Source organism: Chlorocebus sabaeus, chromosome 22 (assembly GCF_047675955.1).
Source record: "Chlorocebus sabaeus isolate Y175 chromosome 22, mChlSab1.0.hap1, whole genome shotgun sequence".
NCBI classification, from domain to species: domain Eukaryota; kingdom Metazoa; phylum Chordata; class Mammalia; order Primates; family Cercopithecidae; genus Chlorocebus; species Chlorocebus sabaeus.
This window is the reverse complement of record NC_132925.1, coordinates 7,868,071-7,940,159: the sequence shown is the minus strand read 5'-3', so window position 1 is coordinate 7,940,159 and position 72,089 is coordinate 7,868,071.

Here is a 72,089-nt window from a genome sequence, read left to right as displayed (position 1 = left end):
ATGAAGGCAACTACTTTATAAATGAATTAGATCAGGGTCAGCAAATATGCATGCCACTACACCCATGTCTGGAGTACATGGCAGGTATTGCTAATGGATCTATGGAGTACATGGCAGGCATTGCTAATGGATCTATGGAGTACATGGCGGGCATTGCCAATTGATCTATATACTTTTTTGTGTGTTAATCACTGAAGCAGTTTAAAGAAAGACATTGGTGAGCTGGTCCCTACCAACCAAGCACACAAAGATGAATCTCTTGCTATTCCTGTGATAGTAGTCATGTTTAAGTTAAAGTCATATAGCTAACAGGCCACTTCACAAAAAACATTCTATTTTATATTTTAAAAGGTTTCATTTTGAATGCTAGACAGTTATCTTCAAGGCACATCATTTCATTCACAGCGAGACAATATGCATTTATTCATTTCTCATAGTTTCATACAGTTTATTAATGGCACTGTGCTAGATACTTTGAGGGACACAAAGTATGAAATATATAAGCATGAAAACTACTTTTTTCCTTTAATGACCCATTGATTTAGTTAATGTGTGAGTAAACAGTGTAGACTTCATGCGTATCATATATTTTGTTGATAATTTAAAACATCTATCATTAATTCACAAAGACAGATACACACACACAAACATACTTACATGTCATTAGGCAGCTGAGATAATATATTCCATCTATGCTGAAAACACTAAATTTAATTTTCAGCCTTGTTTTTCCTAATAATGACTAAACCTAGTCCATGTATTACACCATGTGATGAAGAATGAACAAAATACATCCATAATTTTGTGACTGTTTCATGCTCTGTAACTCTTCACAAGACTATACATGTATTTCTCTCTTGCTCTGCTGTTTTCTCTATTCCATGCTTCCTTTGCCTTCGACCAGAACTCATTTGGATTGTTGTACTTAACTGGAAGTTAAATAAAATTGAACCATCACTCCTAGTATTTGATCTTACTTTGTCCACACAGCATAATATTGATGAGAGAGAAAGAACCTCAGAAATAACTATATACCATACTCCAAATTCCAAAAGCTGGATTGATTTTGTATGATGCAGAGATCACATCCCTGTGCATACTTTAAAACAATATCCATGAAAGTACCACTGAGGACATGTTTTGAGGGATGTTTTTTCTCCTACCCTCTGGCCAGACTTCTCAGACCCTATATAAATAGTAAAGGTAATAATGTAGCACTTACATATGGTCAATGAATGTTGAACAATTCTCTAGTTTCTAAATTTTAGCTTTAAGATTATGTATCCATTAGCCCCTCACTTGAGTACAATACTGTACAATTTTATATGTGTATTTATTCATGACAACTCTAAATTCCATCTCTAACCATTTCTGAGTTTTATTTATTCATTCCTAATTCGAACCTTCTAACTTACTTTTTTCTTTTATATATTTTTCGTAGGTAGTTTTTCTCTCCATTCACTTTATTTTCATTATATTTTAGCATTATTTCAAATAAAATTTCAATAATTTATCAGTTTGTCATTCTACCCATTTTCTCCCTCTTTTCCCCACCCATTTAGATAGAGAAACATCCCAACTTTACCTAATAACTAACTAAAAATATAAGAAAAACACATTTCTTTGTTTCCCACCATCCCAACAAAAAGATTCCCATTCCTAAGAAACTGTGTACCTAAGAAACTGTGTGAAGAAGAAATATATCTTCACTCTGTGTACCTTCTTTTCGTCTGTGGTATGAATATTTCACTTTGAAACAATTTATTTATTCTTTGAATCATCTATCATAATTCTTCTTATGCCTTAAATTCTCTGTTCTGTCCTGGTTGCATAATTTAGAATGTCACACCTCCTTCTCTACATAGTACATTTAAATGCATGTTGTCCCCACAAGATGTAGAGCTGTGTGTCATTGGCCAGGAATTTCCAGAAGGCATGTGGGATGAATGAATTTCATACTACATGTCTATTATGGTTTTGACGTTTTTCCTTTGCAAACCTCATGCTGATATTTAATCCCCAGTTTTGAAGGTCACTGGGGAGAGGGAATCCCCCATGAATAGACTAATGTGTTCCCTTGGAGGCGACTGAGTTTTCACTCAATTACTTCTCAAGAAAGCTGGTTGTTAAAAGGAACCTGGCATCTTCTCCCACCTTGCTTGTTCTCTTCTCTTGTGGTCTCTGCACAGCTGGCTCCCAAAGGGGAAGCAGCCTCAGGCCCTCACTGAATGCCCAGTTATGAACCTTCCAGCCACGGAATTGTGAGCTAAATAAAACTTATTTCTTTATAAATTATATAACCTTATGTATTCATTTATAGCAACACAATACACTAAAAAATAGCCCCATGGAGATTATGCTATTTTATCCAACAGAGGCACCCAACCAAGAGTATTCCCTCAACCCCACTGGATTTCAGAACCGTAACACAATAGTGTGTAAGCATTATTCATGAAATGGCACTGGCCAGATCAATTGCATTCAGACAGAAAATGTATTGATAACCTCTGCACCAACTAGTAAATTTATGGAGAGCAGCAGGATACCTTACACTGTGTGACTCCCTTATACTTGGCATCACATATTTTATTAGAAGGCACTTAAGAAGTTATATATCATAAATACTATACAAATAGTATACACTTTAGATTCAGTTAATATCTAAATGTGTGCTTTTAAAAATTTATATTTTGAGAGTTTTAGCCTTGGTAAACAATTATGAATGACCAATATACAGATAATTTATATAGTGCTTGTGTACTAGAGAAAAAGACGATTGTTTTGAAATTATTTACTTTAAGATGCAATTTAATATACAAAAGCTACATGTTTTTTCTACACATAGAATAAATGATGTAGGAAATAAACATGAGCAATGGCTGTAAACATTCAAGCATCGTTCAGTTATATATTACACAACTGGCTTTGGGGTATATTGTCTACTACCATAACACATTAAAGTCAACTTTATCCTGAATTTGTTGTGTTTGTGTGTGTGTGTGTGTGTGTGTGTGTGTGAGAGAGAGAGAGAGAGAGAGAAAGATGATAGATAGATACAAAATGAGAAATGAAATGTAAAAGTAAATCAAGGCATACAATATTATAGCAATATTATTTTGCATGCAAACATGACACTACGAGTTCTGATTTAGTCATGTCATGAAAGAGCAGTATCAAATCTGTCAGTTTTATATAAAAGTTCTTCAAGGAAAATTGAGATTTTATAGGAAATCGTGAGGTGGCATCATTCACTGGGAACTGATAGAAAGTTGGCATTATTTCAGTGGGACATAAAACTATCTTCCTCCATATTTATTATGAGATGATAGTGTCACAACAAAGCTTTTCAAATTGGGCAAGATTTATTGGTAGGTAATTATTTGAGTTTTTTTTATGTGTTTGCATACATACATGTATGTGGCACTTAAGTAAAAGGGAAAGTTTCTTAACATTTTAAAAACTATCAAATAAAATATATTTTCAGTGATACTTAGTATATTTAAATTTAAACTATTATTTTAGTGAAATAAAATTTACCTAATTTTTGCCCATACGTTATTATTCTTTAGTGGAATAATTTATATAAATATATGTTGAGTCATGAAATCACATGACATTAATTGGAGAAAATAATCAAATAGTGGTTAGCAGGTGTATATTTAGGAATCCACTACCCCAAATGGCAGTTAATCTGCATACACTTTAACTAAAATAAAACGTAAGTTTAAATTTCTGCTATCCTATCTTTACATAATGTTACCAGGCATGTCTCCAAATTGGCTATAAAACAACATTTTGTGGAAAGAAGGAAGAAACAAAACAAAACAACAACCAAAAAAATGAACATTACAGTGAAAAGAGCAGCAAGAAATATCAATCAAAAATCAAAAGAAAATACTCTTTTTCATCAAGTCTAAAATTGACGAAATTATTTTATTTGGGTCATAAACACCACCAACAAAAACTTTCCATTACTCACTGCATATTTTGAAATATGACTTTGACTTCAAAACTGATTTAAATACTTAAATTCTTCCCAGTTGTCTGTGACAATGCTCCATAAGTTGTATACAGTTCTTGTTGAATAGAAGTAATACATCTAAAATGAAAAATTAATGAACATTTTGAAAGTCCATATTACCACAATAGAAAATTTGCAAATTCTTCCACAACTGATTCACAATGCACACTTCATATTGCACACATACAGACAAACTTTCTTCAGAAAACTGTTCTGAAAGAGTCTTCCCTCTAAATAATCTGGCATTTGTTCACATGGTGTATGTAATTGCTTCACAACACACTGGATTAAACAGTCATTTATGTTTATGAATATAAGTTTGCAATTCTGCTTTTCTGTCTTCACCTTCCAGATAAAGGCAAAGTTTTAAACCACTGGTGAGGCTTGAGGCTTAAGGCTTATGCTTCCCCTCCCTTTCTGTTATAGACAAATCATCAGTTAACCTGACCAAAGTTAAATACTTATGTCTTAAGGAGTTTTTAACATAGTATATACACTCATATATAAATGCATTCACACGTATAAGAGTTGTTGTAATCATGAGTCTGAAATCTGCAGGGCAGGCAAGCAGTGGAAAACTCAAAATTTAGCAAGACTTTTATGTTGCACTTTTGAAACAGAATTCCTTTTTTGTGGGGTGGGAATCTGTTTTTGCTTATAAGACCTTCAATTCGTTGGGCAAAGCCCACTCATATTACAGAGGGTAATCTACCTTACATACAGTGAATAGATTTTAAATGTTAATTGAATTTTAAAAAATGCCTTCACAGAAACGTCTAGACTGTTATTTGACCAAAGAACTGGGTGCCACAGCCTAACCAAGTTGATACATAAAATTAACCATCACATCCACAGTCAATTCATGTATATGTGTTTGAACATGTTCTTCTTTAGTAGTAAAAAATTTTAAGTAATGTATCTTTCATATTCTCCTGGGAAATCATATTTAGTCATATTTGAAAGGTTGTGGATTAACTCATGATAAACTTCTGCCACCAAAATATGTAAACTATTGTTTTAGTTTTAAGTTTTGTGTGATCAAACTTTATGTTTTAAGTTTTGTATGAGCAATGACTCTGGGTACTAAAAACTTTTCTGGATCAAGTTACCATTACAAATATTACTAGTATAATTGATGAAAATAGCACAGAACATGCATTTTGATAATAATTATTAACTTTTACAAGCAAATTTTATTTAAAATTCATCTCTTAATAGAATAGGCTCTTTTAAAATTTGATCATGTATTCAGAAATGAATATTAGTTATTAGAAGACTATTACCTGGTGGTCTAATGAAAAGATAGTTTGGAATCATTAGTAAAAAGGGATTTTCTTAGAGGAGCATTAATAATTCTTGCCAAAAATATTATTAATAGAGAATATTCCTATGCTTATTATATTCACCTAAAATATTGAGCATAATAATAAAAGGATAGAAGGATTTTTTTCAAGTGATTCCAAGAGACTCATTCACAAGGGAATTCCAGGCCTAGGGAAGAGCCAGTGCAGAGAACTAAGATGAAGGCAAGCCCGGTCTGATTGAAGAAGAGCATAGAGACCAATTTGCTTTCGTAGAGTGACAGTGAGGTTGCATACTCAGGGACAAGGTCTAAGACTTTACAGATTATGTAGTGTACAGTTAGCCATTTCAAAATTTGGCTTTTTCCAGATAAAACGTTTTTCGGGTTGATCTGATCTGACTTGACATTTTAATAGGATCATGCTGGCAACTGTGTGGAAAATAGGAAAATAGGGGCCAACATGGAAGCACGATCAGTCACAAAGATAGTGCAATAATCCAGGTGAGAGATGATGGTGACATAGAGTAAATTCTTAGCAGTGACAGTGGTGGAAACTGATTGCAGTAATAGTGTTTTGACAGAATTTACAGGTGCAGTATGAAAGAAAAGGAAGTATCAAAATTGACCTCAGATATTTTAATGTGAGAATCAGGAGGCTACTAATTAAGACAGGAAAGTTTTCAAACAAAGAAGTCTTCATGGAAATATTCATGGATTTCTATTTATTTCAAGAAGATAGAGAAAATTAATATTGAGAGAAAATTAACTACAAAATGGTAGTGATAAACTCAGTAAAATATAATGCAGTATAGTGAAATATAATAGTATAGTATAATTTGCTATAAATATAGAATGAAGGGAATAATTCAAAAGGAGTTCATACAAATGAATGAAAAGATAATTCTTTTGATTAAAAATTGTGCTAATAACACCAATAAATAATTCACAGAATTGTGAAAATAAAAGATAAAATAATTTAAAAGTTCAATCTAAAGACAGTTATGTAGACGTGTTGTAAAAGAAGAAAATGTTAATATTTACCTAATTTGCAGAGTGGTATATGTGTGTGGTGTGTGTGTGTGCGTATGCATGTGTGGTAATAATTATTTGCAATAACAGAAAAAGTGGTGAGATGAAAGAAGCATACTTAAACACAGTTGTTTGAGGATATACATATGTTTAACCATCTTATTTTAGTTAAGAACTGTTAAGTATTGATTTGCTTTTACTGATCAATTTAAATAATAAGACAAAATAGAGAAAAGATTAAGAGTATAAATATTACAAGAATTTTTATATAAAGAAGAAAAAGGAGAACAATAAAAATGTCCAATAGCAGAGATTATGTTAATGTAAAACAGCTGGAGATAAAGTTATATACTGCGTGAATTTTCTTTACCTTCAAATGTTGAGATTGTGTAATTTATTTCATTTATTTATATATTTTTTGTATTTTTATATTATTTTTAATAATTAACACCTTTTACCCTTATAAACAATAAAATTAACAACAAAATTACGATGAATATATAACATAATATAGGTATAAAGAGGTATAATAAAATAGTTTTACAAATTGTAAAATTAAAAATATTGATGTCATAGAACATAAAGTCATACATACAAGAAACTATCTGTTTACCTATGTATATTTCATCCTCATTATTGGCAGATTCCACATTTGTAAATTCATTTACTCAGTAAATTTGTAACCCCCAAATCCATATGCATGTAATTTACATGCTCATTTGCAGTTATTTTGCTCAGAGTAAAGTTTGAGGCACTCATTGCTCAAACGTTCAGCTCATATTGAACAAAGTGATAACAAACTGACTTCCTTTTTCAGTTCTAAAATTCAGTTCTAATATTCTTTGTTATTTGCTGTTTCATGCTTTTATGATTTTCGTTGTCCTCTTTCTGTTTAACATGGCCCACAGTCATCATACTGAAGTGCTATCTTGTCTTCCTGAGGGCAAGAAGGTTCTGATGTGCCTTCCAGAGAAAATACTTGTATTAGATAAGCTTTGTTCAAGCACGAGTAATAGTGCTGTTGAACTTGAGTTTAATGTTAATAAATCAACAATATATCCTTAAAAGTGTGTCTTTAAATAAAAACATACATAAAATAAGTTGCTTATTGTTGAACTGATGAAATGCTGAACGAGGCTTGCGGGAACTGTGAACAGAGACTTGCAGGAACCTACCGTGTGTTTCTCTTAGGAACAGTTCTTCAGTATTACCTAATTCAATTTTTATGATGACTTTCTAATATAACATAATTATTTAAAGTAACAAGAAATGGCTGCCTATTTCCTTATATATCTGCATTTCCTAGTGGCAATATGGCATTGCAAATCTTTGGAAATTCTAGGCATTTTTTTCGTAAATGGTATTGGCATAACCACTGAATAACTCTGGGAGCAATAAAGGTTGACCGTATACTTTATGGTCTATGCAGATTTACCTTTTCTACATTGGGTGCAATATTGGTAGATTAGGTTTCAGCAGCGTTTCTATGAATAGATATTTACAGTCTTGAAGGGTTCATTGTGAAGTGTTGAGGTAATTTTCTACCACAGGTGAAGAACACATGTATGAATCTCTCAGCTTGGTACATACAGACAACACTTTTTCTATGTGGCTTTTGCCATCCTTGATGTTTCTGTTTATTGATAAATGGAAAAGCATAAGAGGATTGTCCTGTACGCTCATGATTCACATGCTAGAATACTGTCCCCTGGAGTGGGACTATCATGAACATGTGGAAAAAAATAATCAAACATACAAACATCTTAGATGTTGTACACCGAATGCAATTGCTTTACACTGAAAAGTTCTGCCACTTCGGTAAGCTGTAAGTATCAACACTGTAACAATCTCTTTGCATTTAATATGTACAAAAAACATAGATAAGTTTACCACTTGGTAAAGTGTTAGAATTAATAAATAAGTTTAAATGTATATTCTACAGTGTAAAAATTTTATTGAAACAGAATAATTTATATATTTGATAGATTACTACAAGTTCTGATGTATTCGGTACAGTCTTAAAGAGAAAAATGTCTGATTCAAATAGAATTTTTGTTATAAATCAATTGGGTTCGACAAAGTAAACTAAGCCTAATGATTGGCAGTCCGAATCACAACAGATTATAGGATAAGTTGATGATGTTGATTTGTTGTTTCTGATAAAGTTGCTTTAGTTTTCTTTGTTTATTTTGAAGCATTCATCATTAATTTGCAACTTAAAACTTCATTAATACGTAGTACTAGTGTACATACATATGTATGTATACTTTCATACAAATAGGAAAGACATTTCCTTCTTGGTTCATTTATTCTGTTTTATAAATTACCCAAGTAGATGAAAAAATTATACCTCCAATGATATCCTATAAAACTTTGCTTTCATTTTAAGTTTCCCATACTAGTAAAATATAAATTAAATGACTGTACTTTTAAAATAAGATAAAAAGATAATAATTACTGAAAGAAACTATACCAAAGAGATAATGTTTCAAACAAAAGTCCCTAGAATATACTTTTATTCTCATTTTTCTATTCTGGAAAATAAACTTGGCTCTCTGGCCAAAAAGAAAGAATTCATTCAGACCGTATCGCAGCTTCTTTCAGAAAATCTTTTATTAGTTTACCATTATTTCTCAAAATAATCGTATCAGCAAAAACAAAGTGCAAAAAAGCAATAGCTTCAAACAAAACAAAATTAGAAATACTCTGTTACCTACCCAGTAGAACTATAATATGAGAAAACAAATTAAATGCTACTTTCTTCTGAGCAACAAATATTACTGTAATCAAAACGGATTTTTGACAGTACACTGAAATGACACGTGACCTTGAATTCTTACAAAGGTTTTGAAAAATGAAAATACTCTTCCTGAATACCTGTTGTTGCTTTTTTAAATTCAGGGGAAAAAGGAACTGCTTAAGAAGAGTATTTAATGTGCATTTTTCAGGGTAGAGTTACAAAAAAGACAGCATAAAACTATTCAGTAAAAGTTTAATTTTGGCCTAGGAAAAATTAGTCATATGCACACTTGTTTTATGGACAAAAATGACCAAATTCTAAACAAAAGCGCAGTTTCCTTTTTTGTTGTTACAGAAATACGCATGATTTTTACTTCAAATTTTTTGAAGGAAAAATAATAACACAGTAGGCTTTTTTTCAAGTACTACATGTGAGTTAAAAGCCCAATGCTGCCAGATTTCACACTTAAGTCATGAGAGTGGATTGTCTATAATAATTTTCGCTATTTAGCTCTCTGAGGCTTGTCGTCATTGAATCATACACACAAGGAGATTAGGATTTAACTTGGTAGCCCTCTGCAGCATCAAGAAAAACTGCGTTTCCCACACATAAAGTTGGAAAGCAAGGAAGTGAAAACTTTCGTCTCAATCTAATATGACTGTACTTGTGGAAAATGAGGTCCAAGAACAGGTCAATGTCAGTATTACCTTGTTCATTTTTTAAAGGGGATTCATATAATTTCTTTTATATTGTGGGAAAGCATGTCGAAGGGTTTGAAATTCTGCATAGCTTTCTGATAGCCTAAACTACCATTTTCCTAGAATAAATAATCTTGTTATCAAAATTTCTATTGAATATTTCAGAGAGAAAGTGAGAACAGGATGTAAAAAAGAAAAAAAAAAGGAGAAAATGTTCTAACTCAGCTGACAATTGCAAAGAAGTGTCAGAGTGATCACATATTCAAATTACAATGTTAACGTATCAGGTAGAATTACTTGTCAATGCGAGCGACAAAAATCCCCCAAAGAGCAGATTAACCAAGTAGCTCAGAGTTAGAAAACTGAGGGCACTGAATTCATCGTTAATAATGTATATCTTAACTGTCCTTATTTTGCTCTACTGAGTGTGCGTCATCATTATGTTTTTGTGATTGAAAGGCAATTGCGTCAGTTGTAATCATCCTACTCAACACTGAGGCTAACAGAAGAGGGAAAGAGAAAACAATGCCCGTTCCTGGTCATTTTATCCATTTTATCAAGATAGCAAAAGTTTGCCTTGACACTACCCCTCCCCATTAGATAGATATTGATAGCTTAACAGCCAAACAGTGTCAAAAGGCTGAAAGAGAGGCCAGGGATCTGAGTAGTGAGATTTATAATTATTTGTATTAAGGATAGAAAAAAGAGAAGAGTTGGACCTTTGAACATGCATTGTGGGTTTCCGTTAAATTTGGGGAGTTTGGATATTTCTAAAGTTTGTCCTCAAAAGAAAAATAAAGTGACTGCTTAGGAGCCTTGCTTTTACACGTTTCTAAGTGAGTGAACCAAATGATCTTAAATGTAATCAAACTGTGCCAAATCATGTTGAACTTGTCCCATTTGAGATAAACGGGTGGTATTCGTATACATTATTCACTTGGCCCAGATATTTTGAATTGAATGATACAAAACTACACTCACAATCACATATTCAAGATTTTAAAAAATCAAATACTTTGTGTGCAACTGTGTGATAGATGCCAGTTTCTCTGAAAAACCATTGACTTCAAAGCTGTCAGAGAGATTGTTACACAAATGTGAAAACAAAACTACGGTGTATGTAAAACAATGCATTCATTAGAGTTAGCATAAGATGGAGAAACAAAAAATAGCATAACTAATAAATACTATGAACTTTTAAGTTTATAGTGATAAATATTATCAATATGGTTGCACCTAGCTGTAAAGGTCAGGAAATGCGTGGAGGTTTTGGGGATTGAAGGAGGGTATTCTGTGATTTTCCAGGTCTTGTGCCATCAGTTACACATCGCCCTAGCAAGGAGTTTAAATTTGGCAAAGATGAGTATGCACATCGCAATAATTTATAAGACTTTCTAAGTGATTTAAACTCTCTTATTTGTAGAGTTGTGGATGGCTGCTTAAATGAGATAATGATAAATTTAGGAGTTTGGTTATCTCTCAAGTCTGTCTAGGAAAAAAACCAACAAACACTTTCTAGATCATATGAATATTGAAGTTTAAAATAAGAACATACAATAATGCAGTTAAATTCTAGAATAAATGAAGTGTACTCTGATGGATAGGTACGGAAGGCACGGGAACAATTAGAAAATAATTGATAGTATTATAGATTAAATTAGTATCTCATAAAGGTGGTCGTAGTTGCAAAGGAAAATAAGTGGAAGATTAAAAAAACGTTTTCATAAGATTACGTTTCAGGATTTTATTACCTACGATTACATCATATGTAATAAAGGCCCAGTCAAACTCTGGCCTTTACTATTACGCAGAGTTTTCTCTAGTAATAACTTTATGAAAGATTTGTAAAGTTTTTCAAACGACAAACCCATAGGCTAGGCTGGTTCGGTTGGTGTTTTGTAGAAGTTGGGGTGTAACGACAAACACACCATTACTTTTTCATGAGTCAGATGTTGCTTTCAAACCAGTCATCTCCAGCCATCAGAAAGGCACACAAATTACTATTTAATATTTAAAAAATCAGCAGATAGATTTTTCTCAGATCTCAGAGAGTAGAGATAATAAAAACAATAATAGTTTTTAGTTATCTATCAAAATTTGGATGCTTTCTACCACACTATTACATGAATAATTTTAATAACAGGAAGGATGACTGTTTTTCTTTTATAAGGTGAACTTACTAAATCAATTATGCAGATGTTGTGTGTACTGGAAAAACTAATGATCACTGGAACAGAATACACTTAATACGTCTAAACTAAAATAGTCTTTAGTTACGTGCACACATACAATGTTAATTCTAAGATAAACAAAGTTCAAATGCTTTAGTACGTCATAAACTGGTTTTTCCTGTTGTTAAGTATAAAGTAGGCAGTTAAGGTGATTCCACCCCTGAGAAACTTCATAATAATAGTTACAAAACAAAACAAAAGGTGCCCCTTTTTTCTGACACCTTTTTTTTACAATCTTGACTCTGAATTAATAAGATAGAAGAATTAATTACTTAAAGATTGAATTTGAGTCCATAGAAAAAGTTGGTAGGTTTTGATAAATATGTTGAGCTGTGGACATCCTAAATAAACGGGAAAAAAAATGTAAATGTAAAATTTATTGGTTCATTTTTAAGACATTTCAAACAAGTCCTATGCAAAGCAACTAGACATCTTTTTCTTTCATTTTATAGCTGAACAAAACATAGAAAAACAAAACGTCAGGGAAATTCCTATATTATGTTGATCTTTGCAGAATTCATGCATATTTCATCAAAACATATATGTATTTGTATCTAGATGTTGTATATGTAGAAGTAAATATTGTAGGTGTTGGGAACGTAGAAGTGATCAAAACAGATGTTCTTATTCTGAATAAGCTCACATTCTAGACAGGGTTATTTAACTACAAAGCTCTTCATCTTCCCAGAGCAAATAGGAAAGCTGTCGTCCCACTTCAATTTGACAGAAAGGGTTACTTCTAACTGAAGCCAACATTTGGAATGAATTCCTCTTGGGGCAAAATGGATGAGAAATATGTTACTGTGTAACAATGTTAAACACGTTTCCTGACTGCAGCAACTTGGGATATGCGATTGTATAAGAATGTTATATCTTATCCTTATGTCATCTACATAATTCTCTAACTTTTGGTTCCCAGACCTCTGTGGTACAGGTGCAGAGATTTTACACTGGAGTACATTCATTCATTCATTAGTGATTACTACATTAGCTTATTAAGTCTTTTAACAAGAATTTATGGAGTGACTAATAGGTGCCAACGAGAGCTGGTCAACAGGAAATCATTCCTTTGTGAACCCTGGTGTGAAAGGTGGAGTGTGGTCTGCAGTCCGACAAGTTGGTGTTCAAGCCTCAGATCCGCAAGCTGTCATTTAAAGCGAAGGGTAAATTACCTGGCATTTCTGTGTTCTCAAATATGTTCTCACATAGTCACAGGATTATTAAAAGCCTTACATGATAAAATGTCTGAAAAGTATATAACTGATTCCTCAGTTTATGGTAGGTGTTAAGGGAGCATTTGAAACAACCCGCTTGAATAAAATATATTAACAACGAGACAATTTGTTATCACAAAAAAAAGCAATAAGAAAGAAATGGATTTAATTTCAGACCCTGCTGCTTATTTCTGATGTAATCTTGATCATGTCACTTAAAATTTCTAGCCCCTATTCCTCATCTGTTAAATAGAAAGTATAACAGTCATACAAACTCAAATAGTTATTGCAAGAAAACACAAGAAAGAGATGATTAAAATAATCTACAAATAATAAAATGTAATACAATTTTAAAAGAGATATATTCTGTTTGCCTTTTTCTCATAATGCAGTATTTAGCAGAAAGTATTTCAAAATTAAATCTACCTGTATTTTTCTCATGATATTTTCTCGCCTTTATTTTTTTTCTTCTCATTACCTTTGTCTTAATTCACATTCTTACTTTTGAATTTTTGTGTGTCTTTTATTTTTGTTGCTTTATAATCTCTTTCAATTTAAATGGTAACATACTTTCTAGAATCCTCCCTCTGTTTGTTCAAGGAAAAAACTCACTTGAACAACACATTCACAACTATACAGACCTAATAAATATACCAACATTCACACATCCAATAAATATGCCAACATTCTGCCCTTTCTGTCACAGAAAATGTATACTTATACTTGTCATATAGAGAACAGCAGCCATTTACGACACTGATAATAGTAGCTAACATTTTTCAAGCTCTTATTATGTAGTAAGCATTATGCTAACTGTCTCTATATGTACAAATCTAACTTAACTCTCATAACAGCCTTGTGAGATTGAACTTTAGTCAGGTTAAATAATTTGTATCATACTCAAATCAGAAAGAGTCCAATACTAGAGATTCCAGAGTAGAATACTTGAATATCATGTAATATTTATTTTTTAATGGAGAAAATTCCAAAATCATAGCAGTGCCTTTTTGCGGAAAACAAAATTACAATAAAATAAGATATTTCAATTGTATTTATCACTTAAACTTGTTATTTTCCCCAGTGCATAACATGTATATGTATTTCTATATTTTAAACTTCTTCCTTATTTTTACTTGTTCCTTTATTCTCTCTTAACCAAGATGCTCGTTTTTCTAAAAGTAACTTTGCCTTTGTGACTACCACTATGTAAGAAATTTTACTATTTATCAGCATGCTATAACAATTAACCCTAAAGCATTTTTTATTTCTATTTTTAATATAAGTAACAGTGGTTTGGAATAAAACAACATACCAATCAAGTTCTATCCAGAGAACAAATGATTACAGAATGCTTTGCAAATATTTATTAAATCAACATATTATGTTAAGTATTAGGTAATATTAAGCCATTTTAATGAAAGGGCCAGTTACCATGTAAAACAACTTTATTAATATACATTGTAAAACTCTCTTTTAATTTATAGTCACAAAACACTTGCTTTAAAGGTTTCATTAAAAAGTTCTCTGCACAGCAAAGTGCATGACACTCAATTTATCTACCTAGAGAAGACTAGTAGATGTGATTGGAAACCCTGGCTTTAGGAAGTCTCCTAGAAATACAGCCTGGTAAGCTACACCTCTGGCTTCTCACGTTGTTATTATATAAATGCTACGATTTTTTTCTAAAGAAGACTGAAATTGGCTATTTTTTAACTTGAGACAAAGCATTTTAGATGGGAACAATATTATTTTTTCCATCAGAAAACATTTTGTCTAAGCATATTGAGTATTCTTCACTAAATCAGCACAAACAGCTACAAGAGCTAAATCAAACATTGCTAAATCTAGATTTTATTAGAAATAGGACATGCTCCCATAGGTGGAAATGTTACTAAGGCATATATAAGAGAAGGCAAATTTTGATCCCACCAAATTAAAATTACACAATACTTATATTTTTAATATATGAAGCATGTAATTTTGTAAGTTCTTGGTTATTATTAGTAATAGAACACTGACTAATTTTATCTTTTTTTGATGCTGTGTGTGTGTGCACATTTGTGTGTGTGTATAATAGGAACACTTACGCATTACAGGATCATACAAACAGGCAGTTCACACACAAAAATACTATCAGTGAACATACGAAGGGGCCCAGTTGTACTCATAGCAGTGAAAATGGAAACTACAAGACACCTCTTCTATAGATTGCCCAAAGTTAAATCATTTCTGTAATCATTCTTATCGTTGAGAGTGTATGGAAAAAAATGAACTTTCATGCTTTTTGTAGAAGGGATTACAATCTGAAGACATATTTTGAAGGGTAATTTGTCAGTAGCTTGTAACTGTTCAAATACAAAAACCTTTGGTCCTAGCAGTAGTAGAAACTTATTTTTCAGATATACACCTAATGTTACGCTAGTAACAATGTTTATGTTTACATTATTCGAAATGCTAATATCAAAAGTAGAAAAATATAAATATTCATAAATGAGGAGCTCATTAAATACATTACAATATTACAAAGTATATTAATATTTGATCTTTAAAACAGGCTCATAGTTCTAGTATTGGAAAATTGATAAGGTATATAAAAAGTTCATAAAAATACAGAAGTATAGAAATAGTCTCTTCAGTTTTTGTTATGAAAAAAAAACCTGTGTGCAGATACTGTGAATGTTTCCAATGATGAGTAGAGGTTTCTGACATAGAAAAAAGCCTTGAATTTAATGTACACATTTTTGTTGTTGTTCTGTTTGTTTTACCATATTTGTTTATAAGCATAGAACATTAAAAAAAATGCTTCAAAAATCAACTCACAGTTGATATGTAAGATTGCAAAGTAGAGATGTGAAGGAGTTTAACTTTTCATATTATACCATTTAGTGTCCTCTTGCCTGTATTATTTTTAAGTGAACAAATATAATACTAATTTAAAGAATACGTGTAATTATTTCTAAATCTGAAATGCATCAAATATAATCCTAATGAGCAAAATTGGTACATTATTTTTATTTTAAATTTTATGGGTTGGAATAAACCATCAATTTCATGAGAGTCCCCAACATATTTATTAAATATAATAAATGATTCTTAATTCTACTCTTACAAAAGAATCACTACAAGACTTTAAAAGAAATACAGACTTGGTTACACTCCAGCTATGGTATATGAACCTCTGATCAAATGACCTAAGAACTTTTTATCAAATTTTTAGGATTAATTTTGAGAAAGGATTTAAGGTGTGTTCTGTAGATTTAAAATATCTTTGTAAGAGATATTTCAATCTCTCTCCTAGCTCTGTGGTTCTCAAACTACTATGGTAGTTTATTTCATGTATAGAATCTATTTTCCAACTCTTATATGTACTGATTTAATTGTTCGGTTATGGATTACTGAAACTTCTCTTTTCTGTAAGTATGTAAAGTGTATACATTGATTCTTATGCAAAATATAATTTGAAATATATCATCTAGCTGAGAATTAAATTACGAAATGTTTGCCAAAAAAAATCAGTAGTATATTTGAGACTAAGACAACAAATTCTCATTGTACACAACTTTTACCTTACTCTCCATATATTTTGTGTCTTTGCTAAAGATTTACTGTGGCATGGAATGAAAATATATGAATGATTTTGACTTTTACTAAAGTTATGGAATAACTTATTTCAGTCACATAATAAAGGATGTTATCATAGGATGAATAATACATTGTTTCGTGCCCTTTTCTGTTTTTCAATTTAAGTTCTTGATAGAAGACAAAAGGAGTGAGCCCCAGCAATACTGAGAAGGAACAAGACAATGGATTGCTGTATATTGGGAAGACACAAGACTATAGGTTGCCGAAACATATGCTATATATAATCCTTTTAGTATCCTATCACCTAAAACTTTTCAAAATTGGCCAAATTATATTGACATTTTTCTTCATTATACATTGAGCTGCATGAAGATGGCAGATGGAAAATGTGAGTTTCCCTTATCACAAGAGATGACTATGGCTAAAATTTTAATATATTTTCTGCCACTACTTGTTTGCTTATGCAAATATATGTTATGACACATTTAAATATATGGTTAAATATTGACTGTTATATAGAATTACCAACACACATAATTCTGTTCTTTTCAAAGCAGTCGATATGAACCATTCATTTGTTTACAGTATTCTAATATTTAAACAAAAAGACAACACATAATTTAAAAATAAACATAGAAGAAAATTATATGTATATATGATGGCAGATTATTCTTTTAGATGTGAGAAAAAAATTTTAATCATTAAAGAAATGATAAAGTCAACACAAATCTCAGAAAGTTATTCTGAAGTGATACAGACTCTGCTATTCAGACAGATTGCAGGGAAAGTAAAAAACAATATTTTGTTTTGTTTCATTTAAAATGGCATTTTAAAATTTAGATTACAAAAGTTTTACCTGTTCATTAAAGAAATATACAGAATAGCCTATAAGAGTAAATACAAAAAACCCACAGTCCTTTCACCCAGAGGTATTTTGGTGTAATTTTATTCACAATTGGGATCATACATTTTATTGCTTTTTGTTGTTAATACAAACATTACATATTCATTGTATAAAAATATAGAATATATAATTAGAAACAAAATGTAACTGCCAAAGTTCTTTTCTCACAGCTATAAATACATTTATTACTGCTTATATGTCCTTTGGATATATATCCTTCTGAATCTTCCCTGTTTTTCTATCTTAATGAATAACATGAATAGGCCGGGAGAATTGCTTAAACACAGGGGGCGGAGGTTGCTGTGAGATGAGATTGGCGCCATTGCACTCCAGCCTGGGTGACAGAGTGGGACCCCATCTCAGAAAATAAAAAAATAAAAATAAAAATAAAAAATAAATAAATAAAAACATTAATAACTCTTTATTTTTGTTTTATTTATTTTCCAAGACTGAGTCTTGCTCTGTCGCCCAGGCTGGAAAGCAGTGGTGTGACCTCAGCTCACTGCAAATTCCACCTTCTGAGTTCAAGCGATTCTCCTGGCTCAGCCTCCCCAGTAGCTGGTATTACAGGCCTGCACCACCAAGCCTGGCTGATTTTTGTATTCTTAGTAGGGACAGGATTTCACCGTGTTGGCCAGGCTAGTCTCGAACTCTTGACATCACGATCCGCCTGTCTCGGCCTCCCAAAGTGCTGGGATTGCAGGCGTGAGCCACCGCGCCTGGCACAAAACTCATTATTAAGAGAAGCCTACATACATGAAGATTGTCATTTTAAAAGTAAAAAAGACAAATTTTATATTTGCATTCATAAAACATTGGGCAGCAAAATATATTATTTTATTACATAATAAATATATAAACGGAATGAACATAGTTGCCAAAATTATATTTCATAGCTTCATTTTTTGCATCTATTATGAAGTAAGATAAACTTTGCTTTTTACAGATGTTCTACGATTTTTTATATGTACTTCAGTTTTATATTTTACTCTCTTCTTTCATAGTTGGAAATAACCACAGCCTTAATTTGAGGACATAAACACTTTCATAGTTTTGTTGATACACAAAAGTACAATATGTTAATATGTAAACATAATCAAACTTTCTGTTACCAATAGTTCTGTTATAGCTTTAACCATCCATATTAACTAAAAATATAACCAAATGAACTAATCTCTATTGCACAGAGAAAATGAGGAGGTATTAAGTGTCAGCTACATATAACTATTTTAGATGACCTGAAATCTCAAGCATGTATCATAAGACATCCTACAGTCACATACATGTTAATTTACACTTTAAAAGTGGCAATATATTTAAGCAATTTTATAACATGTAAAAATAAATCTATATATATATATAAATTTCAAAACTCTGAATTGTGATTAATATTTAGGTATTGGTTTATTATAAATTATGCAGGTATCCCAAATTAAGTCATTAACTAACACAATTTTTAATATTAGTTCAAGGCTTTAATTTTTTATTTTATTTTACTTCAAGTTCTGGAATACATGTGCAGAACGTGCAGGTTTGTTACATAGGTATACAAGTGCCATAGTGGTTTGCTGTACCTATCAACCTGTCAACTAGGTTTTAAGCCCTGCATCCTTTAGATATTTGCCCTAATATTTGACCTCAAAGGCCCTGGTGTGTGATGTTCCCCTCCCTGTGTCCATGTGTTCTCATCGTTCAACTCCCCTTTATGAGTGAGAACATGCGGTGTTTGGTTTCCTGTTCCTGTGGTAGTTTGCTGAGAATGATGGTTTCCAGCTTCTTTCATGTCCCTGCCAAGGACATGAACTCAGTCTTTTTTATGACTGTATAGTATTCCATGGTGTATATGTGCCACATTTTCTTTATCCAGTCTATCACTGATGGACATTTGGGTTGGTTCCAAGTCATTGCTATTGTAAATAGTGCTGCAATAAACATATGTGTGCATGTGTCCTTATAGTAGAGTGATTTGTAATCCTTTGGGTATATACCCAGTAATGGGATTGCTGGGTCAAATGGTATTTCTGGTTCTAGACCTTTGAGGAATCGCCACACTGTCTTCCACAATGATTGAACTAATTTACACCCACCAACAGTGTAAAAGTGTTCCTATTGCTCCACAGCCCATCAGCATCCCTTGTTTCCTTACTTTTTAAATGATCGTCATTCTAACTGGCATGAGATGGTATCTCATTGTGGTTTTGACTTGCATTTCTCTAATGATCAGTGATGATGTGCGCTTTTTTCCATATGTTTGTTGGCCACATAAATGTCTTCTTTGGAGAAGTGTCTGCTCGCATCCTTTCTAGATCTTAGCAATTATGTTCAAATGACATGTTTCAAAATTTCATTATGATTCTTGTAAAAATGTTAGCCAGAATTATGATTTGATGTAATTTAGTACATAGTTTCATATTTTTCACAATCCCAGCATTTTATAGGAGCAATCTTAGCTTTTCTGATCTGTGAACTAAGATATGAAGTTTAAGTTTAGAATAGCGATCTTCAATAGAAAGCAAATTCATATCTTATGCAAATAAAGACAAACATGTTCACTTGTATTATCTTTATACTTGATAAAAGTCAAATAAAAGACAAATAGCTGATTTTTAAAAATTACCAAACTAGGTGGATTAGTCAAAATTTTACTGTAATAACATATACTTCAATTGTTATATAACAATGTTTCTGAGCTAGTATTTTCTATATGATTTTTCCTTTTTCAAAGGGCTAGTACATTTAAACTTCAGTTTCTTTACTTTTTGGAAAACTAGGGAACTACTGACCCACATAAGTACTTATACATTTTTACAAACCAATGAAAAATAGTTCTTGAACTTAAGACGTTTTATAATATAACTTATTAACTTGTACAAAAAAACGAAGTATTCTTAAATATCACAGAAAAAATAAAGGATTTTCTCAAATATAGACACTCAAAGGTGTAGAGAATTATAGCGTCAGATTTCCAGCCTCAGTCATAGGTCTAAATAAACCCGGAAATTAAAAACAAAACAAAAGCTTGTCCAGATCTTAAAGATATGTTCTACTTTCTAGTGGTCATGAAATACACTTTCTAGTGTTCATGAATATTCAAGGAAAAAAAATGAAATAAATTAACAAAAAGGGTTCTCTCTACTCTGTCACCTGGAAGAAATTAAATTCCCACTCTATACCCAAACGTGATAACTACATGACCACAAGATTCCTTGTTATTTTGTCACATATTAATAAAACCATAATTACTATGCTTTTATGGAAAACCAGAACCCAAAATAAAATAACTGGAACAGAAGAGAGGGAGAAGGATGGGGGAGACTGATTGAGAAAGAATTGTAAAGGTTAAATTCTGTTGCATTACTTTGCTGCAAATTAATTCACACAGTTGTTTAGCAAAATTTCTCATAATTTATGAATGTAGTAACTTTAAACCCATTCAGAATTGCCTTCATTTTCTGAAGTCATATCTTTCTAAAAATGTTTTTAAAAACTACAACCTCAGAATGCACTAGGAAGGCTTTTCTGTTTTCTGTCACTACCTGTTAGGGATTAAATTGTGTCACCTAAAAAGACGCTGAAGTCCTAACTTCCAGTACCTGTGCATGTGACCTTATTTAGAAATGGGGTGCTTATAGAGGTAATTAAGAAAATTATCTATTCCAATGTGATCATGTTTTTATAAAAAAGAAGAAATTCAGACACAGTGAAAGATATAGAAGGAAAACATAAAAATACAGTTGGTCATCTACAAGCCAAGGAGACAACTGAGGCTACCAGAAGTGAGGAGAGAGGCATCAAATAGATATGCCTTCACAGCTCTCAGAATAAACCAACCTCACCAACACTTTGATTTCAGACTTCTCACCTCTAGGACTATAAAAAATATATTTTTGTTCTTCTAAGCCATTAATTTTCTGGTATTTTGTTACAGTAGAACTAGGAAACAAAAACATCACCTATAGTTTTCATCATTTCCACAGAACGACAGCTGTGTTTACATCCATTTTTTTCTGCCTTGAAAATATTGTAATATAAAGAAGTACAACCTCCAAATTGCTGTTGTATGAGAGATGGAAAGAAGGAAGCACTGGTTCTCTACCTGAAAAATAAATTACTGTTAGTAGATTTTTTATGTGTTTTATTTTGGCATTTAAAAGAGAGTGGAAAAGATAATTCAACTTACAAATATCACATCCTAAATCAGACTATTAATATTTTAATTAATTTAACATGGAATGATGATTTATCAGAAAGACTTGCAAATTGTGGTCAGGTTGTCCAAACAACATTGCTCTTCTAAGAGATGAATTACGATTTGATTTCATTTCTAATATATCAGATAAATTTTGTTGTGGAAACAAATCTATTATTGGACTGTGATGAATAACAGATTATTACAAAGCAGAATTGCTACCCTTTGTCTCACATGTACCCTTGGACCATATCTTATAGGTTTCTGTGCCACTAAATGCTGGACAAAGTGCCTGCCTGTGGATCTTGGAATTGCTCAACACAAACAAACGTGTTAATTAGGCAGTCTCAGTTCAACAACAAAAGCAAGAAAATTATAACTCAATACAAAGTCAATGAAAGGCTATTTTCTTGTTTTATGCAATAATGCTACCTAAAAAACAAAATAGTGTCAAACACACAAATCTATTCTTTGATAATTATAAGGTATGAATCCAGCCTATGAATGTGAGAACATTCAATTGGAATGTAGTTGTCCGCACTGAAAAGCACGACGATTTTATTTCCTTCTCTAGGGCCCCAAACAGGTCACCCTGACATACCACAAAGCAAAAGTGTATATTGTTTATACACGGATTATACAGCAGGATCTAAGTGATTCCTGTATAACTTATAGTACTTGAGGGACAAAAGAAAAACCTTTCATGGAGCTAAGTCCTCTCCAACTGGCTTGTAACGTTTTTGCTTAGAAGCAGGCAATATATTTAGTATCAGAATTTACCAATAAATAATAACTACAAATAATAGGCATATTTTTCTTTTCTTAAATACAAAGTATTATTTTAAGCTGAAAATATTGTTACAAGATCTTTGGGGTGTCAATTTTCTGGCGGGAAACCTCTGGGGCTGGTTGCACCTTTGCCTGAGTTCTTGTCCTGTTTCCAGGAAGATTGAGGTATGCAGGTAAGTAGACGGCGAACGAGGCTAACAGGAGCTTTGCTGAGTGTTACAACAGCTTAGAGGAGCCCCACAGTGCACAGTGGGTAGCGCCTCTCTCCAGACAGGTCATCTCCTCCAGGGTTCAGCTCTCAGGAGAGAGGGTAGCTGCTCCCTGCAGCTGGTCCTTCCAGCATCTCCAGCTACCAGCAGAGAGGCGGACTCTTTTCCACAGCTAGGCGTCCTGTCCTCTCTCCATCCTCTGTTCCGCTCTGGCCTTCCTCTCTCCGGTTTTGGCTGAGCCCCAGGCTTTTATGGACCTCGGAGGGGAGGAAGTGCCTGCTGATTGCTCTGTGGGCGGGCATGGAAGAGGCACTACCAGTTCCCACTCTGGTCTTTGGGACTGGCGCCCTGGCCCCCGGCCTGCAGGCCCTCTCTGACCTGAAGGTGGCGACTTACTGGCATCTCTCCCTCTTCCTCCGGGAAATCCATATGCCTCCCGCTGCCATTCATGACCTGGAAGCTTGGCCCCAACCCTTCTCCAAGAGCTGAGAAGGTGCTGGGAGCAGAGAGAGGACAGACAGTGGGAGCAGAAACCCCTGAGCCTGCAGGGATGGAGTGGGGCGCCTTTGTGGGCCCCAAGGGTGCAGGCTGAACCAGGGAGGGCCTCCGCAGCTGCACCGGAAAGCTCCTGCTCCACTAATTCAAAAAGGGCAGGGCTCCCGCTTGTCCCTAGCTCCTGCCTACTCCCTGGAGCAGGAGGCCCGGGTCTGCAGCCGGCCGGTGGCTGCACCTTCACCCAGGAGGGCAGAAATTCTGCCTGCTCCCGGCCTCCACAAGAGCACAGGGAAGCTGGAACCCACAGCTGCAGTTTGGGTGGCTGCAGCCCCGCACTCCTGGGCGGGGCGTCTGTCTGCGCGGTGGAGCGGGAGGCCTGATTCTGCAACTGTAGTTGCGGCGGCTGGGGCAGCACCTGGGGATTCCTGCCTTAACTCAGAACGGGTGGGGTTCCCAACGGCTCCATGAAGTGTGCAGCCCCAGCCACCGCCTCCCTGCTGCAGCCAGCGTGATAGCAGCTGCCGCACCAGACTACCCGCCACTGCTATCAGTATTATCCGAAAATAGTTCGAAGTATTATTTAAAGTGTAATAAATGAAAATATTTAAAAACATTGAATGTTCACCAAACAACAAAGTAACAGTGTAATTATCATAAAATATGCAATTTTATAATTTGACTACTCCTATACTTCAACTCTACTTGTAGGAATATGTCCTATGCTGTCTATATTTGATTATGATTATGTATTTAACTTTTTTAAAAAAATTACGGAGTCAATATTAACAATACGTGCTTCATGGAATGGTAAGATTGAAAAGTACATATGTGACAAGCTTAATATTGTGATTTTTATTCACTGCCTTAGATACTCTCAGAATTTAAAAAAAAAATCATTGAATGCATATGTGAACTTCTAGGATATTTTCAAGTGTTGAGATATATTGATGAGAAATGACAGTTACGTAGTCAACATGGCAAAATGTAAAGACCCACAGTTTGGTTACAGAACCTTTCATTTCTGTTCATATGTGCAGTGTAGAGGTGGTGGGTTCAAATTTCCATTAACGTTGAAGATTAATGAATGAGAACGTATATTTCATCATGGTACAAAACATCCCCATCTATCATATACAAGTTAAATATTTTTTAAATCTTAGAAGATAAGATCCCTAGATCTGGTTAAGCATTAGGTGAAAACGTTTTAAATATAAACATGCAATAGGAACCAAGTAGAAAGCAAATTCTCTGGGCCGTAGATTAAGTATGAATTGGATTATTGAATTGAGGAGCAAAAAAAGGTGCTGTTAAATTCCAATTATTTAAACACTTGTTAAAATGATAGTTAAAGTTTTATTCAAGACTATTGGTATTGCAATAGGGGAGAAATATTAAGGCTTAAATTTGAATACAGCAAAGACATCTGGAGATTTATAACCAATGAGCAGATGAGGGGATCAGTGAATAAAAAATTGCTAGAAGAAAACATCAAAGGTGGGAGAACTCCTGCTAAACTGACTTGGCAGAATTTCCACTAAAACAAGACTCAGTAAGGACGCACATGGAAGCCCAAGTTTGAGGCCTATTCTAGAAGAAGTTTCAGAGAAGCCAAACTGACATTTGGTTCTAGAGAAAGTTTTTATCAGTGGATAAGAGAGGGTTGGGAGTAAGTCCTAGAATGGTTAATATAATATAATATTTTTGAGTACTTAATTTCTGTTAGGTACCATTAACATTGTTTTTATTATGTAGTTATAATTTAGCAACAAATTAAATAATAACTTTTAAACAAATAAATTATATGATTAAGGTGTTCAGAATTTTGGGTATTTGGAGATTAAAAGTAGAACAATTTTTATCATAAAATATACAGTTATTAGATAAAATACACTTCTACTTTCAGCTAATATAGAGTAACAAGGACCAGAGTTCCTATGCTGTCCAAAACAAAACATAGCAAAATAAATACAAAAGTAAACGAACATAAAACGTAAATAAAAAGGAAGTAATATATATGAAACTGCACTTTGTATGACATGGGGTATCAGCCAATGAAGGAGAGTGAAACCTAAGAGACAGGAAACAAAACAATTGAAGTGATTAATGATTTCATTTAATGATTAATGGTTTAAAATGATTAAAGCATACATTTACCATGGTTTACTTGCTTGAGAAGTTTTTAAGCCAGTATCTAAGACTGTAGAGAAAACCATCTGTAAAGATTTGAAAGTACAGTACCTGACACTCCAACAGGACCGAGAATAGCCCTCTTTATCAGGTTGCTTCCATCTCACATGTTTTACCTCAATTATCAAGCAAATTCAACTGTTTTCTCTTTATTAAGTGTTTGTATATAAACAGAAGCTTCACTATGATATTTAAACATTTAGTATTACTTCAGGAAAAATTAACATATGATGGAAAATTCTTCCTCCTCACAGAATTCCCTTTATCCTTTGCATATGTAGTTTTCATAATTTTTGAACTTTATAAATAAGTAATATTATAAAAGTAAGGTTCATAAATCTACTGCATGCTAGAACTTATACAGATAAATTCATGGCACCTGCGTATCATGTATATAGGAGCCTATGAAATGAATTTAACAACTATGTATCATTTTAGGTAAAATCTTAGTATTAAACACAATAAACTATTTGTCATATATTTAATTTATTTAATTTTATTCATCTTAACATGATAAGACATTTATGTTCACCCCCATAGATTTATTTTTTATCAACCTTGAGTAATTGAGAATCCAATTTCACTTCAACAGCTTCCAGGTTTCCACAGCAAATGGAAATACATATATATAATATATATATATATACACACACACACACACACATACACTTTATCCTTTACTTATTTCTTTTTTGTGTCCTACACACTCCAAGTTCTTCAAACAACCAGACTGCTTTTGAAATTTGAAATAACTTACATAGTCAAAAAACAATCCAAATAAAAATGATGAGCAAATAAATATAAAAAATGTCTTGAAATATACATGTTCACCCCAACTTTTCATCTCATATAGTGCTATTTATGTTCCCATCTCATGTTTTCCAGGTTTCCAAAATTTATTGATCCGATTCATGTAGATTAATAGAATCTAGCAATTGGTTCATTGATCTAATTTTCCATTATGTTCTAAAAGATGGTTCTCAAAATACCTTGTGGCATATCTTTGGTAAAATTTTCTGGACATAAAGTTTTTGCCTTGTCCTGCATTAATGTGTATTATTTGAAATTCACCATGGAGATTGATTTCGTAACACAGGAATATAGTTGAATAGGGAATTCACTTCCTCTGTGTACATTCCAAGTCTCCTTCCTGAGTTAAAGACAGTGAAGACATAAAAATAAGTTTAGTCTTCAGATATGTTTTTCATTCTACAGGTCCTGTGGAGCTACTGAAGTAAAATTTCTCAGGGTGTACAGAAAATATCTTCTCATTCTGAAGTCTTTTGTTATAAACAATCAGAAAAAACACACACACAAAAAAAGCAAACATGTCTATGTCTCTGACAATATAATTTCAAAATTTCAGGTCAGGATGGATTTTGATACTATGTTTCTGTTTACAATACCCCCAAATCAATACAATTTTTGTATTGATTTTTCTTCCTTGTATGTGACCATAAATTGTAGCAATGGTGCAATATTCTAGGCACAACAATGCAATTAAACTATTCCATCACACATGAAGCTTTGAAAATGAATACATGAATACATATTCATACAATACATTGACACTGATGAGTATTTTTCTTGTGGCCAAAGAGTTAAGTCTTTCAAAGCATGTAAGATTTTTGTTTTCCAATCCTTATTTAAATATAACGGTTTCTAAGCATCACTATTAAATCCCATTTCTAAAGGAAAATTTAAAGTGACTACAAATTCTTTGATGTTTTTCCAGTTGAAAAGCAGGATTTCTGCCACCTCACTTTATAATCATACAAATTTCATTACTGCTTTACCCAACAAAAGTTTAGCAGGTGGCTGTGTATATGTATTGGGTCTAGTTCTTAAAAGGGTCACAGCTACGTATTCCTTGGAATCCTTTCTTGGTGATACTGTTTTTGAGAATTCAGCCACCACAGTGTAGGAAGCCAAAATAATCCCATAGAATGATCACATTATCATCCTCTGCTTGGCAGGAACATAACAGCTACCAGACGATAATGAGTATCAACTGCCACCATATGAATAAGCCTTCTTCAACATCCACTGAAGAGAAAACTTCAAATGACTACAGTATCTTACCACAACCACTTGACATAACCCAAGGGAGAACCATAGAGTTGAATCCAGTCAACCCTTAGAAGAATAAAAGATAATAAATTATTGTTTGAATCCATTGGGTTGTGATGTAGTTTGTTTGCAGATGTATTGATACATATGTATGACATAAATTAAATTTCCAAATAAGAGCAATTTGCTTTTATCCATATAATTTACCAGAATAAGAAATGATAGTTGAACTTTTCTCAAACTTTTTATTGCTATAGCTCTAATTTCCCAAGGTTAAATAAAGTAACAAGATGGGCAAAAGTGTGAATTTCACCCATTAGGTTGTAAAATTGTATACCAAACTCTTCTCTATTCTCATTTTGAATACCCAACCTATAGCACAGAATACTTACCTTATTACCTTTCCCTCTGCAAACCATTCTTAGTAGCTAATTTGTTGTGTTCTTTAATCATTTTCATCAATGATGAGTAATTAAGAACCAGACCTTTTTCATTACCTCTAATGTTTTATTATAAATAGTTCATCTTGTAAAAGTCTTCTGCCAACCCACATAGTCCATAAGCGTTTCTACTTTAGTCACTGCTTTTGTTATAATCTTTACCCTAAGCTGTGAACATTACTGGAGACGTTTTCACCTTCATTTGGGTTAGCAGTTAAAAATTTGATATGGAGTTCTTCCACGCTCTCCACTCTCCCCACACAGTGAATGAAAGCCTCAAGTCTTTACGTACTGTGGCCAAAGAATTTTCACATCTTGAACAACAGAACACATTGAATGTTTGGCCCTTGAGATCATCCAGCAGCTGCCGCTGTCACTCTGTATTGACATTTGCTATAGCTGTAATATTTCAGAGAATTGATTCAACTGGATTTTAAATGTTTCTGCCTTGATTTGGGGAAAATAGTCATGTCCAAATTTATTTTCAGTTTTAGCATGAACTATATTTTATACTGTTTAACCTTACACAAAATATGAATTTGCATATCTAGAGATAGTATATTCTTTGAGAAATGAGAAGCACTCTCACCTACTATAAAGCACAAGAAAATTTATTATTATTTTATTTCTTTCTGCAAATCAGTATTTACAAATTATATTTAAGTTTCAGGCTAGTGATCTAGTCTCATAATTTCTTTTCTTTTCTTTTTTTTTTTCGAGATGGAGTTTTGCTCTTGTCACCCGAGCTGGAGTGCAATGGCGCGATCTCAGCTCCCTGCAACCTCTGCCTCCTGGGCTCAAGCGATTCTCCTGCCTCAGCCTCATGAGTAGCTGGGATTACAGGCATCTGACAACACTCCCACCTAATTCTTGTATTTTTTGTAGAGATAGGGTTTCACCATATTGGTCAGGCTGGTCTCAAACTCCTGACCTCAGGTGATCCATCCGCCTTAACCTCCCAAAGTGCTGGGTAGTCTCATAATTTTTAAAGGGTGAAGCATCATTCACTCATTTAGTCAACAGGTATTTAATGACATGTATGCAATTAACAGATGCAACTTGGTCAATTGGTCAATAATGTTAAATACCAATTAGATATTCAGCACTGTGATAGTTACTACAGTGGCTTTATCAGCAATATAAAGTCTTGGCTCTTTCCTAAGCAATTTTGCAATGTAATTGACTATAAAAGAGTGTCACATACTGTAAGCCAGGTGCCAGGTTGGTCTGGGCCTACCGACACTTCAACACTCATGACATTATCGAAAGTTAACCAGTAAGACAGTAAACACACAAACAAAATATATTGGTATTGTGATAAAAGCTAATCAGAAAACAAACGAGAAGTTTTATATAACAATGTGATGAAGGGATGTACAGAGAATCCTAAACGTTGAGAAGTGGGCAGCCATAACAGGGGTAAAAGGAATTGCATTTAGGCAGAACAATAGCAAGTTGTACCTAGTTAAGGGGAAAAAAATGGTGTGCAATGAAAGGATGAGTTTAATATGAACAAGGGAGCGTGTCATGAAAGTTTGAATAGGAGGAAGAAGTTCATCTGTATCAGAAAACACATCCCATAGAAAAAATATTTATATTTCATTCCTGAGATGTCTTCTTGGTAATTTAACTAAAGAGATATTTTTTAAAACTAGATTTTATTGTGCATATGTATATCAGGCTAGAGTATGTCTATTGTTAACCTTGTATAGTTCATGGATAGAGATGACAATGATAGAAAGTAACTGTGTCTTTTATGGTCAATAAGATTTCAGGATTGCCTGGGGAGAGCCAGCATTTTATTAGGGCTTAAATTCATCTCAGCAACAGCTATAGCTTGCTGTCCATTTTTTTTTCCACCCTCTGGTTTATATTCAGTCTGTCTTTGGAGTGCTACCAGTCCTTCGAGTAGCATTTGTTCTTCAGTTGTGCAATTCTCCTATATCCTAACAATAAATATGTTTGTTGTTTAAGATAAGTTGATTTTTATGACATATTGGTTTACTTCCATAAATGGACTAAATATTGTGTGTGTGTGTGTGTGTATATATATATATACTTCTATCAACAAATAAAATATTTATCAAGATTTCCTAATTAACAAATGCCAATTTCAGTATTAAGTATATTGGAAAAGTAAGTTAATTAAAGGATACTAGCATATTTGTACCAATGTAAAATTTTGTAGTTCTAGAAAAGCACATTTTTTTTTCCTGTAAAATAAAATCAAACTGTTAAACAACTATTTAGCTAGATATTTAGTTAAATAGATATTTTAGAAATTTTGTGAAGGGCACCTTGATCCTATACTAAGAAAATATAATTCTATTTGACCATATGCAAGCATTTTATTTTCATTCACACTTAAGTGACACGTATAGGAGTCATCAAGTGTTAGTCAACTAAAGGATCTGATATCAATGGAATAATAGAAAAAGCATGAGCATTTCATTCCATTTACACTGATCTACTTCTCGCTGACATATCTTACATTTTTCAACCCTATGAATTTCTTCATGCAAATTTCTCTCTCTCCCGTCTATACAATTCCTCTTAAACCATTTGGGAGACGATGAATTCACATCTTTTCCTGTAGAATATCTTTGGCAGCTAGAATTGAGCATTCTGAAGTCAGAACTCATTTGGCATTTTTAATTTTTCATATCTATTTGAAAGTATGATAATTCTGGTGTTTCTGAGTCACCAGATAGACTACAAGCCCAGCTGAGGGAGATGAATACTTCACATATTTTGATTTCCATTTGCACAGTTTTCCCAATTATTTAACTCATTTATTGGAAAGATGTCTACAGAGCTAAGAAAACAATCAGACATAGTCTGGGAAAAAATACAAGATTTATTGGGTGAAACTGTTACATAAACCAGGAGGCACTATTTTCCCTGACTTTCAAGTCTTCACAAATTTGGCCTTTACTTATGATAATCTCAGAGCAGAAAGAGGATCTCCTCCTGTCTATTAAGATGTTTGTTGTGCTCAATAAGAAGTCTTCATTCTCCTCTGAGGGATTTTTGTACAATCCTGTCTCTCTCTCTCTTCACTGCTTTGGAAACTGACAACATAGTTGCCTATTTTCAAGTGCAAACAACAAATTATAGACCCAGTCAATTCTGAGCAATAAATTTCTTGGCTCTCCTTTCTTCAGTAGGTCCAATCTGTAGCCTTAACCAACACCATTTCTGGACCAGGCCAATTTAGCACGATACCTTTTCCATATTATGAGCTGAAATATCTGCAGAGTAATTCAAAGATATGTGTTGTAAATGACTTCAAAGGTTTGTGTCACAGTGTATTATTGCACATTCTTTTTTAGTTTGCCTTAGAATTCCCCCTTGGCAATATTTTCAGGTGCCCCTGACATATTGACGCTGATTGCAAAATAAGCTCACCATTTTCACCTTCTGCCCCTCTGTCTACATTAAGCAGGATTTAACTTTCTCTGGTAAGATACCTGAAGTTATTCTTTTTTGTTTTCCTTTTTTTTCTTTTTCTTTTCTTTTTTTTTTTTTTGAGACGGCGTTTCACTCATGTTTCCCAGGCTGGAGTGCAGCTGGCGCCATCTCGGCTCACTGCAACCTCCGCCTACTGGGCTCAAGCCATTCTCCTGCCTCTGCCTCCGGAGTAGGTGGGATTACAGGCGTGTGCCACCACGCCCAGCTAATTTTGTATTTTTAGTAGGGACGTGGTTTCTCCATCTTGGTCAGGCCGTTCTTGAACTCCCGACCTCAGGAGATCCGCCCGCCTCGGCCTCCCAAAGTGTTGGGATTACAGGCCTGAGCCACCGCGCCCGACCCTAGTTATTCCTGTGATAACAGGATTGTGCTGAAGAAAATTTACGAAGTAGAGAATTAGAAAGACCTCATCTGAAGTTCTACTACTTGAACACAAATACTGTCTTTCTTATATGCTATCTTCTATGAAATGTGCATATATTTTAAAGTAGTGGTTTCAAGCTTATTATATTATTGATTTATAGAGATGGCAATATATATTAAATTTAAAAATTCCAGCCAACTTTTATGGTCTGAACATCAAATCATATGTCACATAATTACTGTTAGAATTTTGAATAAAACATAGAATTCAAATTTATTCAATTTGTTTTTATTTCAGCTTTCATAACTTCTTATTTCAAGATATTCTTAATATTATCTAACAACATGTTGTACTCATTCATATTGCAGTCATCAAATGAAGAAATAGCATTTGTCACTAATTTGAAATTCTACTATTTTGTTCTCTGTTATGGGTCATTCCCACAACAAAGTTATTACATTTCTTTGACCATATGGCATTATATTTTTTATTTATTTATTTATTTTTTCTTTTGAGACGGAGTCTCGCTCTGTCGCCCAAGCTGGAGTGAGTGGCGCGATCTCGGCTCACTGCAAGCTCCGCCCCCTGGGTTCCCGCCATTCTCCTGCCTCAGCCTCCCGAGTAGCTGGGACCACAGGTGCCGCCACCACACCCGGCTAGTTTTTTGTATTTTTAGTAGAGACGGGGTTTCACCATGTTAGACAGGTTGGTCTTGATCTCCTGACCTCGTGATCCGCCCATCTCGGCCTCCCAAAGTGCTGGGATTACAGGCTTGAGCCACCGCGCCCGGCCATGTTTTTTATTTTCTTATATAAAACAAAGACGTTAAGGATACCCCACTGATCTTATTTTATGCTTAAAAATACTTCTACTTTTATAATTTTAATAGATGATATTCCATCTTGTACAGCTACATAAACAAGCAATTTTTAAAAATAGCAAACTTCTTATTAGAAATAACTGTAAATTAATATGCAGTTATAAGAAATAATGCAGGCTAGGCATAGTGACTCACATCACTAATCCCAGCACTTAGAGAGGCAAAGACAATAGGATTTCACTTTATGTGCAATTGTGAATTGTATTTGATTTTTAATTTTAACAATCATGGTTTTATTTCTAGCACATTAAAAAAATTAAAAATATTAACAGACAGGCCAAGTGCAGTAACTCATGCTTGTAATCCCAGTACTTTGGGAGGCTGGTTCGGGTGGATCATGGGGTCAAGAGATTGAGACCATTCTGGCCAACATGGTAAAACCCCATCTCTTCTAAAAACACAAAAATTAGCTGAGCGTGGTGGTGCATGCCTGAAGTGCCAGCTACTTGGGAGGCTGAGGCAGGAGAATCACTTGAACCCAAGAGACGGAGGTTGCAGTGAGTCAATATCGCGCCACTGCATTCCAGCCTGGTGACAGAGGGAGGTTCCATCTCAAAAAAAAAAAAAGCAAAACAAAACAAAAGACACAGACTTAGTAATGACATCATGACATCAGCAGGATAGTAGATTAGTTAGCTTCAAGTCTCTGTTATCCACGAAAACATTAAATAAACAGAGATTATTTTAACCTTACAATGGCTCTAAAAATCTATAAAATATCTATAGCAAGAAGCCAAATGCCCAATCGAGTTAAAGGCACATTAAAAATGGTAGAAACATTTTCTACATGACCTGTTTTGGGGAAAGCAGCAATTCAATTCCCTTCTGCTTACCAAAAATGAACCTAATTTGTAGCATTTTAACATGTCTAAGATCTACCTGATAGTTTCTGTTTTGCATAATTTACAGTTCAAATAGCCAAAACTATCACAGTTTAGATCTCAAGCTACAGAAATCTACAGGAAGCAGATTTCTCCCAAAAATATCAAGGGAGTTACAGACTCACATAAGACTGGGGCAAGAGAATACTGTTTGTGGAATACAATAGAAAAGTGAAGTCAACTAGGAGAAGCAACTGTGTGATTCATTGCGAAATCAACACTTAGAAAGCAGCTACATGTACAGGGTAATTAAAAAAAATAATGCAAGCACACTCATGGAAGATGCATTTTCCATATAAGTCTGAGAAAACCTTAAAACTATGTGCCAGGGTAAAAAGTGAATGTATTTCCTTGCACATAGCAATTCTATAAAGACTGAGATCAGTGGTTGTTTTGACAAATGCCAAGTTTCTAACAAACAATCACAAAGTATGCAAAAAAATATGAAAACACGGCCCATTTAAAGTAACAACATTAATATCCAGAAACCACCATGGAAGAAACACTGATATTATATTTGCTAGACAAAGACTTTAAATTAACTGTACTAAACATGCTCAAAGAGATAAAGGAAGTCAGGAAAATAACATATGAACATAATTAAAATATCAGCAAACAGCTAAGAATTGCAAATAAAGAAACAAACAGAAATTCAAGAGCTAAAACAAATCAAAGCTGGGGTCTAACAGCAGACTTTACTAGGCAAGTAAAGACAGAGAGAGCAAGAGACAAAGAGGTATTGGAAAAAAGTAATGACTGAAAACTTTCCAAATTTGGAAAAAAAAAAAAGTCATGGATATACAAATTCAGGAAACTCCAAAAGCACTAGTAGAATAAAATTCAAAGTTACTCATAATGAGATACATTATAATCAAACTGCTGAAAAATAAGGAGGGAATTGTAAAAGCAGCAAAAAAAAAAAAAAAAAAAAAAAAAAAAAAAAAAAAAAAAAAAGGCTTTTTATGTACAAGGCATCCTCAAGTAGACTAGCAGAAGATTCCTCTGTGGTAAGCTTGCAGGCCAAGAGAGTAGAAGTATATATCTAAAGTGCTGAAAGAAAGAAAGTCAACTGAGAATTAAAATGAAAAGGACATTAGACAGCAACTTAAAGTCATATAAAAATATAAAATTATTTGCTTTTAATTAATTTTTTTATTCTACCACATTTCAAAGGCAATCATAGAAATAATTTTAAATCTATGTTTGTAAAATTTTAAATATGTAATACAAATGATTGTATTCTAATATTTTGAGTAATCTAGAAATAATGAACATATTCCTAGAAAAACATAACCCATCAAAATTGAATTTTGAAGAAATGGAAAATATGAATAGATCAATAACACTATCAGTAATCAAAATCAGTAATCAAAAACCTCCAAACAAGGAAAATCTCAGAAACAGATACCTTTGCTGGTAAATTTGACAAAACATTTAAAAAATAATCAATGCTAATATTTCTCAAAGTCTTTGAAAAGTTGAAAATGAGTTGTTATGGACTGAATCGTGTTTCTTCAAAAATGTATATGCTAACGGCCTAGACCATAATGTACCTGTATTTGGAGATGTGGTCTTTGGAGGGCAATTAGGGTACGATGAGGTCATGAGAATGGGTCCCTAGTGGTGGGATTAATGCTTTATAAGAAGAAAAAGAGAGAAATCACTCTCCCTGTACCACATGAGAACACAGCAAGGAGGTGGTCATCTACAAGTTAGGAAGAGGCACCTGACCAGCACCTTTTCTTGGGCCTCTCAGCCTTAGAACTGTGAAAAATAAATATTTTTTGTTTAAACCACACAAACTGGTATTTTGTCACAGAAACTTGAAAAGACTTACATGAAAAAAAATACTTCAAATTATTTTATGAGTTCAGTATTACCTTGATACCAAAGTCAGTCAAAGATAGTACAAAAGAAAGTACAGGCAAATATACCTTATGAATATTAATAAAAACGCTTATTAATATACTAGGAAACAAAATTCAACATAAATTCATCAGATTAAAGGTATTATAAATGATAACATAAGTTGCATTTATTAATGGAATGCAAAGATGGTTCAACATAGTAAAATAAATAGCATGTTAACAGAATGGAGAAAAAACCCACCTAACCTCCATTAATGTAGAAAAAAAAGGATTTTACAAAATTCAACACTTTTATAATAGAAGCAGTAAATAAACTAAGCATACAAAAACTACATCAATATTATGAAGGTTATATATGAAAATCCTCAGCTAACATTATAGTCAATGGCAAAAATGGAAATATTTTTCTAAAAGATTAGGAACAAAATAAAAAATGAGTACTTTTGCCATTTGTATTCATCATAGTACTGTAATTCCCTAGACAGAGCAATTAAGATAGAAAAAAATATTTAAAAGATCAGAATTGAAAGGAGATAATTAACATTATCTCTGAACTCAGATGGCATAACGTTATATGTGGAGAACCATAATGTTTCCATGAAGACAAGACTATTACAACAAATAAGGACATTGAGCAAAATTGCAAGATATAAGACAAAAAATCAATTGTGCTTTTATACACTAAGAGTGAACAATTTGAAAAATATTAAGATAACAATTTCACGTACAATAGCATCAAAAAGAATAAAATGCTTTGGAATAAATTTAACCAAGGGGGTTGTATTAGATCATTTTAATACTGCTAATAAAGACAAACCAAAGACTGGGAAGGAAAATAAGGTTTAATTGGACTTACAGTTTTACATGGCTGGGAAGACCTCAGATTCATGTCAGGAGGCGAAAGGCACTTCTTACATGGTGGTGGCAAGAGAAAATGAGGAAGATGCAAAAGCAGAAACCCCTGATAAAACCATCAGATCTCGTGAGACTTATTCACTACCACGAGGACAATATTGGGGAAACCATCCCCATGATTTGATTTACTTCCCACCAAATCCCTCCCACAATACATGGGAATTATGCAAATACAATTCAAGATGACATTTGGGTGGCAACACAGAGCCAAACTGTATCATTCTGCCCTTGGTCCCTCCAAATCTCATATCCTCACATTTCAAGACCAATCATGCCTTCTCAACAGTTCCCCAAAATCTTAACTAATTTCTGCATTAACCAAATCGCACAGTCCAAAGTCTTACCTGAGACAAGGCAAGCCCCTTCTGCCTATGTGCCTGTAAAATCAAAGGCAAGCTAGTTACTTCCTAGATAAAATGAGGTTGCAGGTTTTCGGTAAATACAGCCATTCCAAAAGGAAGAAATTGGCCAAAACAAAGGCCCCATTCCAGTCCAAAATCAACAGGGTAGTCAAATTTTAAAGCTCCAAAATTATCTCCTTTGACTCCAGGTCTCACATCCAGGTCATGCTGATGCAGAAGGTTGGTTCCCATGGTCTTTGACAGCTCTGCCTCTGTGGCTTTGCAGGATACAGCCTCCCTCCCAGCTGCTTTCACAGGCTGGCATTGTCTGGCTTTTCCAGGTGAATGGTGTAAGCTGTCATTGGGTCTATTATTCTGGGGTCTGGAGAATGGTGGCCCTCTTCTCACAGCTCCCCTAGGTGGTGCCCAAGTAGGGACTCTGTGTTGGGGCTCTGACCCCACATTTCCCTTCTGCACTGTACTAGTAAAGGTTTTCCATGAGCGCCCAGCCCCTGCAGCAAACTTCTGCCTGGGCATCCAGGTGTTTCTATATATCTTCTGAAATCTAGGCGGAGGTTCCCAAACCTTAATTCTTCTGTGCACTCGCAGGCTCAACCCCATATGGAAGCTGCCAGCAGGCTTGCACCCTCTAAAGCCACGGCCCAAGCTCTACATTGGCCCTTTTCAAGCATATCTGGAGTGGCTGGAATGCAGAGCACTAAGATCCTAGGCTGCACACAGCACAAGGACCCTGGACCTGGACCACGACACCATTTTCTCCCAGGCATCCAGGCCTGTGATGGGAGGGGCTGCCATGAAGGCCTCTGAAATGCCCTGGAGATATTTTTTCCATTGTCTTGGGGATTAACATTTGGTTCTTTGTTACTTATGCAAACGTCTGCAGCCAGCTTGAATTTCTCCTTAGAAAATGGGTTTTTCTTTTCTATTGCATTGTCAAGATGCAAATTTCTTGAACTTTTATGCTCTGCTTCCCTTATAAAACTGAATGCCTTTAAAAGCACGCATGTCACATCTTGAATGCTTTGCTGCTTAGAAATATCTTTCACCAGATACCCTAAATCATCTCTCTCAAGTTCAAAGTCCCACAAATCTCTAGGGCAGGAGTAAAACGCCTCCAGCCTCTTTGCTAAAACATAACAAGAGTCATCTTTTCTCCAGTTCTCAACAAGTACATTATCTCCATCTGAGACCACCTCAGCCTGGACCTTATAGTCCATATCACTATCAGGCTTTTGGTCAAAGCCATTCAACAAATTTCTAGGAAGTTTCAAACTTTCCAAGATGTTTCTGCCTTCCTCTGAGGCCTCCTAACTGTTCCAACCTCTGCCTGTTACCGAGTCACAAAGTTGCATCTACATTTTTGGGTATCTTTGCAGCAATGCCCCACTCTACTGGTATCAATTTATTGTATTAGTCTGTTTTCATGCTGCTGATAAAGACATACCTGAGACGGGGAAAGAAAAGAAGTTTAATTGACTTACAGTTCTACATGGCTGGGGAGGCCTCAGAATCATGGGAGAAGGCAAAGGCACGTCTTACATGGCAGCAGCAAGAGAAAATGAAGAAGATGCAAAAGCAGAAACCTCTAATAAAACCATCAAGTCTCATGAGAATTATTCATTACTATGAGAACAGTATGGAAAAAAATGCCTCCACGTTTCATTATCTCCCACCAGGTCCCTCCCACAACATGTGGGAATTATGAAAGTAAAATTCAGGGTGAGATTTAGGTGGGGATACAGAGCCAAACTATATCAGAGGTAAAAGATAAAACACTGTTAAGAAAAAATTAAAGACAAAAATAAATGTAAAGACATCCCATGTTCATAAATTGGATGCCTTAGGATTTTTAAGGTATTAATACTACTTAATGCAATCTACAGATTGAATACAATCACTGTCAAAATTCCAATGATGTTTTGTTGAAAATATGAAAACATTTATTACAAAGTTTACACAGAATCTCAAAGGACATGTAATAAGCAAAATTATATTGAAAAATAAAAAGTTGGATGTTGCACATTTAATTTTAAAACTTACTACACGGATTCAGCAATAATTATAAGAACCTGTAGTACTGACATAAAGACATATATATATACTAATGAAATAAAATAGAGATTCCAGAAATAATGCTTCACATTTGTGTTCTATATGCCAGTGTTATTCAATGGAAAAAAAAATAGTCTTTTAAACAAATGATTTAGGGGAAATTGTATATCCATATTTAAAATAATAAAGTTGGAATCTTACCTTATGACATATACAGAAATTAACTCAAAATTGATTAAAGACCTAAATGTGTGCACTAATATTATGAAATTCTTAACAGAAAACTGAGGAAACCTCATAACATTGGATCTCGCAATGATTTCTTGGATATGAAATCATAAGCCCAGGCAAAATTAAAAATATTTGTATATAGAATACACTCTGAACAGAGTGAAAAAGTAACCAATGGACTGAAAATATTTATCAATTTTACAGCTGATGATTAATTGATATCCAGAAAATGAAAAAAAAAAATCCTTCAACTTAAAAATATATGTATATTACATCAACTGGATAAAGCCTTTGAACAGATGTTTCTCCAAAAAAGGCATATAAATGACTAATAAGCACACGAAAGAGTGACTAATATTACTGATTACTGAGGAAATACAAAAAGAGCTCCCAAAAGATATTATTTTATATCATTACAATGGCCATTATTTTTTTAAAAAATAAATAATCACAAGTATTTACAAAGATGAGGAGAATTTCAAACTCTTGCATACTACTGGTAGGAAAATAAAATATTATAGCTGCTATGGAAAACAGTATGACAATTCCTGAAAAGTTCACACTAGAATTACTGTTTGAACCAGAAATTCCACATTTGGGTAGATACTCAAAGGGATGGAAATCAGGCAATAATAGGTATTTGTACACTGTTATTTTTAGCAGGATTATTCATAAGAGCCAAAAGGTGCAAGCAACAAAGTGTTCTTTAAAATGGATGAATGAATAAAATCAATGTGTTATTTACAAATGCTCTGGCTTGAACGTGTCACCCAAAGTTCATTTGTTGTCAACTCATTCCCCAATGCGACAGTGTTGAGGGGTGGACAATTTGAAAGTAATTAGGTCATGAGAGCTCTGCACTCATGAATGAAGTAATGGTGTTACCTCAGGAGTCAGTTCAGGAGTGAGCGTGGCCACTTTACCGTTTACCCTTTTGTACTCTCTTGCCCTTTCACCTTCTGCCATGGTGGTCCTCACCAGAAGCTGGCACTTCAATACTGGACATCCCAGCCTCTAGGACTCTGAGAAACAAGTTTATTTTCTTCATGAATAATCCAGTCTACAGTATTCTGTTATTGCAACACAAAATGGACTAAGATAACAAACAATGGAATACAAGATTCAGCAGTAAAATGTGAAGGAAATTCTAACACACCTGACAATGCACATAAACCTGCAAGACATTCTGCTACATGAAATATGGCAATCGCAAAAGGACAAATTTTGTATAACTTTACTTAGGTGATGTGTTAAAGTTCTCCAGAGAAATATAACCAGTAGGATGTCCAGTAGGCTAGAGTCCTGGGGAGCTGTTATAGCTCAAGTCTGACTACAACCTGGAGGCAGAAATCTCTTCTCCTCCAGGAACTTTGGTCTTTTTTTTTCTTAAGAACTTCAACTGATTGAATGAAGTCCATCTACATTATGAAGGATCATCTTTTTTACTCAAGGCTTAATGATTAAATCTCCTCTAAAAATACCTTCACAAAGATCTTTGGTAGAGTGTTATTTGACCAAATATCAAGGTACTGTGTCCCAGTTATGTTGACATATACAAGTAACCATTATCATTCCATGCCTTTGTAGCTTGAAACCCATGTAGAACTCCTTAATACCTAATCTGCAAATAAAAACAATGGCAGGATCACACTTCTACTTAACATAATATAGTATTCTGCATAAAAACACATTAATCTTTTCCCTAGATGGGAATGTAAATCCATGAATGATGTTCACTTTTTTCTTTGATATTCTGTAATGTAAATTCTATAATGTAAATAATACTTAAAAACTGTAATGCAAATTTGTAATTCTCACCTAAAAGAGTGACTCAGACATTCATTCTTGAAGGCTCTGGGCTGTAAGTGTTCTGCCTGAATAGGGTTATTGCAGTTTCCTATTGACTTTAAACACAGGTAATAGTGATACTAAGAGGCACCCTAAAGGATTTCTATACATATTTTTTTCTTATCTCCATTTCAAAGATAGTAGTCTAATTTATCTTGACAGAATTAATCCAGGCAGCCACCACAGTTACTCCCTGTTTTGCCTGTGGATTCAGAGGCATGAGGAGCCCAAAATTGCCAGGTAGCAGTCTTAACATCTAGGTCAATTAAATTATGGTGTATCTTCTGCTAGAACCATTCCTTCCTTTGGAACTAAGCCCTCTAGGCAGCAGAGAATAAGGTCATGGGGACAGAAAGCAAATATTTTGCTAGTGGGTCAAGACGGGCAATAGTGACTTGTTCCACTTCCATTTTTACTCTTTGACTCCTGGACCCATGAATCCTGTGTATTGGAAAAGTAGCGCTATATTTTGGATGCTGTTTCAAAGACCATAACATCTCCTAGAGAGCCTTGTCCCAGCCCTACAAGGTATTCTCACCTAGCTGGCGCTGTAACTGAGTCTTCAAAAAGCTGTTTTCCTCCCCTGTAAAGTCAGCTACCTCAGAATACAGGAACACGTGATAAGACAAGTGAATTTTATGACAATGGGCTCATAACAAGACTTTATTTGCTGTGTAGTAAATGTCTTGATCAGAAGCAATGCAGTTTGGCATACCATAATGGTAGACAAGCATTCTGTAAACCAATTAATGATATATATATGTGTGTGTGTGTGTACATATATATATATATATATATATATATATTTTTTTTTTTTTTTCCCCCAGAAGCATTACATGCAGGAATTGCAAGTCTATATCCCAAGTAAGCATCAGCTCCATTCACTAAGAGTAACACACTGCTTGGCCGGGCGCGGTGGCTCACGCCTGTATTCCCAGCACTTCGGAAGGACGAGGTGGGTGGATCACGATGTCAGGAGATGGAGACCATCCTGGCTAACACCGTGAAACCCCGTCTGTACTAAAAATACAAAAAATTAGCCGGGCGAGGTGGCAGCGCCTGTTGTCCCAGCTACTCGGGAGGCTGAGGCAGGAGAATGGCGGGAACCCGGGGGCGGAGCTTGCAGTGAGCCAAGATGGCGCCGCTCACTCTAGCCTGGGCCATACAGCGAGACTCCGTCCCAAAAAAAAAAAAAAAAAAAAAAAAAAGAATAACACACTGCTTTATTCATTATAAATCTGTAGCTTTGTATCTCTGGACAAAATTGGAACGTTTTCAGCCCTAATTTCTTCAGGTACTTTTTCAGCTCTATCATCTTTTCTTCCTCCTGTAATTCCGCCGGCAGGAATGTTAGATCTTTTGTTATCCTCCTACAAGTTCCTAAGTCTCTATTTTTTAGTCTAATTTTTTCTCTAGTAATTGCATTGGTTAATTTTTATTTTTCGATTCTTCAGTTTATCAATTTTTCCTCTTTCCATCCATTGAACTTTTTATATTGATTATTATATTATTATATTATATTATATATAATTATATTATTATATTAAATATCCGTTTTTTATATCTTTTTATATCTTTTATTTCTCTGCTGTGGCTTTCTATTTTCACATTTGTTGCAAAACTTTATAATTATGGCAGCATTTTTTAATCATGACTGCTTTAAAATTATTGCCAGATTATTCTAGCATTTCTGCCATATCAATTATGCCATCTACTGTCTTTTTGCATTCAGTTTGAGATTTTCCTAGTTTTTGACATGATCATTTTATATCAAGACCTGGTTGGATATACTAATTAACTTGATTTAATCAGTCCACATTGTATACATGCATCAAAAGATCACATTTTATCCCATAAATGTATATAACTATGATTCATCAGCTTAAATAATGTTACTTTTAGAAGATTTTTTAAAACCGGATTTTAGGCATTATGCTATAAAACTGAATCTTAACGAAACCTTCTGTTTTAGCTAGCTTTTTTCAATGCCACTTTAGAGAGCAAAGAGGATCACCATCTTGACATGTCCAACTGGCCATAAAAGTCCAGGCTCACCGCTTGGCCTCTAATTGACACACAAGGTGGTAGGGCTCCTGATTGCTGCTTGGCAAGTGTGGAAATTTTGTCTTGTCATAGAATCTCCACATTGAGGGTCTCCTAGTTAGCTCTATGTGATAGTAAAATACCAGAATATTCTACCAGCCTTCTCTGACACACTCTGGGGGGTCTGTAGGATAACTCATTATACCATCATGAGGGTGGAGGTCTCGGCTACCCGTTTCACTTTCCTGGCAAGGGAGGAGGTGGTGCAACTGATATTTATGGTGTACTGTTGGAGTAGATTGTTTATCAACTAACAGATTTGTTTTTCTTTTTTTTATTGCTAAACTGCCCCCCTTTGCCACTTTTCTTGGGGATTTTTCTTTTCTCTGTGTCACTGATATTTCTAGATAACTGCATGCTTCAGCTCTATGTGGAGTGTATGAGGCAAGAAGAACATCAAAGAAACTTACCACTACATTAATATTTTTAATAGACTTCACTTTTTAGAGTAGTCTTAGGTTCAATTACCACATTATTTTTCTTTTATTTTAACAAATAGATTAATTTTCATAAGATTATATTAATTCTTTAATTACATTAACTTATATTTACTTAAGTCAAAGCAGCCAGTTTAATAACAGCAGTAATTAAATCAAAATATAATAATAAATCAGCTTGCTTTTTTGTTTACCTGTGATAATTGGGCTAAATAATATTTTTACTAGGTTAATTTTATATTTGACTTAATTAGTAGATCATTTTGGTTTTTAACAATGTGCAGTCTACCAGAAAAGAGAAGCTATATATGTTTTAGTTTTCTCTCTTGCAAAATAGCTTTTATATTCTGCATATTCACTGTGAAATAACAAAGACAAGAACTACAAGGGCAGACCAAAGACTATTTAGCTTCTACGTAGATATTGATGGCCATATGAAGGTTACTGCTATAAACATTTTTTTTCCACACTCAGGAGCTAACATTAAAGAAATTTGCATTTCATTATGGTCTTACTGTGCTCAACTTTTTCATAAAATCCAAAGTACTAAAAGAAAAATTTTATTGAAACTTAATTAAGATATATCCCCTGGGTGTCAAGTTCGAGGAAGACAGAAGACTCCTTTAAAATCCATATCCTATAACAAAAAAGGTGCAAATGTCATGAAGAGAGAATCAATTTTAAGAGATAAAGAAGGGAGACTATCCCAAGGGCATCAATGTGATTGCTAAGTGCTGCTATACAGATAAGCACAGAATTGGTGAATGACGTTTTCATGTATTACGTCTTGGAAACAACAGAGTTTATAAAATATTAAAGTATTTGAGCTTTGACATTTTAAACAGCAGGTGTATTGGTTTCATCTGTTTTGTAGCCTGTGATCTGATGTCGCAATAGACATTTAGATGTTTATTTTTTCTAAAAGAACAGTCTGAGATGATAACTCTTTGCATGTAGAATAGCTGCTGTGTAGTTTGTGCTCAATGCACATACTAGGAAAAATGATTGAGAATGATATTGCAGTCTTTGTCTTGTTTTTTTCCCGTATTTGCTATCCCTACCTATTTCTTCATTAACACTTAACTGATTTATTGCTAAACTATTTTGTTTACTATTGTCAAATTCATTTTCATAAAAATCAGACAAATATTTGTATGGTCACATCTCTATTGAAAATATCCAAATGCCTCCCCTTTACCTTTAGAAGAGAATTTAAATTCATCAATTTATTATTCTTCCGTTTTATTATAATATATTTTTAAATTTTATTTTCACTAAGATTTATTTATAGTAATAAGAATGATGAGAGTAATAATAATAATAATAATAATGGCAGTCTATATATAACAGATGATATGTGTCAGGCATCATTCTGAACCATTTTTACATGTTAAAGTTTTAATCTTCATGAAAATTCGAGGAGGCAGATACAATTATAATCTCCAGTTTATGCAAGAGAAAACAAAGGAAAAGATGGCTTCAATAACTTGTCTAAGGTCACAGAGCTAGAGGTTAGCTGAGCTGGATATGAAGAGAGGGAGTGTCACTTCAGAATCTGTGCTACTAACATCTACATTCACAGGCCTCTCTAAAGTAAACATTTGAACTATCCTATTGGTGTACTAACATTCATAGTTTGAAACAAAATGAAAGATTCTCAATCTTTAATGTTTTTAAGTAAAAAAGTTATATGAAATTTTGAAAGTCTTGTCATGATTTACCTTTTTTATAAAACGTTCAGCAATTCAAGTTTGAAGTACTTTCTCCTTCTCAGTGATCATGAATCTGTTTATCTTATGGAAAATACTGTTTTCTAGATTTCTGTATTTTATGGATTAATGAACTTTAATTGTTCTTTGTTTTCTAGCTTTCTGTACTTTGTGGATTAATGAATTTTAATTTAATACACTGTAATATATTTGAAAATTGGGATGTTGACTGTGTCGTAATTTTGTTATTGTTACGCAACTAGCAGTTGTTTATTTCCCATTCCCCTCCCAAATATCCGTTTTTTTGACCTTTATAGATTAACACATTATTATGATTAATTTTTGCCTTTATTTCAAATATTCCATTTTGTCTTTATTGTATATCTTTTCATATTCTATAAACTATTAAGATATAATGTTTAAAAAACTTATCAATGCTAATAAAAATGTCATTAATTCATTGACAGAACTATAAATAAGTATTGGATATTAGAAAATTATTTTAGCAAAACACATTGGGGCCCTTGTTGTGTTATATAATTTATATTGCTAATTCAAAATTTTGGTTATACTCCTAATCCTGTCTGGAACAGTACTGTCAAGATATAGGAACTACAGAAGAATTTATATGTAGACACGTACGTTGTAGTATTATTTCTAATAGTGGAAAATTTAAAACACTATAATATTGAGCTAAAAAATAGCAGAGGTATTCCTCATTCTTATTAATATTCTGTCTTTAAAATCATTACTTACAAATAGTTATACATGTAAAAATTAACTATAGTTTCTAAAAAAAAGTTAGGTAAAGCATTTATGATATGCAATAAATAATTTTGCATGTTACACAACCATAAAAAAGAACAAGACATGTCTTTTGTGGGAACATGGATGGAGTTGAAGGCTATCATCCTTAGCAAACTGTATTAGTACATTTTCATGCTGATATGAAGAAATACATGAGACTGGATAATTTATAAAGAAAAAGAGGTTTAATGGACTCACAGTTCCACATGGCTGAGGAGGTCTCACAATCATATTAAAAGGTGAAGGAGGAGCAACAGCACATCCTCCATGGTGGCAGGCGAGGGAACTCATATTTATAAAACCATCATATATCATGGGACTAATTCACTGTCACAGGAACAGGATGGGGAAAAGCCACTCCCATAATTCAATTACCTTCCACTGAGTTCCTCCTATGACATGTGGAGATTATAGGAGTTAACAATTCAATATGAGATTTGAGTGGGGACACAGCCAACCCATATCACAAATTAACACAGCAACAGAAAACCAAATGCCATATATTCTTACTTATAATGGGAGCTAAATGACAAAGAAGGAAATCACAGACAATGGGGTGTCTGAGGAGGGAGGTTGGGAGAGGAGCGGAAAAGATAATTATGGAGTACTGAGATTAATACCTGGGTGATGTAATATTATGTACAACAAACTCCCATGACACGTGTTTATCTATGTAACACATCTTCACGTGTACCCCCAAACCTAAAATAAAAATTTTAAACATATATAAGCAAAAATCAACATGTGCATAGAACAATGACTAAAAGCCACACTTATTAATAAATTGTGTTTTCCACAGGATTATAGTTCAAACAAAGCATCAATGATATCTTTATTCCTAAATCCTGGGGAACATTTTTCATATTTCATCTTATTTACTATCTCTCAATTGTTAAATAATTTTCTTCATTTTATCCTTCTCGAAATATCTCTAAATTGTAATACTTAGACAATTTACTTGTTTGTTGCTTTCTTTACTCATTATTTCTATTCTTGCATGACTGATTCTCTTCCTCTGCCAAAGGTTTAAATGTCTGGTGTTATAAGCAAACATTCTCAGTAGTTTTCTCTTCTCCTGCAGTATAATTATTCTGAATTCTCTCTTTCATACCAGTTATTCATATGTACAATCTCCTCTATACTCACTCTCCAATTATTGTTGATTAAAAGTCTAGAACTTCCTATTCATATCGTGATCTATATACACAGTTACTTGTTCCATCTCCTAATCAAATTGCCCACAGACATGTAAAATCGAATATATTCCATACTCTGTTCATCATCTCACCAAATATTTGTCTTCTGTAATATAGCCTGTATTGAAGAATACGTGAGAAAGAACAAAATTTACAACTTCCTTTTACTTTCTCCAATATTCAGCCATAATTCAAATGTTCCTGAATATCTCTCAAATATTGATTCTTCCTTCCTTTCTATCATTGTGTTTTTGTATTTAGCATATTTCATTATTTCTTCTAAATTAGCCATTTAGAGTTTTACCTTAAAACAGATGTTTTCAAGAACACTGATTATTACGTTCCCTGTGGAGTTAAGAAATAAGTTGTAAAAATCCCAAAAATATGAGTTAACATGTAAACTTGGTTTTTCAGACACAGTGAACAAGAGAAGCAACTGAGGGACCATTTTCCTTGTTAATGACAGAACTCAGTAGAGTTCCCATTGTTCTCCACTGGGCTGCTAAGTCTCATTCAGTCAGGAGACTTGTAGGGAAGATACTCAGCTTGGCTGAGAACAGCACAGTGGTAATTGGAGGGAGGAGCAAAGTAATACATCTTTGTGTTATTGCCTCTTGATTTCTGGAATATTAATAAATTGACTCATTAATTGACTAATGAAAAATCCTTTCTCATGCCTCTAGTCCTTATGCCTTCCTGATATGTTTTCTTATTTGTTCTCTGTTCAATTTCCAAGCTATCCACTGATCTAATTGGTACTTAGATAATAGGCTACACTCTCCTTCCTCAAAAATGTAATTGTATATTGATTTCAATTATTCGTGTATGACTCTCTGAAGCAACACAGAATATATCTACCCTCTTATCTATGAAGAACATTTTGAATGACATCAGTGCAGTGATCAAATTACCCTCTAAATCTTTTTCAATTAAATATGGTAAGTTTCTCAAATCTTCTTCATGGTTTTCTACAGTCAGATCGCCTTATCTGGAAATATTGCACTCAGTCATTGTCCCTTTCCATATACATATAAAATATTAACAAAATGCTTGAATGCCATCTTCGAAATATCGGGTAAAATGAACAGATATGGGGATAGGGAACCATACAAAAGAGTCGAGATTTTAGAACTAAACAATCAAAAAAGATGCTGAAGGTCAATTAAGGAAGGACATGTTTGGGGAACTTACTAATTCTTAAAAGCATTACACTTCTGTGAAAGGAAACTTCAGTGGGGATTATCAGTATTTGGGAATTCGGCATAAAAAAAAAAAGGTGAGAGATGTACTAGACCTTGAAAATGAGCAGAGTTTGTAAGTGACCCAAAGTGCTATTATGTACTTTAACATAAAGAGATATATTCATTCCAAATAAAATCATCTACTCAATGTCCCTTCTTTCTGCTGTTCGTACAAGTGAGGGTGATGAAGAGAGTGTGGATTGGCATGTGGCGGCACAGCAGGTGCTAAACAAACACAACACATTGTGCTCTTGCACTAAATATCATGAAGAAACACCTTCTCCTACTTTCCATATGCATCCAAATGTATTAAATTATGGATTAGCTCCTAAAATAGATTAAGCTCTACATCTTAAGTATGTGCAAGTATATTTATATATACATACATACATTCATGTACAGGCTTATATTTTTAATAAAGTTATCAGTATGGATTTGCACAGGCCTGTGACATTTTTAAAGTAGGATTTATATTAATTAGGCAGTTAGCCAAATAAATCTTTATGAAAATTATTGGATGGCATAAAGTTTCCTGTGATATATTATAAAAAGGATATATACATGAATACTTCAATTTTTAAAGAGTAGATACAGGATACAAAATACATAAAAATCCTTGCACTTTACTTAAAAAAAAATCAGTGAGCCCAAGGAAACCCAATGACAAAATACAAACATAATTTCCATTATTCTACAATCAGTATAAAAGTCTCAGAGATATAACATATTGGTTAAATGACAAGGATATTTGGGTTATTTGTAAAAACTCATAAAGCAAGAAATATGTTACTGATAATACAATCATCTTTTGAATACAGAGATGCTTAGAAAGGTTCTTAACATGTAAAGTTGAATTATTTACATAGAAACTATCAGGACAATCCAAGGGAACTTTGAAAATTATTCCCATGAATTAATTGCTGGAGTTTGTTTCATTCAGATACTGCTCACAGCACATTGGGGATTTTCATCTCTCTGGATTATAAGAAAGCCTCTGCCGTTTCAGTCTCTACCGCTGCTTCACGTGCGTTCAGTCTCTACTGCTGCTTCATGTGTGCACACATTTCCAGAATGAAAGGGCCATAATGGCTGAAAATTACGGAGCAAGAGTGAAAGTACATGATCGTCTTGCCAAGGAGAATTAAGTCTTTTTCTCACTGACATTTAGACAATATGAACTTCAATATACTCTATGGAAAAAAATGGCAATTTCTTGATTGATGAGGAGTTGGTGATGTGGAAATAACTGTGAAAAACTCTGACCAATAATCCCAATGTGCTTTTTTTCACAGTTAATAAAAGTTCAAAACCAGAGGTGCCGTAGTAAAGTAATTGCAGCGTGATTCTTAGACGAAGGGAAGAACTTTAGTGAATATATTTTAATAACTGAATTTTCTTGCCAAATTGTTGTAATAGTGCTTTTAAGTTTTGCCTGACATATTTACTGAACACTAAAATACTATTTTCTTCATTCATTATTGATTTATGTATTGATTAATTCCCTTCTCACCACCACCCAGCAGTTAGAATTTAATAATGTATGTTATTTGTTGGCAATGATATTCTTGGTAAATTAAATCTAGCCATAATTTTTAAAAATCTAGTTAATCTCTTTTAATATTCTAAATTCCCCCTTTTCAAGAATTTAACCAATACTCATACAAATACATTTTATATATTTCATTTTTTCTGTATTTTTAATTTCTTCCTCCCTCCTTCTCTCCTTCCCTTCTCTGTCTCTTCCTCCCTTCCCCTCTTCCTCTCTTCTTTCCTTTCTTTCTTTTTCTCTTTTCTTCTTTCTCTTTTCTTTCTTTCTTTTTTTTTTTTTTTATGTTTTTGAGACAGAGTTTCACTTTGCTGCCCAGGCTGTAGTGCAGTGGCATAGTCATGGCTTATTGCAGTTTCCAGCTCTTGGACTCAAATGATCCTCCAGTCTCAGCCTCCCTAACAGCTGTGAATATACACATGAACCACCATACGTAGCTACTTTTTTAGTGTTTGTAGAGATGAGGCCATAATATGTTGCCTGTCTGGTCTCAAACTCCTAGTCTCAAGCGATCCTCCTGCCTCAGTTTCCCAAAGTGCTGGTATTACAAGTGTGAGTCACTGGGCCTGGTCTTTGTATTTCTAAAAGAATAGGGACTAATCAGAAATTAAAAGTAGCTGTAAACACTGAGGCTCAGTAATTTTTTTCAGCCACTGAATTCATTGCAGTAAGAGCTAATAAATAGTTCGTTGCATCATGGCCAGAATCATGGTACAAACTTTTAATTGTTGGATATCATTTTGGGAATATCCTCCATGTACATTTCTAATATGTTCTAAAAGTTTCTGGTGAAGAAATTTAGTAATTTGGAATGCAGATTGTCTTATTCTAAGAAAGGATATTGTCAGTGGAGATTAGTTGTCGAGGCTAGTTCAAAAATACTATTTACCTTGATGTAATAGAAGAATAGTATTGATTGCAACCTTTTCATTATTGTTAATTATAGCTCTTGGTTTGGTCTCTATGGAAAGTATATTTAGAATTTTATCAGATAATGTAAGATTGTTTTACCCCAATTAAGCAGTCTACCACAGAGTAGGACAGAGAATCCAGGATGACAGCTTCGCCAGGGTGACATCTTCTAGGTGAATAGAGATTAGCCAAGCACAGTATTGGAATGGCAAAGAGAAAGCTTGCGCAAGATTACTTGTTATAGCTTATTTATCAATCACTCTCGTGAAAAAGTTAATAAATCTGTAACTAGAAATTGTTCAATTTTACTGTGTATAGGGATCCCCTGCTGCTCTCTGGCTACCTGCAACTTTATTGTTTTGATCTAGACTTTTCAAGAGACTGCCTCATATTCCAAAATATCTACTTCTTCTCGTTTGTTTTTCTATAATAAAAAACTGCCATTCATTTAGAGAAAATGCTTCAAGGTAGTGTTTTGAGAAGAGTCTGATAAAATACATTTACAGAGACTAATCATATAATATTGCACTTCTCACACATTAGGCCATATTTGCTTTATAATTTCATAGTGGGGTTCTTACTTGTAGAAGGACTTTGAGAGCAGTGCTGAAATTGCACCATGAATATATGTAGCTTAATTATGGGCAAGGCCCATAATGATATCAGAGTAATATAGGATTATGCCTTCTAAAATAAAGAATGAGAAAGAATTCCATACTAATTATTATTTTAATGATAATTGATAGAAATCTGTATGCCTGGAAACATAATGCCTGTGGATACAAAATAGTATGGTAGCTTGGTTATCTTGAGTAAAAATGCAACCAATTATAAAAATAATAGAAATAAAATTGCTTATGTATAATTTATAAATAAGATTATGGACTTAATAAAAGATAAAAACATTTTATGTAATATATTTATAGCATATAATCATTACATTAAGACTATATAATTTTTTGGATAATAATTCTGTAGTATTGAATTATATTCTCCAATTTTTTGGGTGGAGGAGTAACATCTATTGTTTTATTTAATAATCATTTCCCTTGAATTTATTAAAGCATTAATTAACTTAGTTGAGGACATATCTGTTAACACATATTCATGGAGCATGAGCCCTGTAAGAATTACTGTTCTGGTTAGAAAGAAAAATAATAAATAAATATTCCTTGTCTTCATATGCTACTTATGAAATAATGGCTAAAATTTACATAGTGCTTATGAGTTTTCTGCATTATTCTATGTGCTTTTACACATTAAACTATGTAATCTTCACAACAACCCCACCTGATATATTTTACTATTATATCCAATTTACAGATGAGAAAATTGAGGTACAGCATAGTCTAGTTACTTGGCCAATATTACCCCTCTGGTAAGCTGGTAAGTGGTAAGGATAGAAGTACACATCTTTTTATTTCATTCTTTTATTATTATTATTATTATTTTTTGAGATGGAGTCTCCCTCTGTTGCCCAGGCTGGAGTGCAGTGGTGTGATCTCAGCTCACTGCAGCCTCCACCTCCCGGGCTCAAGTGATTCTCCCACCTCAGCCTCCTGAGTAGCTGGGACTACAGGTGCACACCAACATGCCTGGCTAATTTTTGTATTTTTAATAGAGACAGTGTTTCACCATGTTGACCAGGCTGGTCTCAAACTCCTGACCTCAGGTTATCCACCTGTCTAGGCCTCCCAAAGTGCTGGGATTACAGGCGTGAGCCACTGTGCCCTGCCCACCAAAGCTATTTTTTCATTTCCAGGCACAGAAAAATATCCAGGATACTTTTGAAGCCATCTGTCTTAAAAAGGTGATCTATTAAGGGATAATGTCCTTAAACACCTAAACAAAGAAAAAAATATGTAATCTCAATGCTTTGTAAAAATTTGTGATTAAATAATATGTCTGTGGAAAAAATAAGAAGACACATGGTACTTTGGTAACAATGATATGGCTAAATATTAATTTAAATATTTATTAAGGAGGGGCAATGACATGATTTGTCAAAAGTTTGGGAAACGAAGAAAACAGTGATAATTTGCAGCAGTTCAAAGAGGAATTAATGACAACATAACCAGATTAGTGGCAAGTGCTAGGAGAAAAATAGGGTGTTTTAGAAGATAAAATCCACATGTGGTTTGTTAGATATTGCAGTAAGAAAAGGAAATGGGTCAGTGAATCATGAAACACAGGCTTCTGTGCTAGGCAATGGGGTAGTTGCTGCAGACAATCACTCCTTTCGACAATCTGAGGGGAGAAACACGAGCACTAGCAAATTTGGTTTGGAGGACAAATGGACTCAGATACAGGCACATTGACTTGAGTTATAATATAGAGGATTTTTCTCTATGTCAAAGCTCAGGGACAGGTAGGAGGATTCCACTGAGTACTAGAGTATAATTTGATTTTAAATTAAATTATAATTTAAAAAATAAAATCAAAGTAATCAGATGTAGGTAATTTCATTACAGTTCTTATAATTAATGAAAGATTATTGGTTGTATACTTCAAAAATAAATCTTTGTACTTTTTAAAAGATGAATGTATAGCATGTGGCATGAAAACACTTTTAAATAAACATTAGAACAACCTATAATTCTATTGGTCTTCTGGAAAAACAAAAATGCTTCTATCTGTTCAACTATGTTGAGTAGCCATATTTGTAGAAAATAATAATGCAAATAAATTATATTTTAAAATGAATATAAATTAGACTTAGGAATTAGAAAACAAAGCATTTTCTCCTGCTGTGATACCCAAGTGATTATTTTTTGCAAACAAGGATATTCCACGGTATTGAAGTTGGCCCAGTTTTGCCTGTATGGAGTTTGTTATAAACAAACACATTTGTTTCTTCTTCATCCAAAAAATAAAAATAAAAACCTTTGAGAGGGCAAATATGTTGTCTCTGATTAAATCCATTTTCTTCTCAAGGTTTTAGAACTAGGTACTTTTCCGATATTTGTGGCAAGACACAATTAGCAGCATCAATGTGTGGTTCTTATTTAACCTCGGCCTGTAGTTTGGATTCTCTAAGTTAACAGTAGAGGACTTAAGAAAGTGTTGCCAGATATGCGGATCTGATAGTTGCCCTTTGATAAGTGTGGGCAGAATGAGTGTTGTATACAGGAAAGCAAACTAATAGGTGGTGACAAAGTCTTTGATTCTGTTATTAGACGCTTATTGGAATAGTTATCACGAGAAATGTTTAACACTTTCTAGAAGCCTGAGGAAGTTCTTGGATATCTGTTTATTACAGTCCTATAGCATGTATCTAAATGAATTTAATTCAAAATATATTCCTTCAACACCATTTGTGTGACTAATGTTTACCAGGAACTCAAGACATCCTTTCCCTTCCCTGCCCAATACCACCGTGTGTTTAAGATACATTTTCAACAGTTTCTAAAATATATTTTTATAGTTTAATAACCAGAAATTGTAGGCCCATGGTTTAGCCAAAAGTCTTCTTATTTATGCATACAGTAATTAAGCGTTAAACAAAATTGGATTATAAACAGATCCTTAAAATAAAATGTAATCATACAAAGACAGGAGGAGATATGGTTTGCACGTAGAGAGTCTCCGATTGGGATGAGGTATAATCTTGGGAAATACAAGCCATGGATATATGACATTGTAAAAGTAATTGATGCCACTGGACTCTACGCTTAGAATGTTTAAAATGGAAAATTTATGTTATGTGTATTTTACCATAGTAAAAAAATTAAAAACAACAATTCAGCTGTAAAGATAAAAGGTTTTCTTATTCTAATATTACAATAGACAACAAATCAGCCAACATAAATTACTATGGAGAATATATACACTTTTAAATATAAGAATAAGGAACAAATAATATATAATGTCATGTAATGGTATAATATAGCATTAGGTTTATCACAATTTATAAGTTGAACACATATACTTAATTTTATTCTAAAATTAGTCTTCATACATGATTTTGATATTGGCTAAGGCATCCAAATATTACACATGGGTAGACAAAGACGTCTACATAATATTTGCTCCTCTGAAATTACCTACATGAGACATCTCTGAAAAATAAATATACTTTTAAAAGAGGTTCAGTGAACAAAATAGTTAATATCAAAAAAGTATGAGTTCTTTACTTTGAATTTGTTAACACAAAATGAGAAAGGTGATCAATAACATGATAAATACAACCTTAACGAAGGTAGTATTAAATAAAATATCCAATTAGTTGGATTTTAGTGGCTTGCAAAAAGAAATTTTCTCGTGCACTCTAGGAAATGCTGCAAAAATTGAATACCTTTGAATTATGTATTATGTGCTATTGTAGGTTTAAATTTTAGCGTGGAAGAGAGAGTATAATTGAATTTGTGTTTGATCAGATCACTCTATTGATTTGTAAATGATAACATTTCATTTGGCAGACGAAATTGAAAATGAATGTCCAAAATGATGCATTTTATTTTCAGTGAAAGTAGTTATTAAGACTAGAAGTCAGAACGCTACCAGCTACTATTTCCTAACAGCTATACTACAGATATTGAAAGGAAATTTCACATTACCACACTCTGCATAGTATTTAAAATTAGAAAGATATTTTATTTAAGGACATTCATATAATAATACCAATAGACATATTTATTCACCAACACGTAGAGTTTACCATGTTTAGCCTGGCATACTAAGCTTAGTTAAAGGTATACTCGTGTTTAAATTTTCACATGTAAAGTCAGGAAAAAAGAATTCTATGAGGCAGCGACAATTGTGCCAAGATAGCTTTTCTACTCTGCACTACACTTACCCTACTTTGTCATTCTTTTACTTTATAGTGACTTCAAAGTAAGGGTTTATACATGTCCTTTGCAGCTCTTCCAAATATATTCTTAATAAGAGTTGTATTCATAATTAAGAAAGATATTAGGTTCCCAAGACATGAAATTGCAGCATCCTTACTTGTTATTGTATTGTTAAGTTATATCTTTCTTACAAGTCGTTTGGAAGCAAAGTGAGAGGAAAATAAATTGCAATAATCATTTCCGGTGTATATTTCTCTTTCCAGGGATAGTTCTTATTATTTAGGCACATCAAATTGTGCAGGACATTTTTGAAGTCATATAACAATAATTTGAAAATAATTTAATTTTGCCGCATTCAAAAGGTGGCATATTTGGTTAAGATGGAATGTGAAACTACATACGATTTTTGTGCATTTGTCATTAGTATTCTTAATATTTAATTTAAGAAAATCTGAAAAGGCATTTTCCTGTTTACCTAACATAATTATGCAATTGATTAAAGCCTAATACAGATGCATCATATCTGTGGACTAATGTAGGAAAAAATTAACCTCTCCAAAAGAGAGGTCCAGTTTTTGCTCTTTTTTTCTGAGAGTTAATCTTTAAGTCCTTTGAATATCCTGCCTGATAAGAGTGGCTTTGTTTACCTGTGGGGATTGGGTCATGCCTAATAGTCTATGCTAACAATAATTTATGGTGGGACCTCTGAGCCACAAGGTGTCAACTTAACCTCTGGAGGGACTTGAGGCTAAGGTCAGCCACATGGGTAGTGATGTCTACAAGATCAAATCAAAAAAAAAAAAAAAAAAAAAAAAAAAAAACCTGGAAAAAAAGGCTTAGGTGAGCTTCCTGTGTTGGCCATACTCCATGCATATTGCTACACATCATTGCTGAGAGCAGTTAGTGTTGTGCATGACATCACTGGAAGAGTACTACTGGAAGCTTCATATTTGGAAACCTCCTGCACTCTTCCCCATTCATCTCTTTTGGTGGCTGATTTTAATGACATATTTTAAATAGTCACTGTGTTTATAATGGCTTTCAGTGAGTTCTGTGAGTCTTAATTAATTATTACACTAGACGGTGCTCTTGAGGACCCCCAAAATTGCAGTTCATATAAAAAACAAGGGTGGCTTGTACATTCCAACATTTTGCAAAATTAAATATTTATCACATCAAAATTTGGATTTAGGTGTAGGGCAGTAGTTGAAGACCAGTTTCTAGGACCCCAATGTGGGTCTAGGCAAATAGAGACATTGCCAAAATGTGAAGCTTGACAACATAAGATTGTCATAAAGATTATATGAATTAATGTTTGAAAGTACTTAGAATAGTGCCTGAAGTAGATTAAGCACAATAAAAATGTTGGCTTTTATTGACTTCATTCATTTGACCTATAGAAAATCCTTTAAATATGACTTGTATATAGCAAGTAGTAGTAAAAGAAATGTATACACAGCCAGTCATTGTTACAATCTTAAGTGATTTTTTTTTCATTGACTTTTGGACACTTGACATAGGGTCTCCATTTATCAGTTTCCATTCACTGTTTTAATGAAGAGATTGAGTTTCCAGTCCAAAATTCTTTGTTCTAGAATCTATTTTCATGTGGATGTAATAAAGTTTTTGCTATTGAATCTGTCAGGCATAGATCTGAGTTTATATATTTTTCCAGCTCTTTTCCTGATGTAATGATCCAAACGTGAGCATTTTCTTTTTTTTTTTTTTTTTCTTTTTTTATTATACTCTAAGTTCTAGGGTACATGTGCACAATGTGCAGGTTTGTTACATATGTATACATGTGCCACGTTGATGTGCTGCACCCATTAACTCGTCATTTGCATTAGGTATATCTCCTAATGCTATCCCTCCCCCCTACCCCCTCCCTACAATAGGACCCGGTGTGTGATGTTCCCCTTCCTGTGTCCAAGTGATCTCATTGTTCAATTCCCACCTATGAGTGAGAACGTGTGGTATTTGGTTTGTTATTTTCTGTCTTACATCTGAATAGTTTCAGAAAATTTTATTTTTATTCTTGTAAAATGACGTATTGATTTAATCTGTAATCAAACATAATATATGGATAAGATTTCTCCCTCAAATTTGTTAATAGTTTTAATATTTTTGAGAGTCTTTATGTGATAATAAAATTTATTACCTGAAACTCTAATTATGCCTTTTGAACTCTTATTTATAAGTGTCTTATGTCTGCTAACTTTCATTCGTTTTGAACAATTCTTTCGGTGGCTCATGCCTGTAATCCCAGCACTTTGGGAGGCCAAGGAGGGCGGATCACATAAGGTCAGTAGTTTGAGACCAGCCTGGCCAACATGGTGAAACCCGTCTCTACTAAAAACACAAAAATTAGCTGGGCACGGTAGTGGGCACCTATAGTCCCAGCTACTTGGGAGGCTGAAGCAGAATTGCTTAAACCCAGGAGGTGGATGTTGCAGTGAGCCGAGATCGCACCACTGCACTTCAGCCTGGGTGACAGAGTGAGATTTGTCTCAAAAAAAAAAAAAAAAAAAAAATCGTTTCATAATTTTATTTTCTATTGATAGGATCACTAATGGTCTTTAGCTTTTTCTCATGCTTTTAAAAAAACATATTTTTATTATCAGTATAAATTCTCTCTATATATTTACCTTATTACAAAATAAAATTTTAATATTTAAGGTTCATTTTCCCTGAAAACAGACAAAATACCAAGTGTTAGTATATTTTCTGTCTTCTTGTCAATTTTTTAAACATATGTTTTCTTCCTTAAGCAACGACTAGTATATATGAATTTCACTAATCAACCACTTAATTACTGTCATTTTTTATTATTTCTTTTAGATCTGAAAAAAATGTTTTTAATATGTTTTGCTTATAAAACAGATAAAAATGTAATGCTTCTCATAAGGAAAACATATATTCATTAGATATTAACTAATTAATAAGGAATAACCAGCAAATTAATCTAAAGACGGTTTATATTTTGTGTTTCCTATAATAAGAGAGAGTGCTTAAAATGTCCATATAAATATGTTTTCACCTATGTTTTAAGTCAGGAGTAGGCAAACTTCTTTTTTAAGGGCAAGATAGTATATGTTTCAGACTTCTGGTCCTTATAGTCTCTTTTGCAACAACTTAACTCTGACATTGTAGCACAAAAGCAGCCATAGGAAATATATAAATAAATAAATTTCTGTAGTAATTTCTTTAAAAAAGCAGATGACAAACTTATGAACCAGAGTTTGCCAAACTCTGTTCTAGGTTATTAATACATAAATGGATAAAATTAGTAGGCAGATTGAAGTTTCCTAATATGATTCCAAACTATTAATAAATGTCATCATTTCTATTGCTAAAATTTGATATTCAAATCATAAAATCCCATCTAACATAACATTAGATGCTTTAATATTCATTTATTTAAGCATTGACTAATAAATTGTTTTGTGTTTTATTTGTTTATGCAAATTCAAGAGTAGACAAAAAGTGTCAAAAATTAAATAAAGCTGTTTAGGGGCATATGGAACAATATCATATTCTAACATAAATGTAGTTGGAGTCTGAAACAGTGAGAATAAGTAGGATATATATTGTGGAGACAATATTTGGAAAAATAATGACTGCAATTTTTACAAATGTGGTGATGGATACAAATTTACAGATCCAAGAAGTCTAACAAAACCTAATAGAGTTTAAACTAAGAAAATGAAAATCACTGAGGCTTATCAAACCACTATAAACCCAAATAAAGAGAAAATCAAGATAAATATTAAAAGCAACCAGAGAAAAACAGCACATTATATCTAGAAGAATATCAGTTTGCATGATTATTGATTCTTATCAGAAATAATGAAATTCTGAAGACAGTGGAACAACATATTCTTAAAGTGCCACAAAAATCGATTTCTACATCCACTGAGAATATCTTTTGAAAATGAAATTGAGATAAAGATATTTTTAGATAAAAGAAACAAAGTAATCTTTTGTCAGAAAACCTTTACTGTGAATGACCTTAAAATAAAGGACAATAATATGAAATGGAAACGTTTTAATCTGAAAAAATAAATAAAATTAAAGGCAAATTTGTGAATAAAATAATATATTTTTATCTTAATAGTTTTAACAACATTTGATTGTTTAAAGGCAGAATAAAAATGCCTTATGGAGCCTAAAACGTAGGTATTTATGATATATATATATATGTATATATCTCCTAAGTATATATGAGATATATATATCTCATAAGATTGTAAGATATATAGTATATAATATATGATATATATTATGTGTATGTATATATTGTTTTTAAAGGCAGAATAAAAATGCCTTGTGGAGCTTAAAACTTATGTATTTATGATATTTATGTATCTCATAAGTATATGATATATATATTTCATAAGTATATATACATACACAAATATCTTACATTTAGAATATGAAAGATTGGAAGGGGATGAATTATTATGTATAAGTACAAGATTTATATATTTTTTATCAGGCATAAAAATGTTATTCTTAGTAGATTATCAAACTTGATGGAGTTATATTTTAATCCCTAGTATATCCACTAAAAATGTATGCAAATAAATTCATCTAAAAATTATTGTATAACCTAAAATGAAAATCTGAAAATATTCAAGTCGCTAGGCGCGGTGGCTCACGCCTGTAATCCCAGCACTTTAGGAGGCCGAGGAGGGTGGAACACGAGGTCAGCAGATCGAGACCATCCTGGCTAACACGGTGAAACCTCGTCTCTACGAAAAATGTGAAAAAAAAAAAAAAAAAAAACTACCCAGGCGAGGTGGCGGCGCCTGTAGTCCCAGCTACTCGGGAGGCTGAGGCAGGAGAATGGCGGGAACCCGGGAGGCGGAGCTTGCAGGGAACGGAGATCTGGCCACTGCACTCCAGCCTGGGCAACAGAGTGAGACTCCGTCTCAAAAAAATAAAAAATAAAAAAATAAAAAATTCAAGTCATCCCAAAAAGGTAAGAAAACAAGCATAGAAATAATAAGAAAGATGATATACATAAATTAAAATTCTAGGATTCTATTCAAACTAATTGATATTGGCATTAAATATTAATGAATTTAATACCCTAATTAAATTGAAGATATTTAATCTTTAATGTTTATGATGCATTACTTACAAAGTGGAGAAAAATACTTTGACAAATGATATATTTTAAGTAAATAGACATAGATATGTTGAAGTTAATTATATAGAAAAAAACATCATGCCAAAGGAAAAAAAAGAATAAATAGGCTATGTTTTCTACATTCCTATTAAAAAGTAGATATCATGATAAATATAATGAAAAGAGATAAATAGAAATATTTCATAATAATACAAGATTATACAGAAAATAAAATCTTGAAAATGTTTATGTACAGAAGAGCTTTCAAATACATAAAACAAAATTGATAAGCATAGAGAGAGAAGTAGAATATATCATAAGCAGAATGTGTGATAGTAAATTTATCTTTCAGAAACTGACAAAAGCAACTAGAAAAAAAACAACAATGACGTAGACTTGAAAAAATCCTCCCAATGACTTTGAATTAATTGTAATATAGAACACTGAATTTAACAACTTCGTAATATGAATTATTTTCAACTGTACTTGTCACATGTACCAAAATATACTATTTGATGGTACTTAAAACACGTTAAATAACTTAAAAGTTCTTATTTTATACAAAATTAGTTTTGTAAGAAAATATACTTAGTCAGTAGTCAATAACCTATATTTAAAAATACAAACTCTGGGATGTTTAAGAATACATTTACGAATGATTCAAGATCAAAGAAGAATCACACATGCACACAAACAGCAAAAAAAATCTTGTACTAGAAATTATAACATGCCAAAAACAGTGTGATATTGCCACAAAAATAGTTGGAGATGAATCCATAGCTGTACATTTTATACAAGAAAAGAATGAAAGCCTAAGTAATTGCTTACGGTTCCAAAATAAGCTAAAAAAAGAGTAAGATGAAATGAAGTAATAATAATTGGGTGAATGAACAAAATACAGAAGTGATATCAATGGCAAAAGCATAGAGTATTAATAAAGCCAAAGTTGGTCATTTTAAAATACCCACAAAATTGATAATGCTTTAGCTCAGCTATTAAATTCAAAAAACACCAAAAAAGCACAAATCAGCATTTTTGACTGAAAGCATGACTATCACCACAGATAATACATAAATAAATAATAAGGGGATATTAATAACAACTTTGTTTTGATAGACTTGAACATGTGGATAAAATAAATACACTTCTTGAAAAGTACAACTATCAAAAAAGGCATGAAGTAAAACAGAAAACTTGACAGCCTATAGCTACTAATTAAATTATTAGTTATAAAATACATTTCATAAAGACACCTCCAAGGTAAAATTACTTCATTGGTGAATATAATCAAAATCTCAAAAATCAGATAATCAGAGTCTTACATGATCCTTTAAATAGAGAAGAAAAACACATTTTCCCACTTGTCTGGTAAGGCCTCACACTAAACTATGATAATAAAATTACCCTCAAAAAGGAAAGAAAAAGAAAATATAAACAATGATGTCATCCTTAAACACAAACACAACAATCATTAACAAATTACTGGCAAATCGTATCCATCAATATAGAAAATGTTCACATATTATGGTAGTCTATGTTTAGCTTAGGTCTGATTAATTTTAAAATCAATCAATGTAATTCTTGTTATTAATAGAAGAGAAAAGCATTTGATCATTCCAATAGACGCAGAAAAGGCATTATTCAAATTTACAATGTTAATAACATAAACAGTCCCAGCATCCTAAGAATATAAAGAAATTGTTTAAGCCACATAAACAGCATGTAAGTAAATCTAAAACTGACATCATATCCAATGGTGATATATTGAAGATTTTCCAAATATATTTTGGAAAAAGTCAAGAATGCCTAATCTCCCCACTTCAGTTCAATATTGCAACAAAGGTTGTTGCAGTAAGGCAAGGAAAATAAATAAAAAGCTACTTATCAATTACTTCATTATTTACATATAAAATCTCTAGGAATCTACATAATAACTTAGAAATTTTATTTTTGCACACTAAAAGGAAACAAAAAGAGAAAAAAATGAATAATTTAGTTAATATTAACATGAAAAAACAAAAACAACTTAGAGATACTTTTAATAAAATGTGTAGGTAATGTATAAACTGCAAATTACAAAATATTCTTGACAGACATTGAAGAAAATAATGGAGCTGTACATGATTTTCGTGAATCAGTAAACTCAATATATTAAGGTTATCCATTTTGGAAAAATTGTTTTAAACATTCAATGTAATTCCAAATCTAATCCTGGCAGATATTGTGTAAAAAACTGACAAACTCATATGAATGTACAGATGATGTAGAATAGTTAACACGTTCTTGAAAAGGAACAACAAATTGGAGGATGTGTACTACTTAACTCTACGACTTACTGTAAAGCTGTAGTAATCAAGGCAGTGGAAATGTTGCAGCTTCTTCATTTCTGTAGTTTGTAGTTTGGTGGGCAGGAAGAAGTGTTACAGTATTGTAGCTTCTTCACTTCCATAGTTTGGCAAGTCAGAGGGAGTGTTTAGGCTCCTTCACTTCTGTAGTTTGAGAAGTTCCAAGTTCTTTTCCCACTGTCGCAGTTTTTTTGTTCTCATAGTTTGGTAAGCAGAAGGGAGTGGCATCCAGTGGGTTGTTCACTCCAGTAGTTCAGCTAGGGTGTTACAAGTCTTTTTATTCCTGCTGTCTGTGGTTTGATAAATGGGAGAGTGTGGCACACAGTGGCTTTTTTCACTTCTGTAGATCAGCAAGGGTAAAGAGTGTTACAGTTCTTTTTGTTCTTACCATTCAGTGGGTTCCAGGGTCTTGTCTTGCAACCAAGAGAAATGAAGTATACAGACACCAGGGAGTAAAGCAGAGAATAATTCTATTGAGCAACAGAACGAAAGCTCTCAGCTGCAAGAGGGGCTCTGAAAGTAGGTAGCTGTCTGTGAGGCTGAGTCCGGGGTTTTTATGGGCTTAGGATTGGGGAGTTCATACTTATTGGTCCATGGGTGGTCTTGGAAAAAGTACCATCTGATTGGTTAGAAGGCATTATCCAGAAGGAACCAATCAAGGAAGGGGAAATATGGGACAGAAGTTCTCCCTCTGGTCATGGCCTCTATCTGGAGCTGCCAGTTCAGTTTTCAGGCTTTAGGTTGTCCTCCGCTTGAAGGTTGGGTTTGACTGGGGGCCAATCCCTGTCTGCCTAGAAATTTCTCTCTCCTGTCACTATCATCATGACTGAGAGGAACGAGGTACACAGACATCAGAAAGTGAGTAAGGCAGAGTAGAATTTTACTGAGTGACAGAAAGAAAGCTCACAGCAGTGAGAGGGGAAGCATAAGTGGGTTGGTGGCTGTAAGAATGATCCTTGGGTTTTTACAGTCTTAGAATGGAGAAATGCATGCTGATGAGTCCATGGGTAGGCATAAGTGAGGCTGGGACCCACTTGAAATGAGGATTTCTAGGATAGGACAAGCTTTAGAGAGGACCTGGCTAGGGAGGCCTGGATAGACCAGGAGGAGCAGGACCAGAGGTAGCCCACTCCCACACTGCAGACATCTCTGGAGTTTGCTTCCCTAGTTCCTTTGTTCCAATCTAAATTTTATTCATGGAAGTCTTGCCATGCCGTAGGATCAGAATAAAGTCCTTAAGGTATCTTGCTGAGGCTACGCCTTGGTGTTACCTGAAGGCTCCTGGACCAGCTCCAGTCCCAGAAAGTCCAAAGGGTTGTCCTTGCAGCCTTTCCTGAGATGACTGCCAGGAGAGCTGGATCAATCCTACAACATCGGCAAAGGTCTAGATTACACTGAAGGCCAAGGAAAGCCTGAACCTATGGAACCTCAGACCATTTGCCTTCACATCTACAGAAAGGTCCAGTTGCAAGATAGTAGTAAAACTGGTACTTCCCTCCAGAGACCAACTTTCCCCATCCTGCAAATTATAATCCAGCCAGGCCCATTTTCAAAAGAATGAAAGAAAATTTTTCTTTAGAGTCTGAGGGTCAAAGGAGTTCCAGTGATTCAGGATACACTCCAGGGGATTGCTGGCTGCAGATGGTTTGTTACCCATCTTTATTATCTTGAATTTGAGGCATCTTCAGAATTTCGGTAACTGGTACTGACACCATGGACAGGCTTATGGCATACATGTCATGCCATGGATGCAAGCATGACCTCCACCCATGAAGCAGGAATGACTGATTGGCAGGAATCATCATGCTTACTCTCACTGTTCCCTAGCCTTTCACTGTTGACTGCCTCCGGATCCTTCAGATCTAGTTTTCCTTCTAGGGCTCCAGACTGAAGCTTGGAAAACACATTGAAATAATAGGATTTGGTCAAGGAACTCTAACAGACGGAGCATCCTTAAATCTTTCAAAACATCCCTCAACTGATAGTTGATAGACAGGGCCAGATCGTATCACCTGAGGAAATTGGAGTGGTTGACTGCCAGACATAGTCCCCTTCTCCTGTCAAGAAATGATTCTAACTGAAGACAAGAGAGGTACCTTAGGAGGGTGTATGGATCCATTAAATTAGTTCCCAATGGCCCTCATCAAATTGCAGCCAACAACTGGCAGGGCATGTGCACTGTTGCTTCCCTATTACAAGCAGATTTTTTCCATTCACAAATGGGGCAAGCTGCAGGACCCACACAAGCTGATTTTAATAAGACCAGCAGACAAGGGACTTCGATTTTCAGGAATAAGGCAGATTAAGCACTCAAAGGGAAGAGTCCACTTGCCATCCGTTCCAATTTATCCAAGGGATTCTGCAGTTATTGAGAGAGTCTGAAATGTTAGTGTGAAGCTGAGGGACCAGATCCTCTTTAGGCAGAAGGCAGAGAGAGGTCTGCAAGGACTGGGGGCCCAGCCTAACAAAATGGCCCCAAAAGAACAATTTTTTTTGCATATATTGACTCCCCTGTTTGCTGGACTGTGTTGACTCCTGACAAGTTGGAAAAACAACTATAATGCAGAGAATGAAATGTTGTCTAAGGGAAAATAGCCTCCTATTGTTTGCCAGTGGGTTTCTTCAACAGAGGAAAAAAAACTCTTTAAATCTTTGTATTCCCTTCTTTCTAGAAATAAACAAAAACCACATTGTTCTGAGTTACGCTCCTGATGACTAAGCCAAGTACTCATTCTGCCCAGTAATACTGTATCTTTGGGGTAGCAAAACCACTCGTAACGTTGTATATAAGGACGGGTTAGCAGCCATGACAGTCTCAAAAGAAAATATGATGGGAAAGACCAGAAACCTTTAAACAACACACGAATGGACTTTTGGGGACTGGAGCTGGTCCAGGAGTCTTCAGGTAACACCAAGATGTGCCCTCAGCAAGATACCTTAAGGACCTTGTTCTGATCCCATGGCATGGCAAGACTTCATGAAGGTAAACTAGATTGGAACAATGGCAGCATTCCCATCACCTAAAGGTGAAGGGTTATTAACAAAGTTCTGCCCGGCAAGCCTGTTACCTGCGTGTTGTAGACCAGCAGCCACACAATTCACCCTTAACTAGCTGACAGAAGCTCAATGCTCCATCTGTTCTAGAAAAAAAACCTAAGGACAAGCAGCCGTGGGATTGAAAGTAAAGAGTCATAGGGTCACTCTTACTCAACCTTCCACTGATTCTGGATGAGTCCCCAAGAAATCTCTTCCTTCTCAAAGTTCAGGAGGTGGGAGGGAGCGTTACTGCTCTTTCATTCCCGCAGTTCGGAAAGTTCCAAGTTCTTGTCTCATAACCAGCTGGAATGAGTTACGTGGTCACTAGAGTGTGAGTAAGGCAGAGTATAAGTTTACTGAGGGACAGAAAGAAAGCTCTCAGCACTGAGAGGGACCCTGAAAGTGAGTTGTCGGCTGCGAGACTGAATCCAGGTTTTTATGGACTTAGAATGGGGAGATTGGTGCTGATTGATTTCTGGGTGGGCTTCGAAAAGGTACCATTCAGAAAGAGGGATGGTGATGTGGAGAACAAATCAGGGGCTGACGTGAAGGCTTGGCCTGGGACCAATCAGGGGCTGAGCACACTGAACATAAAAAGGAAGTTTTCACTCTGGCCTATGGACTCGATCTGGAATTGCTAGTTTGGTGTTCAGGCTTCAGACTGTCCTTGGCTTGAAGGCTGAGTTCCACTGGGGACTCCTCGCTATCTGCCTAGGAATTTGTCTGCCTCCTATCACTACCAGTACTGGCATAAGAACCAACACATAGAAACACACACATACACACAGACACACACAGACACACTAGCACAGAAATAGACTAATACCTACACAGTCATCTGATTTTCAAAAAATGGAAAATACATTTTAAAAAGTAAAGTATTAAATATAGTCAGTGTGGGAAAGGAAAGTCTTTAAACAAATGATCTCAGAAAAACTGAATATCCATATATATGGAGACAAAAAAGTGCCTAATTATTGACTTATATCGATCACAACATTAACTTGAGATGGATAATACATCTGAACAGAAAAGTAAAAACTGTTTGGGAGAAAACATAAGATAATTATTTTGTGATTTGGGATTAAGCAAATGTTTACTAGAAAGAGAAAGAATATAATTTAAAATAACGAAATAGATGAATCATTAAAAATGTAAAAATATCTGCTTATCAAAAGACATTAAAATAACAAACATTGTAACCAAGTTATTCATTGACTATTCTGTCTAATGGAAAATATAGGCTGAAATTTTAGAACATCTTGGAAGTAATTATAAAAACTAAACACCTGAAAATTATGGGATAACAAACATAGCTATAAGAAAAAATTGATAGATCAGGCAAATAGATTAATAAAACAAAAATTACAAAGAAATTAAACATACAATGAATAAAACCAAGAAAAAACAACTTTAAACCAATAGTGAAGAACTGTCTAAAATCCAAAAATCCTTTAATAAAGATTAATCAAATAAATTATAGTATATTCGCCCAATGTAATACTCTGGAGTTTAGAAAAGAATGAAGACAAGCTATATATGTAACAAATTTCTGGGATAAAGTATAAAGTGAAGTGGATACTATTGTTACAGGTGTGTTTTCATTTATCAAAGAATGGATGGATGAGATAATACATGCATAAATGTGTGTGTGTGTTATTTAAAAACAAATCTGCAAACAAATCAAAATAAAAGGATAAATCAAAATTCAAATAGAATTGTGTGTGAGTGTGTGTGTGTGTGTGTGAGAGAGAGAGAGACAGAGAGAGAGAGAGAGAGAGAGAGAGAGAGAGAGAAAAGCAACCTGAACAGAGCAAGAAGAAAAATAAATAAATAAAGGCTGGGCATGGTGGCTCATGCAGGAAATCCCAGCACTTAGAGAGGCCGAGGTAGGAGGATTACATGAGGTAGACAGTTCAAGACAGGCCTGGCCAACATGGTGAAACTCTGTCTCTATAAAAAATACAAAAATTAGCCAGGCGTGATGGCAGGCACCTGTAATCCCAGTTACTCGGGAGGCTGAGGCATGAGAATCATTTGAACCCTGAACGTGGAGGTTGCAGTGAACTGAGATCGCACCACTGCCCTCCAGCCTCTGTATCAAAAAAAAAAACAAAAAAACAAAAAAGGTGGACTTTTATGGAATTAACTTTAGACACATGAATATGCATTCTATAATTATAAAAGAAAATATATTAAAAAGTTAAATCTTTAAAAATGGAGTAAAATGCAAGTTTAACTGTAGCAAGTTGTTTTCACAGTGCAGTAGAGAGTCATTATCTCAGTGATTTTGAAATACTAATCTGATTGATGGAATATGTCTTAAAAGGAAGAAGAAGATTCAAAACAAACATACAAACAGACAAAAAACCTGTTTTGGCCGGGCCCGGTGGCTCATGCCTGTAATTCCAGCACTTTGGGAGGCCAAGGTGGATGGATCACCTGAGGTCAGGAGTTTGAGATCAGCCTGACCAACATGGAGAAACCCCATCCCTACTAAAAACACAAAATTAGCTGGGCATGGTAGCACATGCCTGTAATCCTAGCTAATAGGGAGGCTGAGGCAGGAGAATCACTTGAACCCAGGAGGCAGTGGTTGTGTTGAGCTGTGGTTGCACCATTGCACTCCAACCTGGGCAACAAGAGTGAAACTCTGTCTCAAAAAAGTAAACACACAAACAAACAAAACCCAAAACAACACCACAAAAGAATTGTGTTTTTTTCTAATCATATTGTTATTAGTAGTGCTGGTATTGTTTCCTGAAACTGGCAAGTAGGTTAAAGCAAGCCATTAATTAAGACAACTTCGTTATTAATCAAGGTTGTAAGTGTCAATGGCACGGACACATAAAATCAAATAAGTGAAAATCCAGAAGCTTAGATATGATCTAGAAAAAACAGAATGAATGTATATATTTTATCACTAAATTATATATGTATGTGTCTTTTTTAGGTTTATGTCCTGAAAGAGAATAGAAATTATGATGAATTTAATAGCAGTGAGATTGATGTCCTCTGATTTTCTCACTAGTAGGGATGAAGATTTCTAGAAGAAATAGCTGATTCCAGTTATATGATAAAAATAATACAAATATTTTATCATACCAGAAATAAGAAAATTCTCAAAGATTAAAGGTCATGTCAAGAACACTTAAAAGCTATCCTGCATTTGCTCCCATTGCCCAGATATAGGACAACATAGGAGCATCAATAAGCATCATTGTCATAAAGTATTGAAACATGAAACATATTTGAATCCAGGACATTATGTTAGTCAAAAATGCATGTAAGGAGAGCAACTCTATATTCTAAATACAGCCATGTGCGGCATAACAACGTTTTGGTCAAAGACAAACTGTACACACCACAGTGGTCCCACAAAATTATAAGGGAGCTAAAAAATTTCTATCACCCAATGATGTCGTAGCCTTTGTAAAGTGATAGTGTAAATGCTTTACGGATGTGTCTGTGGTGATGCTGGTGTAAACACACTTACTGCACTGCCACTTGTATAAAAGTATAGCACATACAGTTATGTATGGTACATAAAACTTGATAATGATAGTAAACAAGCATGTTACTGGTTTATGTATTTACTATACTAAGTGTCTTGTTATTATTTCCACGTAGTAATTCTACATAATTGTTAAAAAGTTAACTTTAAAATAGCCTCGGGCAAGTCCTTCAGGAGGTGTTTTAGAGGAAGTCATTGTTATCATAGGAAATGACAGCTCCATGCATATTACTGCACCTGAAGAACTTCCAGTGGGACAAGACATGGAGATAGAAGACAATGACATTTATTACTCTGACCCGGGCGCAGGGCTAGGCTACTATGTGTGTTTATGTCTTAGTTTTTAACTAAATGTTTATAAAGTTGAAAACATTAAACATTGCATAAAGCTTAGAGATTCGGAATATAAAAATAAATAATTTTGTACGGCAGTATGATGTATTTGTGTTCTAAGCTAAGCATTATTACAGGAGTCAAAAAGTTTTAAAATGAAAATGTTTGTCAAGTGAAATGTTACAGTAAACTACGGCTAAATTATTATCAAGAAAATAAATTTTTAAAATAAATTTAGTGTAGCCCAAATGTACAATGTTTATATAAAGTCTACGGTAGTACATGGTCACGTCCTGGACCTTCACATTTACTCACTGACTCACCCAGGGCAACATCTAGTCCTGTAAGTTTCAATTATGATAAGTGCCCTATATTGGTGCACCATTTTTAATCTTTTGTACCGTATTTTTACCGTAACTTTTTTATATTTAGGTATGTTTTGGTTCACAAATAATTACCGTTGTGTTACAGTTGCCTACAGTATTCAGTACCATAACATGCCGTGCAGGTTTGTAGCCTAGAAGTAATAGGCTATCCCACATAGACTAGGTTTGTAACACGCTGTACCAGCTAGGTTTGTGAAAGTACAGTCTAGGATGTGCACATGACAAAATTGCCTAATGAGGCACTCCTCAGAACATATCCCCATCATTAAGCAACACATGTTTGTACTGGCAAATGAAGAAAAATAATCGACCTTTTACTCTGCTTTCCATGTAGAAACTCTGCCTCAGAATAGCCAAATAATTCTTAAGGGGACATTGCTCTTAACGGTGTTCCAGTTAAAAAAAAAAATAATGCTAGAATTAGAAATTCAACATTTTGCATTCCATAATGAAACAATGAATCTGGGCAGTTAAGTTCCTTATTTCATTACAGAATATAAAATATAATGGTCACCATTTATGTGCTTCCTGATGGAAACCTACACCATCTCTGAAGGTATCTTGGGGGTGAGGGGACAGAATCAGATCAACACATCAGAGTTAACATCAGTTTAATGAAATTTCAGGTGACAGAGCAACATGTTGAATGCAAGTGTGAAGGACTACTTAGTAAAATTACAGCTCAACAGAAGGAATAGCTTACTTTCTTCAGCAAACGTGTAAAATAATCAGAATGGAGAGAGGGACAATTATAGATTTTTTTAAGTTTTAGAGAAGTATAAGTGGCAAGATAATAGCTTTTTGTTACTGTTGTTCCTGATTGAAACAAATTGTTATAACAGTGGATATAAGACAACTCTAGAAAGGCAAATACTGACTGGGTAGTTAATACTAGAATTTTTAACATTTTAGACGTGGCAGTGGTTTGGGGTCCATGCACATTTGAGTCTCTATTGTAAAAATAACGTACTGAGAAATTTTCTCTAGATAAACACTAACTGATGTCTATGACCTCCAGAGTCAAGCCATATATTTAAGTAAATTTCTAAGTTAGGTTGGAAATAAGTTTAGATTTATTAACTAAAGTTTTGGATTTTTCATAACAATATAATGATTTCCAGATATTTAGGAAGAGAATGGAGAGATAAATAGACAGAAAGACAGATAGATGATAGATAGATAGATAAACATAGACCAGTAAGTATAGGTAGATACATACATACACACACACACACACACACACACACACACACACAGATGCAGACATGTAGCTGATGCATTGATGTATAAATAAATAAATTAGTGGATAAATGAATATTGGATGGTGAGAGAAAGAGAGAAAGATACAGGGGGAAATGAAGGTAAGGGAAGGAGATGAGAAAGAAGGGGAGGAGAGGGTAGGGAAAACAGAGCATATAGAGATACAAACACAGGAGTACACATACACTACCCAATGCCCTTATGGTTATCATAAAATAATTTTCTATTTTTATAAATGATTTAGTTTCTCACAGTCCCTTTTTACCTTTCCATATTGCTACAAGCATAACCCCAAAGGGGAAATAGCAAGAATGTAGACCTTTAGTCAAATTGTTCTTTTAGTAGCTAGGTTAAATGATTGCAGCTGCTC